General features: G+C 38.8%; 1 long non-coding RNA gene across 2 annotated transcripts; it reads right to left on the bottom strand.

Moving 5' to 3' along the window:
- Nucleotides 1-50005: 50005 nt before the first annotated feature.
- Nucleotides 50006-64808, bottom strand: LOC149257383 (uncharacterized). 2 transcript variants are annotated; one of them, XR_016256739.1, is made up of 3 exons: nucleotides 63784-64808; nucleotides 50556-50609; nucleotides 50006-50448 (listed from the first exon to the last, which is right to left on the bottom strand). It is a non-coding gene; the product is annotated as an uncharacterized LOC149257383 (long non-coding RNA). The 2 variants fall into 2 exon arrangements; XR_016256738.1 differs by having other exon boundaries at nucleotides 63811-64808.
- Between the last annotated feature and the right edge of the window lie 7281 nt (nucleotides 64809-72089).

Below are 72089 nucleotides of genomic sequence, written 5' to 3'. Positions count from 1 at the left end.
GAAGCCCTACTTTAGTTTTGATGGATTGTTCCATGAGATCCCACATTAATTCTTTCAAAATGGCATGGAGGTGACTGGATGAACAGAGATTTGGCTCAGTCATGTCTATGGTCAGGTGGTTCATGGATGTCCCAAACCTAGTTGGCCTTTGCATCATTAATATGAGGTTATTTCTCCTTCTTAATTCATCAGTATTATGTTGGTTTATATGTGGATTATATGGATGTTGTTTCCTTAGTATTTATGTTGTTATTATGATGGTTATGAATATGCATTATGACAATGGATATGTATGGCTCTCATCATGTTTTTACTTGTAAATAAATGAAAAATATATCTATGGCCTAATAGATGATAATGCAGCTAATGTGATAAGGAAACAATGTCTCATAGCGAATCTCGGATAAGTGTGAGACCTCTATGTTGGAAATAACACTGAGAGGGGGGGGGGGGGGGGGTGAATCAGTATTTACAAATCAATAACTTTTTCATTTCATAATCATGTTTGTATACACTACTTTAGTGAATGGAACTCGCGTGTGCACGCAACTGTTATTAAGGCAACCAACGTATATCCAGTGAACTTATGATTTAGTTAATTCATCATATTTTGATCTTTAATCAGTGCATTAGTACTTTATTAAACAATAACCATGTGCATTAATAACAGAATAAATCATAACATATAAGCAACATACATGAACACCAATATTTAAGGTGGAAACCCAATGCGGGAGAAAAACCACATGTTGTTGTCGTCTATGTCTTCTTTTAATATAAGGAAAACATGTTTACAATCTTGTACTGGTGTAGAATCATACTAGTACGCAGGCACCCACCTACAGAAGGCTAAAACCTTCTCTTGTTCTCTAGCTACTACTGGAAGGGAGCTACAACCCCCTACCTCTTGCACTAGCTGATATATTTACTAGTATGTAGGTGATGACCTGCATAAGGCTCCAGCCTTCACTTGTTCTCCAGCTACTACTTGAAGGGAGCTCCAATTCCCTGGCTCATGTACTTTCCTATATGTTTACCAATACGTAGGCGTCGGCCTACAAAAGGCTACGACCTTCTCTCTTCCTCCAGGGACCACGTTTCATAATTTTTCAAACTGGATACTCTTGGTACACAACAACACAATATTAAGACCACATTTCATCCAATTTTCATACTGGCCCCAACAGTAACATTGAAGCTCAAAATCAATCACCACTGCAATACAACCAATCATTGAAACCCATTAACACTGAAGCAAATCACAATCAATCAATCTGAACAATCAGATCACTGTCACCAGAACAAAGAGCTGAACCCAGAACTCTGCATCAACAACCAAAACTAACTGCAACTTGAAACATCATATTTCATATTATATACGCTAATTCAAAGTGTCGAACCAATGTGTATATGCTCCTTCACCAAGGCGAACCAACGTATAGATAAACAAATTCATAACTTCTATTCCAGAATTCAGACATACTCAGATCATAACATTAAAAGAATAAAACATGTGTTAGCAATCAGATCTATACTATCCATTATCAGACCACATAATGATAATTCATTTTAGGTCTTATGATCTTGATCCATCATTAGATCTCATCCATCACCAACCACTTAGGTGCATCCTTAGTTCAGATCAAGCAAAGTACCAAAAACCCATAGCATGCATATTTTATTTTGATCTAACTCTTCATAAGATATTCATTACTTGCACACTTATCCCTTTGATCTTCTCCTTCTTATATACTTAGATTCTTTTCCAATACCTTGGACCAAAACCATAGTTATGCTGCTGGTATTCTTTGATGGTATTGATATTCTTTGTCATGCTCATTACCATGGGTCAATACCATGGTAGGAACCCCTGGTATTCATTATCCTTAATGTTTCATCCCATATGTGCTTTTCCTTTTGTGAAAGTGCGTGCATACATATATGCTCCTTTTGTTCTGTGAACCCACGTGTATATGCTACTTGGACAAGGTGAACCAACATATACTTCTTAAACCATTCCCTTTCTTCATTCTCTAGAATTTGATCTGTAATCTTTTGTTGTTGACCTATTGTATTGTGAACTGTCATCATTCATCATATATGTGAGTTTCCTTCAAGGACAACACTTGTATCATAATGCCAACAATATGCCCCTTTGGAATTGATGGCAACCATATTGGTGTTTATTACATTAAGTTGTAGAACCTGTTAGATATATCAAACAATACCAAGATACTCTCCCCCTTGACATCAAGGGAAAAGGGCGGACCAAGATATTATCCCCTTTATTCATGCACTATGTTGTCCATGCTCCCCTTGAGCACATGCAGAGTCTGTAGAAATATTTTTTCAAAAGAATAACATGACCCTATAACTCAACTATGTGAGTATGACCTTCCTTTCACCAATGACTCATGCATATATCAATCACCCAACCAAGTGGGGATATACAAAATTTGACATGATCTCAAAAGTCCTTACATGATTGAATATAACAATTATTACATCACGGGTATTTACATGACCTTTACATCAATTGATATACATGATATTTATAACAAGGACCAACGATCGAAACAAGACCATATTAGAAACTATCATACACCATATATGATCTGCACAATAAGCATCTGTCAGCAGCATCAAGATCAACAACTTATATATGTCCATCATCAAAAGAGTCATCTGAATCGGACCAACTATCTGGATCAAGTAGTATAAGTATCATCATGTACCAAGGTCTTCTATTATAATGCCAACAATGCATGATTAGATGCATATTCTCCCCCTGAACCTGTGCCAATTGTTCATTTTCATATCTGATCATTGCATTTGTCAGTACGAATTATCAAGGCATCATCATCAACTAGTTATTCATCAAGTCATTAACAATTTATGAGGGCCAAAAGCACTTCTACATATCATCAGCAAACTGTAATCCTCATCAATCAGAACATGAAAGATAATTGATAATTGATTAACTATATCAGACCCCTTTTCTTGAGTTTGTCCCACTGCTTCTTCATCAAACCAACATATACATGACTTTGCAGCTTCTAACTTGTGTATATACGTGATTTGTCTTCATGATAACTGCGTATGAGTATTGGAATTCTAAAGTTTCACACTTTCATCCCTCCCTGAGTCTATTATGTCTGTATACTGAGCTATGCCACGTCTTTATGAATGTACTTCCTTCTTCTTCCATACCTTAGAGTGTGATGATGTTTGCTCCTTTTGGTACATTGGCCGAAATTTGCTCCTGCATTCTTTTGCTATATGCCCAAACTTGTTACAAGCATAACATCTTATGTGTTTCATATTCCCTCTATAGCAGTCAATGGCTTTGTGACCAAACATATTGCAAGAAAAACAATATCCCTTAAAGTACTTGGAAGCTGATGATCTTTTGGTGTGACAACTATTTTCTTGAACCATTCTACTTTTGCATCTGGCTGCAACATGTCCAAAATTATGACATCTAAAACATTCAACATTATTCATCAGAGGAAAGAACCGATTATCGCTTCCATAGTTAGGAGTAAATGATTTTCTTTGAATACTTTCTTCCCTTGGTTGTTGATGGGGTTGACCTGTTATCTCCTAGTTGTTCAGTTTAGAATTTTCATTAGAGTTTCTTGCCTCAACTCGTGAGTTAGATTCACCTCCAACAATTTCATGAAAACAAAGACCAGTTTTGATGGTAGGAGACCTTTGACTACTAAGAATATTATCCAAAATCTTCGTACTATCTTGAAATCGTAACATTTTATCCTTTTCTTCTAATTTACCTTTTAAGATATTTACTTCAACCTGATGTTGCTCTTCCTTTTCTAGATATTGCTTCTTCATTATTTCTTCATCCTTTTTCCTTCTTCCACTTGTTGCCTTAATTTGAGAATCTCATTTTCTTGTTCTGAATTTGCTTGAGGTAGTTCTTCATTCTGCTTATTTGAATTTTCAAGATCTTCTTTTAGAGATACGATCTCAGCTTCAACACTTTCATAGTATCTGGATCTATCTTTAATCTCTTGATCATTGTACTCTTTTCATTTACTTCATTTCTTAATGATGTCACTTCATCCTGCAGCTTTTGACATTGATCTTCCTTTTCCTTGTATTTCTTCCTTACTTTGGTTCCTTCCTCCAACTTAGCTTTTAATCTGGTAACTTCTTCTTTGAAGGCACACTCCCTTTTGTTAAATAGATCTCGTTGATATCTAATTTTATCTGAGTATTTTAACTTTCGCCTCTATATTTCTTTCACTATCACTTTCAATATCTTAAACATTGCATGAACAGAGAAAAGTATCACCAGAAGACAAAAATCTTGTACCTGATACTTCTTTTGCTTGTTCATCTTCAATCTGAGCTGATTTTGAATCTAAATACTTGCTTCCACCTAACGACCAATTGTCTTTCCTGATGTCATTATTCCTTTGAGATGCCTTCTTCTTCTGAGGCGCTTTCTTCTTTAGCTTCTTTCCCATTTTTTATATGGATCTCCTTCAAGTGATCAAGCTTCTGCCAAAGGACCTCCTCTGATACCAATTTTTGGAAATAACACTGAGAGGGGGGGCGGGGTGGGGGTGAATCAATATTTACAAATCAATAACTTTTTCATTTCATAATCAGATTTGTATATGCTACTTTAGTGAATGGAACTCGTGTGTGCATGCAACTGTTATTAAGGTAACCAATGTATATCCAGTGAACTTATGATTTAGTTAATTCATCATATGTTGATCTTTAATCAATGCATTAGTACTTTATTAAGCAGTAACCATGTGTAGTAATAACAAAATAAACCATCACACATAAGCAACACACATGAACACCAAGATTTAAGGTGGAAACCCAATGCGGGAGAAAAACCACATGTTGTTGTCATCTATGTCTTCTTTTAATATAAGAAAAGCCTGTTTACCGTCTTGTATTGGTGCATACTCATACCAGTACACAGGCACCCACCTGTAGAAGTCTACAACCTTCTCTCGTTCTCCAGCTATTACTGGAAGGGAGCTACAACCCCCTAGCTTTTGTACTAGGCGATATGTTTACTAGTACGTAGGTGTCGGCCTATAGAAGGCTCCAACCTTCACTCGTTCTCCAGCTGCTACTGGAAGGGAGCCCCAAACCCTTGGCTCTTGTACTTGCCTATATTTTTACCATTACATAGGCGTCAACCTACAGAAGGCTACGACCTTCTCTCTTCCTCCAGGGACCACATTCCATAAATTTTCAGACTAGATACTCCTGGTACACAACAACACAATATGAAGGCCACGTTTCATCCAATTTTCATACTAGACCTATCAGTAACATTGAAGCTCAAAATCAATCACCACTGGGATACAACTAATTAATGAAACCCATCAACAGTGAAGAAAATCACAATCAATCAATATGAACAATCAAATCATTGTCACCAGAACACGGAGCTAAACCCAGAATTCAGCATCAACAACTAGAACCAATTGCAATTTCAAACATCATATTTCATAATGTATACGCTACTTCGAAGTGCTGAACTAACATGTATATGCGCCTTCACCAAGGTGAACCATCGTATAGATCTGCAAATTCATAACTTCTACTCCAGACTTCAAACATACTCAAATCATAACATTAAAAGAATAAAACATGCGTTAACAATTAGATCTAGACTATCCATTATTAGACCACGTAATGATAATTCATTTCAGGTCTTATGATCTTGGTCCATCATTAGATCTCATCCATCATCAACCACTTAGGTGCATCCTTAGTTCAAATCAAGCAAAGCACTAGAAACCCATAACATGCATATTTTCTTTTGATCTAACTCTTCATAAGATATTCATTACTTGCACACTTAGCCCTTTGATCTTCTCCTTCTTATATACTTAGATCCTTTTCCAATACCTTGGACCAAAAACATAGTTATGTTGCTGGTATACTTTGATGGTATCAATAATCTTTGTCGCACTCATTACCATGGGTCAATACCATGGTAGGAACCCTTGGTATTCATTATCATTAATTTTCCATCCCATAGATGCTTTTCCTTCTATGAAAGTGCATGCATATGTATACTATCCCTTTGTTATGTGAACCCATGTGTATATGCTACTTGGATAAGGTGAACCAACGTATACTTCTTAAACCATTCTCTTTCTTCAATCTTTGGAGTTTGATCTATAATCCTTTTCTGTTAACATGTTGCACCGTGAACTGCCATCATTCATCATATATGTGAGTTGCCATCAAGGACAACACATGTATCATAATGCCAACACTGTATGCTCAACTCTGTTGTTAAGACCTGTAGATTTCATATTTGTGATATGTTTGATGAAATGCTTGTCATGGCTACTAGGGGTCAAATCTGGTCCTTGTTGATGTTTTTACAAATGTATCTCTGATCCACTAGGAAATTTCATTTTTGAAGTTGTCATTGAGTTATGGGTAGTGACCTAGGCTCTAGGCCTGAAAAAGTGGCACAAATCCTAGAGTCATAGGCACAAAACTAGGGAAAACGGTCCCCGAAAGCTCCCTTTCCCTTGTTATGGGAGCTTTTGGAGCCTCCCAGATGCACCCTTGTCCATATACAGGGAGCATCGAGGGGTTTAATGCACTAAAACTTCAATTAGTCTTAGGGGTTGGTTAGCTGAGTGGTTGGGATGGCTCCTGGGAGTTTTGTTATTGATGTGGAAGGTCTGTGTGGTGTGTTTCTGCTGATTCCACTTCCTTAAGGTGACTTAGGAAGTTGAATCCCACCATAGTGGCCTCTCGTCGCATATTTACCCTGATTGGTCGATTAATTGGGTAGATGGGGGATGAAGGTGTTACAGAGTAGTATCAGAGAGGGTTGCACTCTCTTTGGGTCATATATAATACCACATAGTGGTATCAGAGCATGATTATGTTCTGCTTGGGTGATGTTTGGTTTCTGTTCTCTTTGGGTCATATATGATACCACATAGTGGTATCAGAGTGGGTTGCGCTCTCTTTGGGTCATATATGATACCACAGAGTGGTATCAGAGCATGGTTCACCCCTCAGACTGGGTGGGTGGTGTCTTGGTCATGCATGTTAGGATATTCCGACACATAGGAAATAGTTAAGTACAACTTGGTCTAGTATAGAGTTAGGTAAAGTGTGTTTCTTTACCATTGTACATTTTGTAACTTACAATCTGACGGTCACGATATGTAGTGATCTGATGGTTCATTCTCTCCTCGGTATTACCGACACTTGATCCGTGGCTTGACACCAGATTGGTCCATGAATTCTATTTAAAGCGCATGGAGGGTCATTTGTAGGGTAATCCGTGCATGAGAGAAACATATGTAAATTTTCATTCTTTTATTAATAAATTGCCTGAAGTGGCCGCGTTGGCTTAGGCCGTGGACTATTTCCCTCTTTGAGGGTTTTAACCACGTCAAAATACTGGTGTATTGATCTGCGATCTGGTTGTGAGCGGTGTCCTTTTGGTGTTCTGTCTGAGGAACTTACCCTATAAATTCCTACAATGCATTCATGTCGGTTGCATATGTGTTCCTTATGCTTGTAGTCCATGTGCTTGTCACATTTGCATGGTGTTGATCATGGTTGTAGTGATGTCGCCATGTGAAGGTTGATGGTGTTGTTTTGGGATGTGTCGTCATGAGTGTATGGTTGTATGTGCATTTGTTATGCATGTCAATGTCTATATGGTTTTATGCATGCATTGTCATGGTTATGGTTATGCATGTATGGTAGGTCAAACATGCATTGTGAGGTCATTGTATGCAATTAGATCATCATAATAATATTGGTATGTTATGATACTAATGTGTTGGTTGAGATAGAGTAGGAGATGTAGATCATTAAAGTAAAGTTGCAACAATGGACTTCGGGGTAAGATCATATCATCATACAAGTTTGTATGGTGAGCATGCAGGTATGTTGGTTAATGTTTGTTATAAGCATTAGGGTTACTGATATGATGGTCATTCTATTTTTATTATGGTTACATGTATGATACATGCTATTTGATTAGTGTAGTCATATGCACATTTCGGATAGTCATGAATGATAGTAACTTGTGGTTGTATGCATTTCTATTGTTCTTTTATGATAGTTAACATGCTTATTATGTTATATGTTGATGATGAGCATGTTATATGTTAACTTCTTGTTGTTACATGTTAGTTAATTATTAGGGTTATACATTAAGATCTTGATGTTATATGTATCATGCTAAATTGGATTGGCATATGCAGATGGTTAGGGTTATGACATTAAGGTATGAGTTTGACTATGTCATCTATTTGATGTTTGAGTGTTTGATTATGTCACCTAGTTGATTTATTTAACATGGTATGTTTCCAAGTTGGTTGAATTGATGAATTTCATAATATGACTATATGTATGTAAGATTTCTTGAAGGCATGATCTTGTTTTAATTTGGTTTTACTCACACATATGTGCTGAGATCACTGATATGTACTTGAGTGTAAGTAGGTGACAATTGTGGCATTATGTCTAATGACTACAAGTTGACTATGAATTACGACATGATTGTTAGTCTTGGTAAAGGTTGATTTCAAATTAGTAGATATGTTTTCTTGATCTTTGGAAAATGTGGTTGACATGTGTGTTCAGTTAAAAGGAAGCGTGATTGGCACAACAAGGTAAGATAATTGGTATATTGTTACACTTATTTATGCACTGACAATTATGTGTTATGGAAGTATGATACAGAGAATTGCATGGAAAAGAAATTTCTATGGAATCTTGAAGAAGGCTCAGGTTGAGCTTTCCCTTGGAAGCACAGGGAACCGATGGGGGTTGAGTCATGGTGTCTGTTAAGAGTCTTGTGATTTTGATACCTTGTCATTTTCTTGCACATGATTTGCAGTTTTGTTATGTCTAGTGCATAATCATGCCACTTTTCTTGCAGTGTCGTATTGTTATTTGTTTTCATGATTTTCTTCTCGTTTGTTTCTTGTTCTTACCTTTTATGTTTTGAGGGCCTTGGGAATTGGTTGGGAAAGAAGAAAGTTGATGGAACTCTGGGAGATATGTTTGGAACCCAACAAGTAATGAAAGACTTAGATGAAGTTGGCACATGTATAAGGGAAGTTGAAGGTAAGAGTATCACAGTCAGCTAACTTGGTTGGGTCTATTAATGTAAATGGATGGTGGTAGGACAATCATGAGAAAGCTAACAGGAAAGGTAAAGTCAAAGGATGTGAGGCATCCGATTCCTTGGCTATCTTGGGAATGGTTTTTCTCAATGTCGTGCATGTTGTGCATGGATAAAGGGAATTCTCTTAACCTTGACTTTATGATATTTGGTAATTATGTTGTGATCATGTTTATGTTAATGTTTATATAATGCATGTATATATGTATGTATGTATGTCGTTGTCTGACATGATAATGATTGTTTTATGTTGATGTTTATATGTATATACATATATATGTATGTATGCATACCGTTGTCTGACAAAGTCATCAGGAATCATTCTTGTGGAGGAATGATTGCTTATGCAAGTGAATGGCATGAAGAGATTCTCAGTTCATAAGGAATCAAGTGGGAAGAATAGCCTGAATCATGTGGATATGAATTGATATTATGTGATCATACTATGTTTATGTTTATGTTATGGATAGACTAATGTTGAGAGATACATCAGCGGAATGAAAACATCGTGATCCGCGACATGTTAGGATAAGCATGGATGGCAAAGAGACATTGCAAGAAAGGTTGCTTGGTAGAGGTAGTGCAGTCTTGGATGTGCAGTTCTATTGTTGTGTATATGTTGTGCATATTTTATATTCAGTGATTATACCTATGGTTTTGTTTGCATATTGCATATGTAGTGCTGGGTATAGATGGTTCTATGTACATGTTGGATATGCGGTGATGTGTACATATCGTATTGTGCACATGATGGATATGAAACGTTGTGTGCATATGGTGTTGTGCGCATGTTGGATATGTAGTGTTGTATACATATGATGTTATGTACATGTTGTATATGTAGTGCTATGCACATATGATGTTGTGTGCATGTTGTACAATTGGTACTATGTACATATGGTGTTGTGTGCATGATTGTACATATGGTGTTGTGTGCATGTCGTGTTGTGTACATGTTGTACATGTGGTGTTGTGTGCATGTGGTGTCATGTACATGTCGTGCATGTGTACTATGTACATGTGGTATTGTGTACACGTTGTACAGGTGGTGTGGTGTACATATGGGATTGTGTACACGTTGTCCAGGTGGCTGTCGTGTACATGTGATGTTGTGTACATGTTGTGCAGCTGGTACTATGTATATGTTATAAATATGGTATTATTGTACATGTGGTATTGTGCACATTTCGTACATGTTGTGTTGTGGGCATGCGGTACTATGTATGTGCATTGTGTAGTCGTGGTATCGTGACATATGTATTCATTGTGTTGTACTTTGTGTACGTATTTTTGTTGTGTTCTACATCGGGTGTAGGTGTATGTATTTTGTTGTGGTGTACAATAGATGTAGGAGTACGTATTATGTTGTGTTGTACATTGGGTGTAGGTGTATGTGTGGTATGTCAGTGGTAGGTGCATGTATTGCATGGCATTGTATGTATGTGATGAACACTATGTGTACGTGCACATGGTTAAGGAGAAGGCACTGGGTGTTGTTTGGGTGTGGCAACCAATCTAGTGTATGTATGGAATAAGGACAAAGGTAGAAGCCAAGGATTGATTAAAGGATAAGTATCAGTATTTTATTTCATTTTACTATGCATGTGATTTATGATTCTGGACTATGATGATTACATGTGATCTATGATTATGGTTTATGATGGTTACATGTGATTTATGATTTTGATCTATGATGGTTGTGTTTTAAGCTAGCCTTAAGTGATATGTTTATACATGATTATTTGGTCAAAGATGCTAGTTTTGCTTATTGTGATAGGAAGTAAACGAGATTGCAAGTGTACATTATTGATGAGCTACTAATGAGGTATGATGTGAATTTCTTTCAATTTATTTTAAATATAATGGAAGTTATGTGCTTGGTATAGGAAAGCATGGGAAATGCTCACGTTGGGTGGTTGAAACTGACTGCAAGAATTAGCGGCATCAATGGAAAAAATTGGAATAAGCAACAATATGCTAGTAAAGATCTTCAGGAGTAGGGCCATTGTGGGAGACTTGTACCCAATAGTGTCCATTGATTTCCATGAGCATGATATATGTTGGGGAAATTGTATGTGTTATAATTCTAACATTAAATTATCAATTCGAGACTCGTAAGCTTCGAGGCACAAGCGTAGGTAACACATGAAAAGAGCATTTAACCTAAATTAGAGTGCGAAATCAATTTATTGTTTTACTGCTATAAAATAATACCAATTACTACTATAAAATAAATTCTTAAAAGAACACACCATACACTTGTTAAAAAAGAACACCTCTAATGGCAATTCTAACTTGAAAGATCTATTAAAAGAAACTCATTGCAACTTAATTTGTGAAAAACCTTCAATTTAAGACTCCTAATCTAAATGAAATAAATCATTCGAAAGAAAGCTCACTCTTCATAATCATGAAGCTCATAATTGAAATTCAAAAGTAAATGAAAGCCAAATCACTCTGCATTAAACTGATATCTCTACTTGCGCAATCGAATTCAAACTCTGTTAATTTTAGGTATGTTCTATGCTTAGAGCAATTTACTTCAATTTTCATACTAGCCCAATCTCAATATTCAGATTAGCAATCACATCAGCATGATAGTAAAGTGCAGATAGAACATAAACATAAACAACAGAAGACAAGCCAAGACAAGATGACACAAGATGTGGCACCAGCCAGGGACTAATCCCAGTGTGGGGAAACCCTTGATCAATTCTTCTTATATTCTTCAATAGTTCAGTAGAGAGAGAGAGATAGTACAAATACATTTGTAGTCAATACTTGACTTGCCAAAATAGGAGATTAGACATCAGAGATCTTCACCATGAATATGACACAATAGATCTGATGAAAAGGACTGAAGATATGCAGCAGATGGTAGGTCTAGAACAACTCAACCAATTACCCCAAAATACTGAAGCTTTCCTTCCATAAGACTCTCCTTCCTTTGTTGCTTCACTGATCATGACAAGGCTGCCCATCTAGAAACTTGTATACGCTGAAATGACTGAAGCATATCTTGGAAAACCTGATTGTTGGTTAGGGTACAAACCCAGTGTGCTACAGAACCCCATAGTCCACCTATAAACAATGACTAGCCTTCATACAATCCTCCAATGAAATGCTGCATTATAGGACTGCTTACCTTATGAATGCAACTCCTAAAAGGGTCTCCAACTACTGGCTAGGGCCTAGCCCAGCAACGGACTGAAACTTGATCCCATCAAATAGTGACCCAATCAGCTCTTAAACTACATTCCATTGCTCCTCCTTTTAGCGGCTTCTTCTACTCTTCAAATCGTGCTCAAGAACAACATTAACATGCCCAAACATCCACGTTGTCACCTACAACTACGTGGCAGTAATGCAGATCCTTCACGTTGTAGTATAACTACTTTGTTGCGGCTTGGTCCAACCTTCTAGCTGTTACTTAAGGTCCCTTTCAAGTTGATATTAGGGCTCTTCTAACTGCGGTTTTAGACCTCCTTTTAGGGCCTCACAAATTGCGGCTACGTGAGATGTGTAAGGCCTTTTTATGACAGAAAATAGAAGTCTTTCTAAACTGTGTATGTGACACTCTTGACAACAGATTATATCTCCTCCTGAAGCTACATATTAGGGTCTAATAGACTACAGATTTAGTCCTCTTAGAACAACAGATAGAAGTCTCTTCTTTACCTGTGTTTAGGGCTTCTCCTTACATTGGATTAGGGTCTCTTCTAGACATGCGGCTAGGGAAATTTAGGACTACGGCTAGGGCATAATCCTGCAGCTAGATTTCCCTCATTTGACTGCGGCTATGGCAACATTACTTGGACAACGTATAAGTCTCCTTCATAGCTGTGATTAGGACCCATTAGGGCAGTGTATAAGACTGCAGCTAGGGCATGATCCCTGTGGCTATTTTTCCTTCATTTGACTGCGTCTAGGGCAACATTACTTAGACAACATGTTTGTCTCCTTCATAGCTATGATTAGGACTCATTAGGGAAGTGTATAAGACTCATCCATGGCAGCGTTTAAGACTCCTCCATGCTTGCGTCTAGATCTCATTAGGGCAGTGTATAAGGCACTCCCTCTAAATCTTTCTTTCACCAAAACCCAAACCAATGAAGAAAGAGATCACAAGAGGTGTGTGTGTAAAATGACTTGAAGTCCTATTCTATTTATAATAAAACGTTGAGGACAAGTAGGGGTAATTTGGTTGCTAGCCGACCTTGATGAATTGTCACATAACACAAATAAATTCATATCTCCATGACTACATGTCGGAATCAGGTGATCTTTAGATCAATCCTACACCTCTCAATGAGAGGAATCCAAGAAAAATATCAGTGCTCATAAATAAGAGACCTACATGGAGTTTTGCCCTAGTTGCCAATTTTATCACTCCCTCTCAACTAGGGAGAACTCCATCTGCTAATCCATCTGTCAATCACTACTATCTTTGCCATCAGTGCACTACTCTACTCTTCTCTACTTTACTGAACTAAGAAGAAGAAGAAGTGATTGAAAATGTGTCATACCATTCTCTACTGATCCGAAGTCAGTCCCATATAAAGAGAGTGTCTCATACCTTTCTTATTGATCTGAAATCAGTTCTAAATAAAGAGAGTGTCTCATACCACTCTTACTAATCCGAAATTAGTTCCAAATAAAGAGAGTGTCTCATACCACTATTACTAATCCAAAATCAGTTCAAAATAAAGAGAATGTCTCATACCACTCTTACTGATCCGAAATAAATTCCAAATAAAGAGAGTGTCTCATACCACTCTTACTAATCCGAAATCAGTTCCAAATAAAGAGAGTGTCTCATACCACTCTTACTGACCCGAAGTCAGTTCCAATTGATCCCATATCAATATCATCCTAGCACAGGGAGTACGGTAGTACACGATGCGGCCATCGGTAGTACTATGGTATGTATCCTAATTTCCCTTCTCATTGGCCATATGAGAGGTACTTCCCATGAGTCCCAAACTGCATGGGTAGGATGTCTCAGCAGGAGAAGAATGAACCACTCATCCTGCCTACATGTCGCCATGGGGTATCCCAAGGGAAGGCTGAACCACTTACCTTGTACATAAAAAATCACTAGGGGAAGGCTGAACTACTCACCCTATGATTGTGTCTCAGCAAGAGAAGGATGAACCAATCATCCTGCCTACATAGCAAACCACTAGGGGAAGGCTAAACCACTCACCCTATGGTTTCTCATCGCTCCAAGAAGTACCCCCAAGCCCCTCGGAGCTCCCAAAGCTCAATGTCCATGACATACAGGACCCTCAGGAGAGGGTTTCTCCATGACACCTAGTCGTTCTCGAAAAGTCAAGAATTTGACCTTTCCTAGGGGCTTCATCAGAATATCAACAACCTACAAATCAATCCCAAATGTGATGGAGCCATATTGCTCCTCGTTGTACCATATCCCAGATAAAGTGGTACCTGATGTCTATATGCTTGGAGTGATCATAGAACACGAGATTCCTTAACATTCAAATCCTACTCTGGTTGTCACAAAAGATCACAGTGGTATCTAGAACGTGTCTAAATAGATCACTGAAGAGCTTCAAAAACCATCAAAATTTACAGGAGGTCACACTCTCAGCTATGTATTAAGCCTCAACGGTGCTCAAAGCAACCAACTTTTGCTTCCTGCTCATCCAGGATATTGAGGCAGATCCCAAAAAGAAACAACACCTAGAAGTGCTTTTGTGATCAATCACATTGCTTGCCTAATCAGTATCAAAATAACCATGTAGCCTCACATTTCTAGCAGTGTATCTTAGACTATGAGTGATTGTGCCCCAAAGATATCTCAGAAGATTCTTGGCACCAATCCAATGTAAGTGATTAGGCTTAGCCATATGTTGGCTCAACATGCTAACTACAAAACATATATCCGGACTAGAGTTCACCAAGAACATCAATGCTACCATGAGTTAAATAAACTCAGAGGCATTTCCCCAATTAGGTCCAACAACACTATTGCATAACTTATTAAAGTTGAGCTCTATCGAGGTAGTCACGGGCTTGCAGTCCACCATTCAAATTCGGAATCCAACTCCCTCTTACTTTTGCAAATGAGAGGGCCTGCACCTGTCAGAAAGAGGTTGTCCACATAAGGTACCAGTATGAGAGGTCTATCATCCACAAACTTAAAGCAATGGTTTGGATCAGCTTCACTCCTAGTGAATCTTAGCTTCATCAGATATCCTCTCACACCAAGCCTGGGGTGCTTGCTTTAAATCATAGAGAGCTTTCTTCAACTTGCATACATGAGATTCCCAATCATGAATCTCAAACCCCTCAGGTTGTTCCACATTTGTGGTCTTGCTATTACATGAGGGGAATGGTCCCCTTGTAAGATTTCCTTTGGTACATCTCGGACATGTACCTTCATTCTATTTTTTGAATTCAAACATCCTTGTCACTATCTGACTCACATCATGTAGGGCCTTACAATAAAGATGGGCAGACCTTCGGTGCCATTGAAGAGATGTGTCACACAACATGGTCCCAATGGACTTCCTACAACTTGATACAAATTTCCAACCCTGAACCCAAGAGTAAAAGCATCTTTTAAAATTCATTTTCCAAACACATACCTTTCCATCGATGAATGCCACCTTGTAACCTTTGTCTTCCATTGCCGAAATGGACACAGGTTCTTCTTACGATCAGGTACATAAAGAAATTCTTGCGAGTTACCATGATTCAATTGAAGAGTAGCATTCCCTACACCCTTTACGGGATAGGTGGCATCGTCTCCAAGTATAATCTCCAAGTTTGTTTCCTTCTCTGTCAGATTAGAGAGCGCTTCCTTATATCCGGTGAAGTGCCTTGAGGCACCACTATCAATAAGCCAATATCCCAACGAGTCCAGAGGAGAGGTAGAGGAGAGGGCCGATATAAGATAATACTCATTTTTCTTATCAAAAACAACATTTGATTCTTCATACTTGGAATTCCTTTCTTTCTTGGAGAGTTGGCCATTTCCTTGATGTCTTCCATTCCTTTTTCATTTTCCATTATACCTGTCATTCATTCGATCATTGAAGATGCCCTCGGAATGATTTTGATCATCATCATGTGATGTGCCCCTTCTATTTGGACACTGTTATGAAACCAGCTCAAGAAAAGATAGAAAAGAAAGATCAACGCCTTAGAATTCAGCCTCTTCGAGGGGGCAACCTCCTTTACATTACATAAATGAACAATTCTTGGATGATACAAATGAAAATACCTCCTTTCTATATATAGGAGTCTAAGTGGTCCCAATACAATCCAAGCCTACATAACAATAATATTGTAGGGCACAACAATAACAATAGTGGGCTTCTATGTGGCACAATAGTAACAATATGGGGGTAATAGGGGCACAACAGTATAAATAAGGGGTATAACTACAATAGTAATGGGGTAATCACTAGTATTATAGGGACCCAACATGCCCCTCTCCTTCAAAAAAGTGTTGTCCTCAACGCTTGAGTAGTTCTGGATACTTCTGCATAAAATTCTCATCCTCCCATGTGGAATCTTCAGTGGATAAGTTCTTCCACTTGATAAGATACTCTGAAATTGATCGATTTCGTAGCTGTCGAGTTCTTGTTTCTGTGACTGCTTCCGGTTCCAATATAATTTTTCCTTCCTCATCAAGTTCTGGCAATATTGTTTGAATTGGGAGCTTGTCACCTATAACCTTCTTTAAACATGAAACATGGAAGACTGGGTGCAATCGAAAAGCTGCAGGAAGCTCCAATTTGTATGCCATAGTACCAATCTTTTGCAACACCTTGTACGGACCATAATACTTTGGTGATAATTTATTATGCTTCTTAGCTTGCTTTAGGGACATTTGCTTATATGGTTGTAGCCGTAGGAATACCCAATCACCTACATCAAAACTTCTTTCACTGCGATGTTGATCTGCCTGTTGTTTCATTCTATTTTGTGCCAACACGAGGTTATCCTTTAAGAGTTGGAGGACTTGTTGTTGATGTTCGATGTGATGTTCCACTGCCTGAACCTTAGAATTTTCTCTTAAATATGATGTGATGGATGGTGGTTGATACCCATAAAGTGCCATAAATGGGGTCATTTTTGTTGCTGTATGGAAGGAAGTGTTATACCACCATTCAGCCAGAGGCAACCATTTGACCCATTGTGTCTGTTTATCAGATACAAAGCAACGAAGATATCCTTCCAAACATTTGTTTACTATCTCAGTTTGCCCATCAGATTGAGGATGATAAGATGAGCTATGAGCTAACTGAGTACCAAGAGAAGAAAATAATTCTGTCCAAAAATTTCCAGTGAAAATGGGATCTCTGTCACTTACAATAATCTTTGGGTTTCCATGTAGCTTTTGAACTGTTTCCATAAATGCAGTAGAAACTGTACTGGCTTTAAATGGATGTGATAATGCACAAAAGTGTGCATACTTGGTAAGTCTGTCAACTACCACCATGATGACACTCTTTCCCTCAGACTTGGGTAAACCTGTGATAAAATCCATTGAAACCTCCTCCCAACGTTGGCTTGGAATGGATAAAGGTTGTAATAGACCCGATGTCTTAATTGTTTCAACTTTATTTTGCTGGCAAACCAAACATTACGCCACAAACTTTTGAATATCTGATTTAAGGCCCTCCCAAAAAAATTCCTTCTTAACCCTGTGGTAAGTTTTTAAAAATCCTGAGTGCCCTCCTAAGGGAGAAGTGTGCAATTCCATAAGAATCTTTTGTTTTAGCTGGGAATTCTTACAGAGGTATAAGCGATCTTTGTACCATAACGAATCATTTTTCTAGCTAAATGTATCAGAAGTACTGGAATCTTGTTGTAGCTTTCAAATAAGTGCCCACACTTCTTCGTCATTCTTCCATTCCTCCCTTGCTTCATTTATCCAATCTGGTTGGATAATAGAAATGGCACACAACCATGCTTCCACATCCTCATCCTTTCTTGAGAGTGCATCTGCCACCACATTTTGCTTCCCTTTTTTGTAGATGATTTCAAAGTCATAACCCAACATCTTTGTGACCCACTTTTGTTGCTCTTCAGAGGATAATCTTTGTTCTAAAAAGTATTTAAGACTATCATGATCCGTTTTTACCTTGAAGTGTCTTCCCATTAGGTAGGGTCGCCATTTCTTAAGTGCATGGAGTATTGCCAACATTTCCTTCTCATAAATAGCTTTGCTTAAAAACTTTCCCTTGATTGGACGACTTTCAAAAGCAATGGGTCTTTCATCTTGCATTAGAACAGCACCAATTCCATTTCCCGAAGCATCACATTCCACAATAAAGGTTTTTGTGAAGTCCGGTGTAGCTAAGACTGGTGCTTGGCACATTGCCTCTTTAAGATGTTCAAAGGCCTTTGTTGCTTCCGGAGTCCATGAAAATGAATCTTTCTTCAATAATGTTGTTAGAGGTGCTGCTATTCTCCCATAATTCTTAACAAACTTGCGATAATACCCTGTCAACCCAAGAAATCCTCGCAGATGCTTTATGGATGTGGGGATTTTCCATTCCTTAATGGCTTTAATTTTGCTAGGGTCTACCTTAACTCCTTCATGAGATACAATATGACCCAAATATTCCACCTCCTGGACTCCAAAGAAACATTTGGATCTTTTTGCATATAATTGTTTCTCCTCCAATAGTTGTAGCACCCTGTCAACATGTTCAACATGATCCTTCCAAGACTTGCTGTAGATTAGTATATCATCAAAAAATACTAACACAAATTTTCTAAGGAATGGTTTGAAAATTGAATTCATCAAACCTTGAAATGTTGAAGGTGCATTGGTAAGGCCAAAAGGCATGACAAAAAATTCATAATGACCCTCATGAGTTCTAAATGTCATTTTTGGAATGTCTTCAATCTTCATTCTGATTTGATGATATCCCGAACGAAGATCCAACTGGTGAAGTAATTGATCCGATGCAATTCATCCTCAATTCATCATATACATCAATAACAGGAATGGAACTTATCTTTAATTGAGCTTGTTGAGAGCTCCCTATAATCTGGACACATGCGCCATGATCCATCCTTCTTGTGCACCAATACTGTTGGAGCTGAGAAAGAACTTTGACTCGGTTGAATTATACCAGCCTCTAGCATTTCTGCAACCATATGTTCAATTTCACTTTTTTGGACATAGGGATATCTGTACGGCCTGATGTTTGGAGGAACACTTCCTGGATCAGATGAATAGCATGATCATGATCACGCATAGGTGGGAGGCCCTTGGGAGTCTCAAATACCTTGGAATGATTGTCCAAGACTTTTTGGAGATCTGGAGAAATAGATGATTCCAATGTGGAAACATCTAGCGAGCATAATTGTGCAATTACACCTCTTTGCTCCTTTTTTAGAAGCTTTGTCATACCATGAGAGATGATTATCTTTCCTGGTTTCCCTGCAATACCCCTTAATTCAACTTCCTTTCCTTCCGCAGAAAATTTGATGAAAAGTTCTTGAAAATTAAAAGCTATTGTACCCAAGGATTGTAGCCATTAGACTCCTAGTACAACATCCGCACCTCCCATTGGAATGGAAAGCATTGGGCTAGTCAATACATATTCTCCCATGGATAGCTTGATATTATGGCACTTTCCAGAGCAATTTATTGTTCCTCCATTTGCAATCATCACTTGACACTCTGGTGCTGGATATAGGAAGCAATTCAATTCTTTTGCTACCCTATAATTAATAAAATTGTGGGTGCTTCCTGAATCAATCAACACTATTACCTTTTTCTTCTTGATTTGTCCTTCTATCTTGATGGTTTGAGGAGTGGTAATTCCCGCCAATGCATTACAAGATATGGTCGGATTTATTTGTTCTTCATCTAGGCTTCGTTCCTGGAATATATCCTCTTCTTTTGACCTTTCTTGCTCCTTTTCTTCTTCCTCTTCACAATCTATGTAGAATAATTTCTTCTCAGCACACTTATGACCTTTTGTGTATTTGCTATCACAATTGTAACAAAGCCCTTTTGCTCTTTTTTCTTCCAATTGTTGTGGTTTCAACCTTGTAGGTTGTGGAAGACTATGGGCAACACTTCCATCTTTATAGTTGTGAATGGTATGCTTCCTACTTGCCATAATTTTGCTTTCCATTTTTCTTGCTAACCTGAATGCCTTCTCTAATGAATCAGGTTCCCAAAGGCGCACATCATGTTGGATATTATCCTTTAAAGACCCTATGAACACATCAATCCTATGCTCCTCTGGAATATCTTTACCCTTATGTTCAATTTTTGGAACTCCTCAATGTGCTCCATTATTGAACCCTTTTGTTTGAGACTTATCAATTGGCTAAAAAAAGTGTTGCTTTTTGTATCCTCATAATGTGCTATCAATTCTTCCGTAAAAATTGCCCAAGTGATAAATTGTTTACGAGAACAAAGCCATTGATACCATATAAACTGATTTGGTTCCAAATATAAAGTTGCCATACGTACCTTTTGTGTGTTTTGCACATTATTGAGATCGAAGAATTGCTCCATCTGTAATATCCATGTGGCGGGATCCTTGCCATCAAACTTCCTCATATCGATTTTTGGAACATGGTGAGTCTTCGATCCAACATTAGAGTCTATGGAATCATGATTAACATTTCTTTTGTTCTCATCATGAGTTTCCTTTACTACCTTTTCACCATTAGTAAGTATTTCTTGTAGAAAATTTGTCAAATCTGTCTTCAAATCTGTCTTCAAATCTGCCATGTTTGTCTTCAAATCTGTCTTCAAATCATCCATCTTAGCTTCCATGCCCTTCATCTTAGATTCCATGCCATTTATCTTAGATTCCACACCATTTATCTTAGCTTCTGTTAGCTTTTGTGAGCGTGACATATGTTGCACTTGTTCTTGTAATTTTGATATATCATGTAGCATTTCTTCCTCTTCTTCATGAGTCATGCTAGAGCTTTCAGGTTCCTTACTAGATGTTTGCATTTTCTTTCCTCGGGGCATCAGTTACCGATAATAATGCTTTACTATGCCCTTTGAATTCCGTTAAACCAAGCTTACACAAAAATTAAAAAAAAAAACTACACACCTTTTTTCACTTTATAGAAGCCTGATATTGAATCTGATGTATCTCTGTAATTTCAGATCATCCAATTCTGAAGTTGCAACCTGTAGTAGCCTTCTGCGTCCTCTTTCCAATGCCACAAGTCTGAGCCCAATTGGATTCTCCAAGGAAGAGTTATGTGAAATCTCCCACAGTGACTTGCTTTTAGACTGGTTCAGTAGAGCGAACTTGTACGACGTGCCACGAGTCACTGTTTCAACCTTTGAATTTGAAAAACACAGAAACGAAACTAAAGTCCGTCCTCTTTCTGTAACTTTTTACGAAATTTCAATCTGATCCTCAGAGAGAGAGTTATGAAGATTTTCCTCAGGTCACCTGTTTTGAATGTAATTCAGGAGTCTACAAAAAGGCCAACTTCCTCAGATCATATCGCCGAAAATATCGCGCGAAAAGCTCTGAAATTTGGACCCAAGGTTTAGCGCCAATTCTTCTCAAATGGGTTTTTTTTGCGACTTTGAAAACGTCACAGAAAAAAAGTTATAGAGAAAATGCCACGATGACCTGTTTGGAGCAGCGAAACCCTAGAATCCAAAGCTCTGATACCAAATGTTATGAAACCAGCTCAAGAAAAGATAGAAAAGAAAGATCAACGCCTTAGAATTCAGCCTCTTCGAGGGGGCAACCTCCTTTACATTACATAAATGAACAATTCTTGGATGATACAAATGAAAATACCTCCTTTCTATATATAGGAGTCTAAGTGGTCCCAATACAATCCAAGCCTACATAACAATAATATTGTAGGGCACAACAATAACAATAGTGGGCTTCTATGTGGCACAATAGTAACAATATGGGGGTAATAGGGGCACAACAGTATAAATAAGGGGTATAACTACAATAGTAATGGGGTAATCACTAGTATTATAGGGACCCAACAGACACTCCCTCGGATAATGGCCAAATTTGTTGCAAGTAAGGCATAGATACAAACTTTCCATTGTAGTGACCTTTAGGTAGGCCACGAGACGCTTGTCAATGGAATCTCTGATAATCTTCTTCACTTTGACTTCACCCTTGGTGTATTTTTTATTTGGAGCAATTGGTGCATTTGTTGGAGGCTCAGGGATTTTACCCTTCACATAATCGAGCACTTCTTTCTCTTCCAATTCAGCTGGGAAATGGGATGAGCAACCCATTTAGCCTTTTACCTTGTCCAACTGTATTCGGTGATTTCTCTTTCACTCTTTCTTGGGCTTTGTCTTCACCTCAGCTCTGATACTAGGTTAATTTTAGATATTTTCTATGCTTAGAGAAATTTACTTCAATTTTCATATTAGCCCAATGTCAATATTCAGATTAGCAATCACATCAACATGATAGTAAAGTGCAGATAGAGCATAAACATAACTAGTAAAAGACAAGCCTAGACAAGAGGACACAAGATGTGGCACCAGCCACGGAAAAACCCCAATGTGGGGAAACCCTTGATCAATTCTTCTTATATTCTTCAATAGTTCAACAAAGAAAGAGATAGTACAAATACATTTGAATTCAATACTTGACTTGCCAAAATAGGAGATCAGACATCAGAGATCTTCACCATGAAGATGACACAATAGGTCTGGTGATAAGGAATGAAGATATGCAATAGATGATAGGTCTAGAACAACTCAACCAATTACCCCAAAATACTGAAGCTTTCCTTCCATTAGACTCTCCTTCCTTTGTTGCTTCACTGATCATGACAAGGTTTCCAATCTGGCAACTTGTATACGTTGAAAGGACTTAAGCATATCTTGGCAAACCTGATGATTGGTTAGGGCACAAACTCAGTGTGTTGCAACACCCCAAAGTCCACCTATAGACAGTGACTAGCCTTCATACAATCCTCTAATGAAACATTGCATTATAGGACTACTTACTTTATGAATGCAACTCCTATAAAGGTCTCCAACTACTCGCTATGTCCTGCGGCCTAGCCCAACAATGGACCGAAACTTGATCCCTTCAAACAGTGACCCAATCAACTCTTAAACTATAGTCCATTGCTCCTCCTTTCAGCGGCTTCTTCTTCTCTTCAAATCGTGCTCAAGAACAACATTAACATGCCCAAACATCCACGCTGTCACCTACAACTACGTGGCATTAACACAGATCCTTCACATTGTAGTATAACTACTTTGCTGCGGCTAGGTTCAACCTTCTAGCTGTTACTTAGGGTCCCTTTCAAGCTGAGATTAGGGCTCTTATGGCTGCAATTTTATGCCTCCTTTTAGGGCCTCACAAATTGTAGTTAGGTGAGATGTGTAAGGCGTTTTTATGACAGCAAATAAAATTATTTCTAAACTATGTATGTGACTTTCTTGACAGTAGATTATGTCTCCTCTTGAAGTTGCGTATTAGGGTCTAATAGACTGCAGATTTAGTCCTCCCAGAACAGTGGATAGAAGTCTCTTCTTTAGTTGCATTTAGGGCTTCTCCTTACAGTGGATTAGGGTCTCTTTTAGACATGCAGCTAGGGAACTTTAGGACTGCGGCTAGGGTATGATCTCTACAGCTATATTTCCTTCATTTGAATGCAACTAGGGCAAAATTACTTGGAAAATGTATAAGTCTCTGTCATGGCTATGATTAGGGATCATTAGGGCAGCGTATAAGACTCCTCCATGGCAGCATATAAGACTCCTCCATGAATGTGCCTAGATCTCATTAGGGAAACATATAAGGCACTCCCTCTAAATATCTCTTTCACCGAAAACCAAACCAATGAAGAGAGACATCACAAGAGGTGTGTGTGTAAAATGACTTGAAGTCCTCTTCTATTTATAATAAAACGTTGACGACAAGTGGGGGAAATTTGGTTGTTGGCCGACCCTAACGAATTGTCACATAACACAAATAAATTCATATCTCCATGAATACATGTCATAATCGGATGATCTTGAGATCAATCCTACACCTCTTTATGAGAGGAATCCAAGAAAAATACAAGCTCTCATAAATAAGAAGACCCACATGGAGTTTGGCCCTAGTTGCCAATTTTAACACACTCGGAATTGCTCTTACTAAGAAATGATTATGCTATGAAAAACAAGAAAACTTCTAATTGAATGAATTCTAGAATTTTTAATTTCAAATCTACAAGACAGATTTTTAAGTACAAATGATGCTAGATTTAACAGAACAAATTTCTTGATGAAATTCACACTTTGAATGTAAATCCTATGATATAGATAAGCTAAAGGGCCTGTTTCTAGTAGTGGTGGGCTCTTGACACTCTTGGAGGAAGCTTAAACTAACTCAATAAAAATGAAATTCAAAAGACAATAATAATATTTACAAAGAATTTAGAGATGAAGCAAAATTCAATTAAGATGCAATTATTATTACAACAGAGCTTCAATCCATCCTTTATTCCTTCCCTACTTCTCTTCCTTTTACCAACTTCGAAATATTACAATACAAACCATCTTTGAGCCATTTATAAGATCTACAAGGCGAATTAGTCATTTTCCTCAATATGGAAAATTGAACAATACTAACAAACTGACCCCAAAGATATTGACATATCTTCCTAACCATGGCGAATTTTGGAAAATTGTTTGGAGGGAACCTAACTAGTTATATTTTAAACAAAAACCTCTCTCTTATTTGTCTCATTCAAATCCATATCCTCAGAAATCGTGCCCAAATTTGGTTGTTTGACTCTTTTTGCAAGATTCTAGAACTCTGGAAAAACAATCATTTGTTATAAAACTATCTCCAAGACCCGCTTATATCTTTTAGTAAAATTTGAATTTGGTGAAACAATTTTGGATATAGATAACTGGTTATATGGTTAACAAACCCATTTTCTCAAATTTTCCAGATTCGCCTCTTGATGCACGAAAATCAAGGTCAAACTTGGCAGTTTGGAAACTGTGCACATTTTGAGCAGATTTGTTAATTAGCTCCTAGGGACCCACATGTGCGACCTGGTTGCAATCCAACCCATGGGAAGGTATTAAAAAATTATTTTTGACAATAACCTGCCTCTGTTTTCTCTGGAAGTGTGTCGAAATGTCGAAACCCCAAATTGGATATTCTCGTATACTTGTACCAACTAGTTCAACTGACTTGTGAAGAATTTCGGTGATGGGACCCTATGAAAAATGAATTTAGAAAAATTGTCATTACTAAATCATGGAAAAATCATCTTTAGTAATAGAAGAGTCAAGAAAACTAATGATAACCAACCATAGAGTGTAAGATATGTATTTGGTGGCAAGTTATGGAATTATGGTACGAAATGGGTTAAAAGTACATGAATATAGGTTATGAATAGTGGTATTTAATGATGAAAACATGGGCATATTTAAGTCCCAACATCCCCCCATGCTTGAGGATTTGCATGTCCTGATGAAAACAAGGACTTTGCTCATATACAGATTTTATGGCATTGTGGCTTTGGGCAAGGTTGGTTTTTGTGGAGCAACACTACGTGAAGGTTTGAGGTTGTTGGTTCTTGTGGAGTAACACCATTCTTATTTGACTACCATATATTTGATTTTTAGAACAATACAAATTGAGAATAAACAATAGATGTAGTAGGAGGAAGTGATAAATGAGATGATAGGTGGCAATGGAAATGGTGGATGAGATGAGGTGGTGATAGAGATGATAAAATAGGTGCTATAATGGAAATGTTGATACAAAGAACCAAACTACTGCAAATCTGTGTTGAGATCACAAAACCGTATAGTCTTCAACTGCTACACATCTGTGTGCAATCTTGCATATGTGAATATATGGTGTCGATGTTGAACATAAGAAAGAATCTTTGGATTACCGACCATTGAGGAGATCGTTAACCAATGCGAGATATCCCACCTTTGATGTCAATGGCAATCAAGGCACTAGGTACATTCTACTAGCCATAAATAGATTTGTCGAAGTTGATTGGATTGGAGAATTCATCCACTAAGAAACATTGATGTATTTCCTTAGAGGATGACAAGGAGACCTGCCATTAAGGCATGCAGGTTCCCAGGTACCTTATCTAACCCTAACCCTAATCCCAGATAATGTGTTGATGTCGATGGGATAAGGCTTGTTGGTAGATGGGCCTTAAGGATACACATCAACCAACTCGAGTACACACATAATGAAATACATGATTTGAAGAGCGCATACAAATTTACAAAATTTATTGGGAACCTTGCTCACCAGTTACCTGGTTTTCAAGCAAAGTCCCTGTCTAGTTGCGCTAGACAAACTGGTTTTCACAAAAGGACTTATTTTTCTCTTTACTATTTTCATTTATTTATTTACAATGCTAAATTTCCTACTACACTGAAGAAAAGGTGTCCTCCCTCAAGTGAAAGAGAACTTCCAGTGAAGCCATGCGTAGATCAGGTACAAGGATATATTCATGCTCAGATTTAACATATAAGATTTATAATGTACAAGAGCATGAGAAATCAACAACTTTGAAAGACGTGATACAAAGAGTATTTGAATATGAGAGTGGTGCTTTGACTGGATTGTGATCTGGAACCAATGCTCGATGTAATCTTGGTGGTATTGGCCCTTTTCTTCATTCGGACCACTTTGAAAGTCATCCTCGGTCATGCCAGTCAAACTTGGATAATTGGTCTCTGGAATGCATACAAGGCTTGTTGCTGGGCATGGTGAAAGTTCTTCGATCTCAGGTTCAGCTAGATGCTCCCATCAGATTTGGTACATGATTTCTCAATCTCCTTGGTAGATAGGCAAGAGGAATCAAGGGAGATTTCAAAATCCTCTTTTGGCTATGGAGAGACAGATAATTTCTTGAATGTGGTGAAGATGAACTCTTCCTGAGAGGTAGATATCCCAGCTACTGTTAAGATTTGAGAAAGTACTTCGAGGGACATTCTTCAAGCTCTCGATCGTTCTTTGAATTTCTTCTTATGTTTTATGATCCCTGTCTCGCAAGATGGATTAGTACAAAGGGGTTCGTACAACACCCCAAATTTTTTATTTTTTATTTTTAAAGAGCTTTGAAATTTTAACCTAAATGAATCAAAGACTGCTAATTGCAATAAAATTCACCAAACTTGCTTATTTGGACAACCAAACTTTGGAGCAACCCCACAATAGTGGACGCATGGCTCTTCACTCATGTCTTATAGTACTCCATACCCTTTGATTTCCCTACAACTAAGATCACACAAAAACTTGTGAAAGAAACTAAGCACTAATCCCTTTAGCACCTCCCTAGCAATGACACCAAAAATGTTGCGGAAATTGTGTTATAATTCCAACATTAAATTATAAATCTGGGACTCGTAAGCTTCGAGGCACAAGCATAGGTAATGCAAGATCAGAGCATCTAACCTAAATTAGAGTGTGAAATCAATTTATTGTTTTACTGCTATAAAATAACACCAATTACTACTATAAAATAAATTCTTAAAAGAACACACTATACACTTGCTAAAAAAGAATGCCTATGATAACAATTCTAACTTCAAAGATCTATTAAAAGAAACTCATTGCAACTTAATCTATGAAAAACTTTCAATTCAAGACTCCTAATCTAAATGAAATAAATCATTCGAAAGAAAGCTCACTCTTCACAATCAGGAAACTCATAATTGAAATTCAAAAGTAAATGAAATCCAATCAATCTGCATTAAATTGATATCTCTACTTGCGCAATCGAATTCACACTTGGACTTGCTCTTACAAAGAAATGATTATGCTATGAAAAACAAGAAAGCTTCTAATTGAATGAATTCTAGAATTTTTAATTTAAAATCTACAAGATAGAGTTTTAAGTATAGAATGATGCTAGATTTCACACAACAAATTTCTCGATGAAATTCACACTTTGAATGTAAATCCTATGATCTAGATAAGCTAAAGGACTTGTTTCCAGTTGTGGTGGGCCCTTGCCACTCCTAGAGCAAGCCTAAACTAACTCAATAAAAATGAAATTCAAAACACAGTCATAATACTTACAAAGAATTTAGAGATGAAGCAAAATTCAATTAAGATTCAATTATTACATCAGAGCTTCAATCAATCCTTTATTTCTTACATGTTTCTCTTCCTTTTAGAAACTTCAAAATCTTACAATACAAACTATGTCTGAGCCATTTATAATATTTACAAGGCGAATCAGTCATTTTCCTCACTATGAAAAATTGAACAATTTTAACAAACTAACCCCAAAGATATTGGCATATCTTCCTAACCATGGCGAATTTTGGAAAACTGTTTGGAGGGAACCTAACTTGTTACATTTTCAACAAAAACCTCTATTTTATTTGCCTCATTCAAATCCATCTCCTCGAAAATTGTGTCCAAAGTTGGTTGTCTGGCTCTTTTTGCGAGATTCTAGAACTTTGGAAAAAACAATCATTTTTTTTAAACTGCCTCAAAGACCCGCTTATAACTTTTAGAAAAATTTGAATCTGAAAAGTGGTTTTGGATATAGATAATTGGTTATATGGTTAACAAAATTAATTGCTCATATTTTCCATATTCACCTCGAGATGCACGAAAATTGAGGTCAAACTTGGAAGTTTGGAAATTGTGCACATTTTGAGCAAATTCGTTAATTAGCTTCTAGGGACCCACATGTGCGACCTCATTGCAATCCAACACATGGGAAGGTATTAAAATATTATTTTGGACAATAAAACCCCTCGGTTTTCCCGAAAGCATTGTGAAATGTCGAAACCCCAAATTGGATATTCTCGTACTCTACTTGTACCAACTAGTTCAACTGAATTGTGAAGAATTTCAGCGATGGAACCCTGTGACAAATGAACTTAGGAAAAAAGTCATTAGTAAATCATGGAAAAATCATCTTTAATCATAGAAGAGTTAAGAAAACTAATGATAACCAACCATAGAGTGTAAGATATGTATTTGGCGGCAAGTTATGGAATTATGGTATGAAATGGGTTAAAAGTACATGAATATATGTTATGAATGGTGGTATTGAATGATGAAAACATGGGCATATTTAAGGCCCAACAATATGAATAGTACATTGGTTTTAAGGTAGGGATATGCCTTGGTTTTTGGACCTTCTGATGTGAGGAAACCTTGTCGAGGGATGGAATGCCCGAAATGGGGTGCTAGAGAAACTTGGAAGGTGTGTGACTGCACGGAAAGGGGTGACCAGATTGCCCAAGGGACTGTGTAGCAAAGAAGGGAAGGTCATGGATATATTTATTTTTTTCATTAGCTTTGTGTTGTAGCGGCTACAACCACCCTCCAAAATTTTGCATTTGCTTCGTTTTGGAGCCTCCCTCCTCGAAATTATCATAGTTATCTTGCATTGATCATGTACTTGTGTTTATTTGAGTTCATTTGTTGTTTCATATCTTGTGTCCAACTCACTTGTCCCGTCAGTCAACCACAAGAACACCCAGCACTTGGCTCACATTCGGTCGATCAGTTGTCGAGCAAAACTGCGCAAACCTGGAGGACAACTTGTCTTCCCCTCTATAATTGCACAAAGCATCCTAGCAGCTGCCCTGCAATGAGAAATTTCACAGAGTAGGCCAGGCAACCTTTCTCCGGAAATTGCACAAAGCAGGCCATCTTGCATTGCTCTCCAAAAATGCGCAGCTTCAGCCAGTTGTACTACCATCCAAAATTGCACAAAATCCAACCCAACTGCATTGCTCTCTAGAAATGCGCAGAGTATCCCAAGCCAGCTACACTATTCTCCAGAATTGTTCAGAACTGACCAGCTTCACTACTCTCTGTAAATACATAGAGTAGCCTAGTATCATTGCTCTGGAAAATTGCGCAAATCTGGCAAACCATCCAGGGCCTCTCAATCTAGAAACAACGCAAAGGTTTTCGCTCAGTGATTTCCCATCGCATTGGCCAGCAGGTTGTCAGGTTCCCTCTAGAACTGCGCAATATTTCCTTGCATGCCGAACATCTTTTCCCGAAAAATAAAAAAATAACCCTAGATTTTAGGGATCTATTTGTAGCAGCATGAGTTACATGCAAAACCATTTTTATAAACTTCCTGCTAAGTGTTTCTTTTCCTAGATTTGTGGCATATGCGTCATAAACCCTAATTTTGCCAAATATATTTAAAAGATGCCTTAGAGATCATTATTCACATTCAATCTTGGAGATCTGGCATTCCTGAGGCATCTAGGAACCTTCAACTCAATCGACGCAATTTTTCCAAGTAAGTTTTGCTTTTCATGCCTTTTGTCTCTTTTTCTATCGCTTTTTAGTTTCCGTCTTGTATGAGTGTTGTTTCCTTGGCTTTATTGAACGACAATTGGCATTTTAATGTATTTTACAATGTATAAGTGTTGTTTTAAGTTTTTTATTACCTTTCCTTAGTGTCACATACATAACATTGTTTATGCACTCACAGTCGTCGTTCCAGCGACTCGCTTCATGGGATTCTTGTTTTTGTCATTTACCTGATTTATGCACTCGCTTGAATCGCATGCATGTTCATTTCATGCAAATTTTCACCAGCTTTGCACACACATTCACTCCTTTGTGTTTTCAGTTTACCATTGGGTAGATCCGAGCTGACTTGGTCCAGATCTTGGCTTTCCTAGCAAGCTCTGCGGATTCCTGGTAGTCAAGGCTCTGCCTTGCCTCCAAGATTTGCACAGAGGCTACCCACATTATCTCCCAGCTATGCTCTGCACAATCCTGGGAGGAAGTGCCTAGTCCTGCCCACTAGAACTGTGCAATGCTCAGTTCCAGGCAACAACCAAGCCTAACTGTTCTGTATATTGCGAAGTTTCAGTCAGTAATCAGCCTCTTTGGATTTTGCATTGCATAGATCCAGCCAGTAGTCAGCCTCATTAGTATTTGGGGTTGCGTAATGCGCAGTTCCAACTGACAGTCTCCCAGCTTCCTGAAGTCAGTGCTACGCAACCTTGCCTAGCAGTCACCAATTTGTTGCCTGAATGTTTCTCGAAGTTGTTTGATGTTTTAGCTGACATTGTCTCGCCATGATTGTCTTCTCTATCTCTAGGTACCACAAGTTTTTGAGTAGCTTCTTAGTAGGACAGGTGTTATTTCCTCCAAGAGAGTTAGATCAAAAGACAGTTGAAATCAGTACCGAGGAAATGGTTGAACAGGGGTCAGTGTGCTTGCTCGTGTACACAGACACAAAAATTTTAACCTAGAAGAACATCAAGATCCCATGGAAATACATAAACACCATCTTCTTAGACAAATTTGAGGAGAATCTGGAGGATCGGAAGGTATATGTGAACATCCATAAGTTAGGATTATACAAGGTTGCATGCAGGTTTCCCATGTTCCCTTTCGCAAATGTGATCCACTGGATTGTTTCATACACGGACCCAGAGACAATGATACTGAGCAGTACCAGTGGAGCAAGGCTTACTTCCTTTAGGAAGGAGGATTAGCAGGAGATATATCATTTTCCATTCCCAGTGAACATGATGGATGCACTATTTTACACTCCTAACGACAGCACTAACACAAGAGATACCTTGAAGTGTTGGGTAAAGGAGCCAACAAATTTCAAGATGGCACCCAACCAGATATACAAGACGAAGACACTCAGGAAGGCATACCAATTCTTTGTCATCTTCACACGCCGCTTGTATGGAGCGGGGAGTACATAAACCTTCCCGCAGAGTTGGGTATCTATGTTGGATTAGCCGGGAAGTGAAGGAAAATCGTTCCACTGGTCCAACATGTTAGCTCTCTAGTTGAAAGTGCATCTATCCAATGCTTGGAGTCCGCCCAAGGATTAGCAAGAAAAATTCTTTATGTTTGCCTACTTTCTCAATGCAATCTGTGCCCATCAACAGTTTCCTAGCATGAGTTGGGCATGGACACCTTCAAAGAGTGACGTGAACATATATTGCAAGTTTCTCTCAGATTGTAGCTACCAAGGAGTCATGGCTAGAATATGTGACCATTTCATCGCCCCTTTGTGCACGATAATCTTCGAACAAGATCCGCCCTATGTGTCACAGGTGGAAATGGAGGCCTTGTTGAACATTATAAATTGGTACGCCTCACCTGAGGGAACCTTCATCATGATGTAGAGCGTGGAGAAAGCTCTACATGTGTTTATGAGGTTTTCCACGCACAAGTTGGTCATGCAGGAGGTTGCATACCACATCTCGACGGGCTTATCAGTGGGATTGCATAGGAAGAATAAGGCACTATGGCCCATGCTTCCGGTGCGAATTGGGTTGTTCATGATCGGGAGTTTGAAAGAAGCAGATGTCGAGGTGGTAGATTTCAAGAAGTTTAAGTTCAACACCATGAGTTTCAACCCATATGACCCACATGGTTTATGCAGGGACCACTGTGCGAGAGTGTACTATCCTTGGATCCACGGGGCATGTCATTGGTCAGAGGAAGACCCATGGAGATATTGTTATAACTCCTCTAGGCTCAATGAACCAGTCAACATTACAATGGAGTGGCTAGCAACACTCAAGCCAGCAGCACCACAGGGAGCAGCAACAATAACAACAAGCAGCAACAAACCTGTGCAAGACAAAGGCAACGGGAATATTGTCAAAAGCACAAAGCCAGAGCAAAGCTACAAGTATAAGGAAGACCCACTTGTGGAAAAGGTGGATTTGGAGATAGATGCGAAGAGACGACAACGCGACAGGAGGATAGCGCAAAGAAAGAGAGAAAAGTAAAGGCTGGAAGATACAGAGAGGATGTTGCAGGATATCCAATAGAAGCTCAAGGAAGAACAAGAGTTGTGTAGAATAGAGAAGGAAGCGCAACATGAGAATGAACAGGAACAGGAGGAAATGCAAGGTGCACAGAAAACGAAAATTGCACCAATAAAGTTCAAAGACTCTGAACTAGCAGTAGATGAAGAACAGGGTGAGTAGCCAAAGGAATAGGAACTTTATCTATATGATGAATAGATAGTAGAATAGATGGACATGGAGATGGAGCAGCCATAATAGGATCAGGATACCGACCTCATGCCAAAAGTAACCGAGGTCACTCCATAGGTTTCACAAGCTCCAATAATAGAGAAAGTCTTTAGTGAACAAGGGGATACTATTCTCCTTGAGTACCATATGAGAACAGATGTGTACAACATAACGTTTGATTAGTCATAACACATGGTTGTATAAGCGCATAAAGCGTGCACCCTGGATGAGAATGCATCACCTGCACACTTAGAAGAACGAGTGATTGTATCAGATGTACTAAGACATCTAGGTGCCTTGAACGATGCTACAAATGCTTATCTTGAAGCCACGAGCTCAAGTGTTAAGTTCTTGATAGCATAAAATGAGCGCATGGCTAAGGAGGTGCAAGCTATTGGGCAGAAAGAGGAACAATCAATAGGATCCACTAGAGAAGAGATGAAGATGGCCATACTTGCTGAAGTATTCGCTCTTGAGATAGTCACGCGGAGATTGTATGACAGGTTCGTCACCATGCATAAAGGTAGTTGTCTACCTTCATGTTTATCAGGAGCGTTGCACCCCAATCGAAACAACTGACTTGACTTGGCTTGGAATGTGTACTGACCAATCAAGAGAATGGTAAGGGACTGTATCTTTTACTCAAGCTTAGTGTTAAAGCCATGACGATCAAAGAATCGAACAATACTTCTGGTGGAGTTAGACTCGCTTTTCACGAACAAGGTCCATACAAAGAGCTGGAGTTCTACCAGTGTGTTGCCAATGTTGTAGCAGCTACAACCACCCCCCCAAATTTTTCCTTCGCTTCATTTTAGAGCCTCCCTCCTCGAAATCGTCGCAACTATCTTGCACTGATTAGGTACTTGTGTTTATTTGAGTTCATTTGTCATTTCACAGCTTGTGTTCAACTCACTTGTCTCGTTGGTCAACCACAAGCACACCTAGGACTTGGTTCACATTCGGTCGATCAGTTGTCGGGAAAAATTGTGCAAACCTAGAGGAAAAATTGTCTTCCCCTCCAAAAATGTGCAGAGCAGAACAATGGTTGCCTTTCACTTAGAAATTGCACATAGCAGGCCAATCGACACTTCTCTCCAAAAATGCGTAGTTTCAACCAGTTGTATTGCCATCTAGAATTACGCAAAAACTAGCCCAGAAATGCGTAGATCAACCCAGTTCAGCTGCACAGTTCTCCGAAATTACGCAAAATTGGCCAACTGCACTACTCTCCGGAATAGTGCAAAGCAGCGCAACATCAAAGCTCTAGAAAAATGCGCAAAGCTGGCCAACTAGACAGGGCCTCTTAGTCTAGAAACAACATAGAGGTTTTCCCTCACTGACTGTCCATTGCATGTGCTGGTAGGTTGTCCAGTTCCCTCCAGAACTGCACAATCCTTCCTTGCATGAAGGGCAAATTTTCTCGAAAAAGAAAAAAAAAATGGAAAAAACATGCCTAGATTTTAGGGATCTATTTCTAGAAATAGGAGCTATATGAAAAACCATTTTTAGAAACTTCCTGCAAAGTGTCGCTTTTTCCTAGATTTGTGGCATGCATGTCATTGACCCTAATTTCACCAAATCTATTTAAACAATGCATTAGAGCTCATTCTTCACATTCGATCATGGAGCTCTAGCATTCCTGAGGCATCTAGGAACCTTTAGCACAGTCAACGTAGCATTTCCGGCCAAGTTTTGCTTTTCATGCCTTTTGTTGCTTTTTCTATCGCTTTTTAGTTTTCAACGTGTATGAGTGTTGTTTCCTTGGTTTTATTGAACAACCATTGGCGTTTTAATGTATTTTATAATGTATAAGTGTTGTTTCAAGTTTTTCATTACCTTTCCTTAGTGCCGCACACATAACATTGTTTTAGCACTCACATTCGTCGTTTCGGCGACTCGCTTCATGAGCTTCGTGGTTTTGTCGTTTAACTGATTTTCACACTCACTTGAATCGCATACATGTTAATTTGACTTAGATCTGCATGAGATTCACACATAGATTCACTCCTTCATGTTTCAGGTTGCCATTGGGCAGATCCGGGCTGACTTGGTCCAGATCGGGTCTTTCCCAGCAAGCTCTGCACATTCCTGGCAGCCAAGGCTCTGCCTTGCCTCTAGGAATTGCGCAGAGGCTGCCCACAATGTCTCCCAGCTATGCTTTGCGTAATCCTCAGAGGCAGTTCCTAGTCATACCCATTGGAACCACGCAATGCGTAGTTCCAACCAGCAACTCGGCCTAACTGTTTTACACATTGTGCAGTTTCAGTGAAGAATCAACCTCTCTAGAATGCGCATTGTGTAGATCCATCCTGCAGTCAGCCTCACTGGCAGCTAGAGTTGTGCAATGTGCAGTTCCAATTGACATTTTGTCTCCACGAACCACAGGTTTTTTAGTAGCTTCTCAGCAGTACAGGTATTATGGCCTCCAAGAGAGTTGGATCAAAAGACACAGTTGAAAGCAGTGTTGAGGACATGGTTGAACAAGGGTCAATGATCCTACCCGTGTACACAGACACAAACCTTTTAATCGAGGGAAATCAAGATTACATGGCAAGAAATCAACACCATATTCTTAGACAAATTTGAGGAGAATCTGGAGGATTGACTGGTCTATGTGAACATCCATAAGTTAGGACTATACAAGGTTGCATGCAAGTTTCACATGTTCCCTTTCGCATATGTGATCCACTGGATTGTCTCACACACTGACCCAGAGATAATGATACTGAGCAGTGCCAGTGGAGAAAGGCTTGCTTCCTTTAGGATAGAGGATTATCACGAGATATATCATTTTCCATTCCCAATGAGTAGGATGGATGCACCATTTTATACTCCTAATGACAACACGAACACAAGAGATATCTTGAAGCGTTGGGTAAAGGAGCCAACAAGTTCGAGACAACACCAAACCCGATATACATGACAGAGACATCCAGGAAGGCATACCAATTCTTGGTCATCCTCGCATGCCGCTTGTATGGCCAAGGGAGTACAAAAACCTTCCTATAGAGTTGGGTTGCTATGTTGGATCAACTGGAAAGTGAAGGAAAATCATTAGCATGGTCGGACATGTTCACTCTCCAGTTGAAAGTGCATCTATCCAATGCTCAGAGTCTGCCCAAGGATCAACAAGCAAAGTTCTTCATGTCTTCCTACTTGCTCGATGCAATCTGTGCCCGTCAATAGTTTCCTGGCATGGGTTGGGCATGGACACCTTCAGAGAGTGTTGTGAACATATATTGCAAGTTTCTCTCAGATTGCAACTACTGAGGAGTCATGGCTAGAATATGTGACCATTTCATCGCCCCTCTATACACGATGATCTTTGAACAAGATTCGCCCTGCATGTCTGAGGCAACAATGGAGGCATTGCTGAACATTGTAGATTGGTATGCCTCACTTGAGGGAACCTTCATCAGGATGTACAACGCAGATAAATATCTACATCTGTTGCTGAGGTTTTCCATGGACAAGTTGGTCATGCATGAGGTTGCATACCACATCTCGACAAGGTTATCAATGGGATTGCACAGGAAGAAGAAGGCACCATGGCCCACGCTTCCTGTGGAAATCGGGTTATACGCAATAAGGAGTTTGAAAGAAGCGGATGCCGAGGTGGTAGATTTCAAGAAGTTTAAATTCGACACCAGGAGTTTCAACCCGTACGGCCCACATGTTTTTATGCAGGGACCACTGTGCGAGAGTGTACTATCCTTGGATCCATGGGGCGTGTCATTGGCTAGAGGAAGACCCATGGAGATATTGTTATAACTCCTCTAGGCTCAATGAACTGGCTAGCATTTCCATGCAGTGGCTAAAAGCACTCAAGGCAGCAGCACCATAGGGAGTAGCAATAACAGCAGCAACAAGCAACAAACCTATGCAAGGCAAAGGCAAGAGGAAGATTGCCAAAAGCACAGAGATGAAGCAAAGCTACAAGTTTAAGGAAGAGCCACTTGTGGAAAAGGTAGCTTTGGAGATAGATACGAAAAGGCGACAATGCAATAGGAGGATATTGCAAAGAAAGAGAGAGAAGCAAAGGCTAGAAGATACAAAGAGGATGTTGCAAGAAGTCTAGTAGAATCACAAGGAAGAACAAGAGTTGTACAGAAGAGAGAAGGAATTGCGACATGAGCATGAATAGGAACAGGAACAGGTATAGGAGGAACTACAAGGCACAAAAATAGTACAAATTGCACAAATACAGGTTGAAGACTCTGAAACAACAGTAGATGAGGAATAGGGTGAGCATCCCCAAGAACAACAACTTGCTCTGTAGGATGAACATATAGTATAACAGATGGACATGGAGATGGAGTAGCCAGAACAGGATCAAGATATTGACCTCATGCCAAAAGAAACCAAGGTCACTCCACAAGCTTTGCTAGCTCCAATAGCATAGCAAGTCCCAAGTGACCAAGGGGATATTATTCTCCTTGAGGACCATCCTAGAACAGAGGTGTACAACATAGCCTTTGATGAGTCATAACACAGGGTTGTACAAGCACATAGAGCGCGCACCCCAGATGAGCATGCATCATCTACTCACTTAGAAGAACGAGTGATTGTGTCAGATGTCTGGAGACATCCATTTTCCTTGGCCAATGTTACAAAGGCTTATGTCGAAACCACAAGCTTGAGTGTTAAGTTCTTGATAGCAGAAAATGAACGCATGGCTAAGGAGTTGCAAGTAGCCAGGCAGAGACAGGAACAATCAACACGATCTGCTAGAGCATAGATGAAGATGGCCAGACTTGCTAAAGTATTGGCTCTTGAGACAGTAACATGGAGACTGTATGACAAGTTCGTCACCATGCACAAGGCAGCTGTCCACCTACATGGTCATCAGCAACGATGCACCAAGATAGCACGAACACTCGCAGACATACATGCCGTAGTTGATCATGTACTAATCATGTCCAACATCGACCAGAGACTAGACCAAAATGTAATGAGGGAAATGCTATCCCAATCTGAGATGATACACTGTGGGATCCCAAAGTGTACCCACACTTGTTCAAAGAAGATTTTAGTAGTGCCTTCTGTTGTGATATTCTTCTTGTAGGCCACCATAATGGCCATCTTCGAGAATTTATCGATGACCACAAAAACAAAGTCATTTCCACGCTTAGTAGAAGGAAGGCCCGATATGTAATCCATGGAGATGGATTCCCAACGTCGACTAGGGGTAGGAAGCGAAGTATAGAGGCCTTGCTTCTTAATGGTCAGTTTGGAAATGGCGCAGGCAATGCAAGATTAGATGTACTTCCCGACATTCTATCAAATGTTTGGCCAATAGAAATATTTCTGCAGTACTACCACTATTTTCTCGACCCCGAAATTCCCAGGGACCTGACTGTAGTCCGCTTCCCAAATCATCTTGGCATGCTCACTTGACCTAGGTGGCATAACAATGCATCGTTAAGGTGAAAATATGGAACTTGCCGACCCTCCAAGAGCAGCTGGTCTATGTGGCTGAATTCTGGGTCAATTTTATAGAGAAGCGGCCAATCAAAAGTCTCGTTCCCACAAGAGTTGAGCGCAGTGGTTAACGCCATGATCGGGGGTCAGCTGAGGCAGTCTGCAACATTATTGGTGCTGCCCTTATTGTACTTGATATTCAAATGGAATTGTTGCAGGTATGTAGACCACTTCTGATGGGGATCATTCTGCAACTTCCCTTACGTCTGTATGAACTGCAGGTGTTGGTGGTCTATCTGGATGGCTGTTTCCTTCCCAAAAATGTAATGCTTCCATTGTCAGCAGGCCTGCACAATGGAATACATCTCTTTGTCATAAGTGGGATACTTTTGGACTGTGTCTGAAAGTGTCTCACTGTGATCTGCCACTGGATGCCCCTGTTGTGTAAGGACTACCCCAATAGCATAGTCAGAGGCATCTGTCTCAATCTCAAATGTTTGTTGCAAGTCTGGTAATGTGAGCACTGGTGCAAAGTAGAGGCGATGTTTCAAATCTGCAAACACCTTCTATTGAGATTCAGACCAAAATAATTTTACTTTCGCTCCTCCCTTGGTGACTTGACTCAAGGGCCAAGTGATATGAGAGAACCCCAACAGGAACCTGTGGTAGAAATTGGCAATACCCACAGAGTTGTGAAGCTCTGTCAGAGTGGTTGGGGCTGGCCAATCTCAAATGAATTGTATCTTGGCTAGATCCACAAGCACCCCCCGTTCATCAATAATGTATCTGAGACACTAAACCTGGGTCATGTCAAAAGTGCATTTCTCCAAATTGGCACAAAGCTTGTGTTGCCACAGTGTTTGGAGAACCTGTCGGATGTGGTGGAGGTTCTCTTCCCAACTTTGGTTAAAGATCAAGATGTCATCCATCAGCCTCATGAAGGTTGCAGGAACATTCGTCAACCCGAAAGACATAACTAGCCATTCAAAAAGGCCCTCCTTGGCTTTGAAAGTAATCTTCCACATATCAAAGGGTTCGATTGGTACCTGGTGATATCCAGAATTCAAGTCAATCTTGCTGAAATATTTCCCCCCATTGAGTTGGTCTAGAGGTCATCAATATGTGGGATCGGGTACCTACTCCAAACAGTGATCTTGTTCAGCGCCTGATAGTCAATACATAGTCTCGAAGTCCCATCCTTCTTCTGTTGTCTAGACTTCAAGTCAATCTTGCTAAAATATTCCCCCCCTTGAGTTGGTCCAGAAGGTCATCAATATGTGGGATCGGGTACCTATTCCGAACAGTGATCTTGTTCAGCGCCTGATAGTCAATACATAGTCTCCAAGTCCCATCCTTCTTCTATACCAACATGATCGGGCTCCCACAGGGCAATGAACTCGGCCGCATGTGACCTTTCTGCAACAGATTCTGAATCTGCCTCTTGATTTTTTCATTCTCCAGAATAGAGCGTCAATAGATTGTTCCATTAGGTAATGACGCACCTGGGGTCAGATCAATGGAATGCTTGACTTGACAGTGTAGAGGCACCCCTGCAGGGGAGGTGAAGATGTCCTCGTACTCTCCAGGACCTTGTCCATTTGTTGTTTTTGTGCAGAGGGGTCTTGTCTAGAGATCATGGCCACCATCTTCTTCTTTCCCTAAGGGTGTATTATCAGGAAAAAAATTTCCTAGTTTTGGAAATGAGCTTACTGCATTGTTTTGCAGTAACCAAAGAGATGACAGTAGGTGGTGCTACCTTCGGTATCCTATACAGCTTATTTCCCAAGGTAACAATAACAACGTGAGGCCTTGAATTATACACAACGTGTCACTTCCACAAGTATGGCTGGCATAATAATACATCACAAACATTAAGAGGAGCAATATCACATAAAACATCATCCATAAAGGGCTTGATGTTGTATGGAAGGTGACACTGCTGGCTGACGCGGAGATCCTGTCCTTGGTGAAGCCACCCGATGGTGTATGTTTGTGGGTGTGCTGTGGTCGGTAAGCCCAGCTGCTTCATGATCTCTACTGAAATGAGGTTATTTTGGTTGCCTTTGTCGACAATGAAATGTAGTGGGGAACCCTTTACCCACATTTTGTAGTGGAAGAGTCCTCCTCCTCTAGATCTCTGAGTTCCTCCTTCTGGATCTTCGTGGTGGCAACGATGGTGTTGGGCTCTGCATCGATAATCTGCTTCCCTTTGTCATTCCCCTTGTTGGGTTCTGACTTAGAGTCGTAACATGCATCTAATTCAGAAGCCTTCAGCTCGGCCACCAGTGACTATTTGGCGCGACACTCACTTGTGTTGTGAGTGGAGCTCTTATGTAACTCACACCACTTTCCCGTGTCCTTATTCATCTTCACGGTGTTGTTCTTTTCTTACGGCTTTGGTGGGTTTTCCTGGGCCACCCCACCTTGGCTTTGTCCTTTATTCTGGGGTTTGGGGGCACCTTTCCCTTGCTTCAGATTCACAGATCCAAAATCTCACTTTTTTTGTTTAAGCTTCTACTCGATCTTGACAACATCGGTACACTATGCCAAGCAAGAACATGTCCAGGAACTCCATCTCATCCTGTATGTATTTGTGTAGGAAGCCATGTACTTGAGTACCAAATGTTTCTCAGAATCCTTGATACCCAACTTCGTGCGAAGGGTATGAAAAGAACATCGTTAAACTTCGGCATGTCTTGGTCCCTTCCTTGCTGCAATGTGGTCCACTTTATGTATTTATCCTCACAGCTCCCGACAGAGTAGTACTACTCCTTGATGGAATCCTAGAACAAATTCCAACTAGATGCTGCTGAAAATAGTAAGGGCATACTTTCATCCTTCTTCTCACAGTAGGTTTCCCACCAGTCTTTGACATGGGGGTAGCTTTGACAAGAGCAAAAGTAATCTTTTCTCGGATGGAAAAATCACAAACAGGAAAATATCCTTCTAGCAGATTTAACCATTTATATACGGTGTCTACATCTATGTGGCCCTAAAATAGGGGAATGTCAAATTTTACGTGTATCTTAAGAGGAGTGGCGCCTTCAGAGTGCCTTTTGGATGTGCATGCGCTGCCAGTGGGCAATCGTTGAAGGATCTAAGAAAAGTTATCCATCATCGCATTCCTTTGTTTCTTAAGGGCCTCCTCAAGCAATATTTTGATAGGATCTCCTACTCCCTCGTCTTTATTTTCTTTCCCCATGGGCAGTTGTCGAGGTTTGTGAGGCTGATCTTGCAAAGGTTCAACCAGATTGAGCCTTAGCTCCTTATACCCCGACCTTGTTGGGGACATGCAAAGAAGGATTGAGAAAGAGAAAACCACTCTAATACCACTGATCTGAATTTAAACAGGAACTCAACAAATTACAAATATAACCATACACATAGAGATGCAACGAAAATAAAACTTCAATTCATTAATATCAAAGAACTAGGATATGTTTACATACATAATGGAAAAAAAAGTAGCTCAAGCAATGGTAGCTTATTTGTGAGAAGAGATTTGGTGGCTACGTGCCTCTGAACTGTGTTACAATAAGGCTTGAAGGCTTATTTATTATTCAGAAACAATGGAAAACCCTAAACATCCAAAAACCTAACCCTAGGAGATGAAACACAAAACTATGGGCCACGTTAGGGTAAGTTAGTACATCAACTTCCCGGGCCGTAACTTTGGCATACAATCTCCATTTGACGCACATGATACCTTGCTAGAAGGATCTATTTGAGGACTACAATTGTTGACAGTGAATATCAAGTTAAAAACCTACATTAGCCACCGGTGGTTTTCCAAAAAGACGTCATTTAGGGCATCAAAACGGCTTCGAAAGTTTAGGACCCAAAAAACTGTCAAAAATAGTAAATTGTGCTACAATTACGGAAACTGAAAAAATGAAAGAAACAATGGTGGAGGTCCAAGTGGAATAGGCGGGAGCCACAAATATCCACCTGGATCATGTACAAACATGGGCAATGAGGTACATGGGAGCTCTGCTTCACTTGCACAATATTATGAAGCTGCAGGTGGAGTTGAACAAAGCATGCATCCGGAGTCAGATCCAAAACTATGAGGAACTCCTACCACTCATCACTAGTATTGAGGCTTCGTATGCACAGTTGTAGAGGAGTTTGGATGTCGTGGTGAGAAAGTATGGCACCTCATCAATTGATAGGCTCACCGAGGCCAAAGAGAAGAAACAAGTCAGACTGGAGTTTGATGCGTACTTTGATTAGTTGGTGCTCATGCCACTAGCGCAAATTTGCAAGTCAACACAGATAACATGAGGATGTACATCGTCGGTCCGGACTTTCTCAGGACTAAGCTACGCATGTTACAAGATGAGTTGGACTGAGGTTCCAAATTAGTATACCTGGAAGCAATGGAGGCAAGAGCTCGTTTCCAGAAGAACATCATCAAAGAGTATGTGGACACCATTGTGCACTATCAAGCATGGCATCAGTTTGTCGTCGAGGATCACTAAGAGAAGGTTGATGAGTTGGTCTTTCCAAAGTCCTCTGAGTCTTAGTGTTGTCTTGTCTGACTGACTCAAGCCGATTTTGTCCCACATGGGGTATATGTGGAAAAATGTATCATTTTTGTAAACATCATGTAAAGTGAAATTCCAAGTGTCATTAGTGGAATACAAGCAGTCATATGTAATGTAAAGAGTCATGATGGTATTCCAAGAGTCATAAAGGGGAATGTCAAGGGTCACCCCACCCTTTGTTATAAATATAACCTCATAGATCATAGAACATGCTTTTGGGAGCTAATCTTTCGCTAGCCATTTCTTAGAGAGGGCTCCGAGAGTATTGTGACAAGCCTTGGCTTTCCCATAGTGCAAAGTGAGAATATCTCTTTGGAGGAGTAGGCGGTGTTGACTGTAACATTCCACTATGGATGGAACTTTCACTTTATATAATATAGCAGAGCTAGCACGTTTCATGCATATGTTGTTATTGTAGTTCGACTATTCTGGTTACTTTAGCAATGTATGTAGTTTTACTTATGCATTGATGTATGGACTATTCCGTATGTGATTGTATGAATCTTATTGAAGTGTGTTGTTGGTTTAACTCATCACTTTGGATTGTCGACTATTCTGCTTTCTAGTTTGTGATGTCATTCAGCTCGTGTGTTCCTTTCAAGTTGTGTACTATTACAAGCTTCTAAGGGATACACTTATTTTCCCCTTCTGTGTGTTAGAACCTCCCCATGCATTTCTCCTGACTTGCTACAAGGCCACACACTTGCTTTCGACAAAGATATCTTGCTTACCTCTGCGCACTAACGTAGTCAAGGCATAACTTTACTACCCTGCTAGGACTCCTCCTCCAAACGGTCTGAGGTCTAGTTGGGACTTTACTGGGGAGATCCCTTGACATGTTGGCGGGTCCAACAATGTCAACACATTGCCAAATGGAATCAAATGCACATTGGGAGTGTGCCCTGGAATAATGAGTCGATAATTGTTCACTGAGAAGATAAGTGGCGCAGGATTATAGTGTTGGATGGATGCAGATTCAACCTTGCAGTGGATTCTAGACTTCCTAGGAAGGAGGTGAATCCTGGTATTACTTTGATGGTGGAGGTGTGAGCCTTTGGATTCCTTATTGCAGATGCAGGCATCGTGCCCTTTTATTCGTTGGTTGAGAAAATGTGCATATGTGTGTATTATTGAAAATATTGTATCGAGCTACTCCATAGACATTATGAGTATTTTTTGGGTGAAGCAAATGTGTATGTGTGTATATGTGGTTATTATTGTAAATATTTTAATGAGTTGTGTTATAAATCTCCCGTGAATGGTATATTTGTCATGTTTTAGCATATGGTCATTGTAAATACTACAACAAGTTATTATAAAGCTCCATGGGTAGTATGTTTTGTTTTTAGCGATCTTGCTGGTTATAGGTGTCATTGAACACCGAGGATGATGTTCCCCCAATGGGAAGGATTATGTAACAACCCTGGTTAAAAAAATCCATGTAAATATAAAAATATAAGACCAAGGTCATGGGACACGTATTCCAAGATGAATATTGAGCAAAAATCCTAGTGGGGTGTCACTTCGATTTATTAGGGCTAAGGAAATTGGCAAAGGCTTTCGAAAGACATGAGGCATTTGTTGGCATTTTATTTATGAAAATAAAGGAAATTAGAAGAAAATGAAGGTGAAAGGTCACATATTGCATGTGATGAGGAAATTGGAGAAAAATAATGGAAAATGAAGAAAATAGAGACCTCATTGATAAAAAGGTTTCTAAGGATCAGTTGGTAAGCTTTTGCTCAAGCTTTTACTCAAGCTTGGTCAGTGTGAGGCTCTTGTGAGTTCAGTTTTTGAGCTCTCATTCTATTCTCTATCTCTCATACTCTTGGACACTTAGAGTTTTCTTGGAGCACTCCTGGAGAGTGTGGCATACTTGTATTCTTGGATCAAGAAGGTAAAGGAAGAGCAGAAAAGTGCAAGAGGACATCGAAATCAGCAGCTACAACAGGTTTTTCTTGCAAGTACTGAGTTGCATGTATGTTTTCCTCACTAGTTTGACATGCATGTGGTTTATTGGTCATGATCTGTCATTGGCATGGAGGATTGCCAGGATTGACAGTGGATTTTCCTAGCCTTGCCATTTCTTGGATAGCCATGGTGTTATGGGTTCATTTCTTTGTTTTTATGGTTGGTTCTCATGTTTCCTTTAGCTTGGGTTGAGTTTCTAGTTCCTAGAAGCCTTGATTGGATAAATGCTCTGGAAGCCTTGTAACATATTGGGTTGAGTTACTAGATCTAGAAGCCTTGGTTGGACAATTGCTCCGGAAGCCCTTGGTGGGTTGAGTTACTAGTCCTAGAAGTTATGGTTGGACAAATGGTTTGGAAGCCTGACTACAGCTCTGGGTTGAGTTATTGGTCCTGGAAGCCTTGGTTGGAGCAAACACTTTGGAGCCCTAGAAGGCTTGGGTAGAGACCAATTTGGTGATGGTTTGTGATGTCCGGCCGTGAGGTGGAACCATTGTTTGATGGGTTGAGGTGGTTTGGCCTCTGGAAGCCCCAGTTCCGTTTTGATGGATTGTTCCATGAGATCCCACATTCATCCTTGGAATATGGCACGGGGGTGACTCGCTAAAGAGAGATTTGGCTCAGCCATGTCTACAGTCGGGTGGTTCATGGAAGTAACAAACCTGGTTAACATTTGCATCATTAATATGAGGTTATTTCTCCTTGTTAATTCATGAGTATTATATTGGTTTATATGTGGATTATATGGTTGTTGTTTCGTTGGTATTTCTTTTGTTATTATACTGGTTATGAATATGAATTATGACAATGGCTATATATGGCTCTCATCATGTTTTTACTTGTAAATGAATGAACAATGTATCCATGTGCTAATAGATGATAATGTAGTTAATTTGATAAGGAAACAATGCCTCATAGAAAATATCATATAAGTATGAGACCCCTATGCACAACTTTGTTGTTAAGACCTGTAGATTTCATATTTGTGATATGTTTGATGAAATGCATGTCATGGCTAGTAAGGGTCCAGTCTAGTCCTTGTTGATGTTTTTGCAATTGTATCTCTGTTCCGCTGTGAGATTTCATTTATAAAGGTGTCATTGAGTTCTGGGCAGTGACCTAAGCTCTGGGCCTGAAAAAGTCGCACAAATTTTAGATTCGCGAGCACAACATTGGGGAAAAAAGTCTGTAGAAGCTCCCTTGCCCTTGTTGTGGGAGCTTTTGGAACCTCCCAAATGCACCCTTGTCCGTATCAAGGGAGCGTCCAGAGGTTTGATGCACTAAAACTTCAGTTAGTCTCAGGGGCAAGTTACCTAAGTGATTGGGATGGCTCCTGGTAATTTTGTTGCTGATGTGGAAGGTCTATGTGGCATGTTTCCGTCGATTCCACTTCCTTAAGGTGACTTAGGAGGTTGAATCCCATCATAGTGGCCTCTCATTGCATATTTACCCTGGTTGGGCAGTTACTTGGTAGATGTGGGATAAGGTTGTTACATTAACTAGATGTTAAATCCATGTAGATCGCTAAACTTCTATGTGGGTTGTAGTTTTTTTAAAGACAAATCAAAAGTGTAATGTTTCAACTTCACTTATTTTGTCTTTACGAAGGCAACTCTTGCACATTTATCAAGGTGTAGGAGGACAAGAAAACTTAGGTTTTGCAACAACAAGATTGTGTATAACACATTTTAAGACCTCTACCAAGACAAACAATATATGGAGAAAGAAATAAAAAGCAACCGGTATCTGAAGAATGAAATAAAATCACACCTTCCAGTTACATATATATTGGCTCCACTAATTAAGAGGACCATTTGTATTCTTAGTGTTGCCTTTGTTTCTAGAGGAATAATCCATGGAAAATTTCAGATTCTATGACTATACTATTTGACGGAACTTTGATTTATATATGAGTTGAAGGGAAAGTACACTTTGGACAAATTATTGATACATAGACAAACTATGTACTAGGATTAACCTGTTAACATTAGGAATGTGCCAGCCACCTTACAACATCATCAAACAAACCAATTTTCTTCAAGTTGACTAAGTGCAAAGGAATTTTGTGCACAATTTTGTCCCAAAAAGCATCTGCATTGAATGATTTATTTGGCTTAACATAGTTTATGTTATTGAGCTTATAGTTGGGATGTTGTTTTTCTTCTCACTAATCCTCAACTAGTTCTGCTTCTTTGGTCTATTTCAAGGCTCTCAATGGGTGGATTCCCTGATGGTATAACTAATATCAACCTCAAGAATAATTATGATATGTTTGGATGTTGTGTCTATTGACATATTGAGCTTGTTGATGAAATAAGTGTTCTATATAACTTGGTTGTAAGACCCATTTCCTATAGGGCAACTAGAGTATTACACTAGATTTGTTTGATATTGGAATTGGTTTTGATTATTTACCAGCCTAGATCCATTTTAAATCTAGCTCTATCAAGTGCCAAGAGGGATGAAATCTCTTGAGGTGCAAACATTTCCTCAAGTTTACACTCAAAAAGAGGTTTTCACTTCGAGAAATTTGATCCTCTCAACACTTGATAAATCCATATTTAAGATGGATCTAGGTTGGTTTCAATAATCTAAAATAACGTAACTTTGTTTTAAATTTAAATTATTCTTCATTGATTTTCCTCTTTTCTTATAATGGATTATAATTTACAAATTTGAATAGTTTGAGTTTAATTAAATTATGCACCCGTATTATACACTCATATTTCTAACAATGATCTTAATTTTTTATATCTCTTAAATATTCATTATTTTTTACTTTGATAAGAAAATAATCTCACACAGATACATTTAACAATAATATCTATATACGCAATTTATTGAAGCATTGTTTTCCCTTTAAAATATTATTATCATTAAACATTTGCTTTTAACTTAGACAAAAACATTTATAATTTACATAATTTATATATATATGAGATACCAATTAATTTTTACTTGGATACATTTTATTTAATCTCACACGAGAGCATTTTAACTATCATATCAAATTACATGATTTATATTTCAAAAATACTTATTGGTTTTACTTTAAGAAAATTTAATTCAAATAAAAATATTTTTAACTATCATATTAATTTGATTAATTTATATATATATAATACTAATTACTTTTCACTTTGATAAGATTTACCTCACACAAACAAATTTAACCATGATGTCAATTTACTTAATTTTTGTAGGCAATATTTTAGTTTTGTAACTATTCCAATTTCATGCAACATTTCACATGTAGTAAGAGTTGATTGTGTTTTCACGTTTTGGCAAATAACCTTATATGATTTTTTACATTATAGATAAAATCTAATCTAATATTTTTGAGGAATGCCTTGTATGATTTTTTACATTATAGATAAAATTTAATCTAATATTTTGAGGAACAAGGTGTTACAAGTTTTATAGCTGGGTGACTTTGTTATCATAATTGAAGATTTTGGAATGAGGTGTTGACAAGTTTTATAGCTGAGTGAGTTTGTTATCATAATGTTATTGTGTTAAGAGCATGCATTTTCTCCAAAGAGGTCACAGGTTCAAAACTAGAAGGCGCTAGAGTATGTATGCCTTAGTAGACTTAGCAGTGAAATCGCTACACTGAAGTGGGTCCCTTGTCCTACAAACAAGAGGGTCTCATACACCAATTTGATATCTTAAAATTGGATAATAATAATAATAATCTGTTTTTTTGTTTAAAAACTTGATTGAACAAACATATTCAATATTATTCTTTATTTTTTATTAAGTGGTTTACATATATTTTTGAAATTTGTTTAATGTAACTTTACATGATAACATCTCCCCCGGAGGGGATAAGTTTTTCCAGATTTATCCATCATGCATGAATAATAAGAGAACAAAACACAATTAAGGCCCCCTTCATATTTGTTGAGAGTTGGTTTCGTGTTCATATTTGTTGAGAGTTTGGTTTTGTCATGATAAAAATATGCTTCCATTAGGAAGTTAAGCAAAGCATAATAGGAATTTTCTGATGCCTCTCCACAATGCTCGTAGAGACATCTAAACATCGTCTTTGCCAAAACTCACCAAGAAAAAACATCATCTCTGCATCATTGTAGCAGCGAGTCAGTCATACATCTTTAGGCATCAAAAGGCTTACATCCATTACTACAAGAGTTCTTAAGCACCTGTTACTGCATTAAAACTGGGTTATCCGTTCCACACAAACACCATAGGAAAGGGTAATTTTTCTCCGTAAATCATAAAATAAAATCCTGGTCTCATAATCCTCGATGGGCATGCAAGACCAGCGACAGAGTTGATGCTGAATGCTGCGACCTAATTAGAATCTGAATTGAGGCCTAATTGATCTGACAAATTAATGACGTAAGTGGAGCGTTGATGCTATGCTGGAGTAAAATCACTTCAGAAAAGGATCCAATAAGTGCGGATGAATGAAGGTTTAGGTAATACCAATGCAATCAAACTGTGATTCCTCCTGCAAACCTTCATAGGAATTCAACGGTACTCTGCACATTGACACAAAGTATCCGAAATACCAAAAACTGAAACAATAGATTAACCAATAACATCATTTGCATTCTCTTCCTCTGAATCACTTAGAACTATTAGTTCAGAATCCTTTTGGAGTTCAGAACAGACATGCTTGGAAATTCTCAGTAAAGTCTGATTACGTCCCAAGAATGAAGAGTCAAAACCTGGCATCATTATTTGTTGAAAAATCAAGGTTCTCACTTCCACTTCCTTCCTGATTGATACCTGGATCTTCATCATCTCCATTTGTATCAGTTGCGCTGTAGTTGATGGCTGGCACAGTTTTTATATTCCCTGACAAGGTCCTCACTTCCTTCTTGATTGATACTTGGATCTTCATCATCTCCAATTGTATCAGTCGCACTGTAGCTGATGGCTGGCACAGTTTTTATATTCCATAGTATTTGCAGTAGATGATAAGATAGCACCACCTAATCCCAAATAACTATCTCAGTTCCTCTTTATTCCAATTTTTAAAGGCAACTGACTTTCAAATATACCCTAACATTTAACCTGGTTCAAGTTTCCCTGTTGATGTGTAATTTTTCCAATTGAAATAATGATTCATCTATCTGGCCGATGCCAATGCTCATGGAGCCTGGCATAACCTTCAAGCTTTGGATACCATCTCAATTCCTCTTTATTCCAATTTTTAAAGGCAATACTCTCACATTTAACTTGGTTCAAGTTTCCCTGTTGATGTGTAATTTTTCCAATTGAAATAATGATTGATCTATCTGGCTGATGCCAATGCTCACGGAGACTGCATAACCTTCAACCTTTGGATACCAAGAAGCATCTGGTTTCACCTCAACATCAGTTACGTCCTTAGAGTAGTTTTTCATCTGCCATATTAGATAATCATAAAGTTTTGACATGTTAGGAATTAGCCTAAATTTGAGGTTCCCTTTATCATCCTGTTCCCATCAAAAAATTGCAACAATTTACTTACAAAATTAACGATGCTATCCACTGAATAATCCTCCTTGCACATAGGACACTGCCACTGCATGTGCAAATAAAGAAACTTCCATTTCTTATTTAAAAGCAAATGAAAATTTAAATAGCAAATAGTTGGAGAAATGGTTAAAGCAAGTGTGAATATTTCATGCCAGTGAATTTTCTAGCAAGTTGGTCATACAAAAGATCCTAATTCAAAACAACCCAAATGAATACAAGGTTTGAATTTACCAGCAGATTTTCTACAGGTTAGACCTGTCTGGAAAAACCCCAATACATCAAAATCATGTTCAGATTCCAGAATACTCGAGAGAATCTTCTATAAATTGCCAAACAGAAGAAAATAATAACACAACAGCAATTTGGTCTATAAATAAATGATTTTGACTAAATCATGATTCACAGACATCAGGAGTGTTTCCTTAAATTTCAGAATTCCACAGAATAAGCTTTTAAGGAAAGTTTAAAATAAGACATACACAACAGTCAAGCAGTCAAAGATATGTCTGACCAAATAATACGAATAAGCTTTAAAGCATCAAAATGTTCAAGAAAATAGAGATCAAAATCATGTTTCGACAAATCACTAAAGTTAGAAAAGAAAAGTGCAAACTAGTTTATACTTTAATGATCTTTGAACAGTTTGTTCTATAATATATCAGTGTTAGATAGGGATGCACTTCTCAAGACTTATTTTGACATGCTCTTCAACAGCAATGCATTTTAATCCTTCAGATAATTCTCAAAATACATTGTAATGCTAAATAAAAAAGATAAATTATAAAAGTCAAAAGAGAGGCATAAAAAACACGTGTAATAAGGATAAGAAACACAAGTTTACAGACCGTAATAAGAACAAAAGTGATGGTATATTGCCAAAGGACATATCCAATTGCAAATTTGTACGGAGTGATGATCCTGGAGGCAAAGGGATTGGTCAATTCTCCAAAAGTTATCAAACGTCATTTGAGGGGAAATAAATGCCCTCAAATATTCACCTTCAATGCCACCTCAGGGGGATAGTGGACACAGCTTACCCTATCCATAAAAGGAATATCAGGAGACTCACCATTTCTTCGATGATAAGTTAAGGGGGTTTAAGTAGCTACTTCCATGGTCAAGTTCTGTTGGGGTCACTAGAAGAGAATCCAGATTTTCATTATGAATTTTTCTCTTCAATGAAAGGTGAAGTTTAATCTTTAAACCCACCAAGAGGTTGACTAATATACTTCCCGCAACGACACCAAAGGCGTTGCCTCAAAATCTAGCAGGTCTTGTGAGGAGGGCTCACAAGGCAAAAGCTAGACCAACGGACAACAATGAGGTGTGGCCCACTATCACCATAGCCACTACCTCATGCTCGATTATGTACTTTCACCACTAGGCAGGCTTCCTCTTATCAGGTCATCCATGAGAGATGTTAAATCCAAGGGATAAGGTGACAAGATAGGCTTGTAGAGGACAACTCTTCCTAAGAACAAGGCTCATCAAGCATGATGGGACAATTCGCTTCTTCTAATGAGGCCTATTCAGGGTACAAATGATATAGGGCTTGAGAAATAGCAAGCCAAAAGGATCAACCTAGAGTCACAAGGCCAAGAAAAGGCTTCCAAACAATCAACACCTTCAAAATTGAAATTAAGGAACGAGAAGGGCAAACTAGGGTTTTTCTAGAGCAAGATTTACCTAGGACATACAGAATTTAGCTTTGAAATGGATAGATTAGCTACTACAAGGGGCTAATTTTGATGCAACTAACACTCCTTCCAATTTCGAATCCTTCCACAAGCCAAAGACTTCAACCCTAGTAAAATTTCATGCCCTAGCGCTAGCTAGCGACTTATCCTTAAGGGGTCAAAAATCAGATTTAGAGAGACATAATGTGATTTAAGTGAAGTTTTGTAGGTGATCAACAAAGTTACCAAGGCTAGGGCCTAGCCCTTGGGATGATGGAGTCTATGGGAGTGTAAAATATGCTAAATTTTGGTAAGGAGTAAGGGAATAATAAAACCCTAGGTTTCAAAACCCTAGCTATCACTTCTGTGAGGGAGCAAAGTCAATTGGGAGAGCTAGTTTAAAGATTCACCAATGGAATTGCCATTCACATTCTATGAGTGAGTAATGCATACAATGCTATCATCTAGATTCAATACAATGATTTTCAACAATAACTAGCAAATTAGAAACCCTAGATAACCAACCATTCCATATATTAGACACAAAAAAAAATATTTATCAAATCCAAGGTACACTTACAAGATAGAATGCATGAACAAGCCTTTGTTGCTCCAAAATGACATCTTCGAGACCAAAGAAATAGCCCCAAATAGAAAAATACACTATAAAGTCACATCTCCACAAGAAAACAAGAAGGCTGAAATCTCTAAGAGGGCCAGAATAAGTCACAAGTGATGATGATCCAATACAATGAGCCTATCCTCTATTTATATGAGGATTAGAACTAATAATAAGCCTAACAAAGACCCTAAAACAAATTTGACGCTAAAATGTCCTTGGATTACAAGCCAACTGACTAGCTATATCAAAATGTGCCCTAATTTGTCCACACGTGTGAGTTGTAGGCACTCTCATGCTAACATCATCAATAGTAAATGCTCCAAATGCCATGTCCAAGGATGATGAGGTGTCCAAGAAGGTGTAGATTCCTATGAAGTCCATGATTTGAGGGTTGGCCCTCAAATTCAATTCATTACCTCCTGTGGGGTCCTAAGATCTAGTTGGGGTGCCACAAAGTGGTTTCCATGGGTCTCCAATTGTTGGAAGTGGCCTCCTCTAGTGTTAGGGCTTCCTTTGGTGCAACAAGCCCTCCCTAGTCTCTTAGTGTGAGACCATCCTCATCTGGGCTCTTAATCAATTGTTTTCCTTTAAGTTGTGTCAAGGCCAGCCTGGGGGCATGTTAGGTCCAGTTTGTGTCATCCTTAAGAATCCTCAAACCTGGGTCAAACTCAACTAATGTCCTGGGCACTGGGGGTGCTCTGGGACATGTGTCATTGATGATGTTGCTAGGAGGCTCCTGACTCTCAATGCTTCACTTGTTTGTGCCAATGTACTCCTCTAAAGCGTTGGGGTACATGTGGAGTGGGTGCCCAACACCTAAGCTACAAAACCACCTAACAAGAACAACATGGATTCTAGTGAAAGAAACTATTCATTAGGGACAAAGATCAATAATGCATCTTAGTGAACCAAACTTGAATGTTAAGGGAAATTTAATACTTCAAATAAGGATCCCTTATTAAAATCAGGGCCCTGAACTTGCAAAGGTGTTTTTTCCCTAGGTAGGGGTGGCTAAAGGTCAACCCTATTAGGTGCCTCCAGACCCTAAGGGGAAGTAGCATTTCCCCAGTCCACCCCTCAATTGATAGGTGTTAGTGAATAGTAATGTGGCAACACAGGGGATAACACTTCATTGCCAAGTGTCATGGTCAAGGGTGCCAGATGATGGGGGTGTCCATGTATTGAGTGTATAGATGTAAGGAGGAAGCATTCGTAAATGCATGAGTTACCATTTCAGCCTTGGTTTTTCCACCCCTCTTGTGTGCCTTTTACTTCTTGATTTTCCCTTGTATTACCACTTATAGCTCAAGGGTTAGAGCTTGCTTTGTATGAAGTAGCAATTTTATTAGCCCTTTAAGATGAGTCAATTTATCGTTCATCACGGTTGGGACATTCAAGGGCTCCTTTATGATAAAATGGAGCAACATGTGCTCAAGAATTGGGTGATAGACATATTTGGTAGGTAGATTTCATGCTAGGATTTTTCCCACGCGCTAATTCTTCCATCCCTGGCCATCTTTTGCATTTTAACATTTCTTTTTGTTTCTTTTAGTTGCATCAACCTCCCAGGGAAAAAAACTAGGCCCTACTCAAGGTATGTAAACATATGCGTGCCAAGTCCCCAAGAACCAATGACAAGTTGTACCCAAAGAATGGAGGCGAGATATGGACTTGTAGTGTAGGATGGACGGCGTTAAGTGTGACATAGGGAAGATGGAACATGTTATCTCAATCATGGCCTTCCAAGTAGTGCCCCTCCTATAACCCAGTGGTCATTAAGGGGAGTCCCAACGGACTAGGATCAAAGATTAACCACCCAAGTAAGGTGAGAGATCAAGAATGCAGTCAAGGTCTGCCAATCATCCAGATCACCCCATAATCCATACTAAATGCGCAAAGACAAACAAGTATAAGCACTCGAATGCAAAATGATCAAAATACCTTTTGAGTGGTTGCCCACCTTTGCCCAAATGCTAATCTAGATGGGTAAGAAACAAAGCTCTAATGCAAGTGGGGGAGATATATGGCATATCATCAGCTAATGGTGGCTCTCAGGGGTTGTTGGTTGTCTGGCTGACTGGTTGGCTATCAAATGGAGGACAAAAGTTTTCTCCTATGGGGTTACCCATTTTGGTGGGTCACATGTAATTTTCTTCATAGGGCCATTATCCCAAGAACAGAGCCCTTGTATTCTATAGGCTTTAATTAATGAAACAATAGATTTTGAAGGGAAGAAATTATTTTTACATGTGTATGAGATTGGTGTAATCATTTCTCTTCAGTTGTTATATTCTATTTAAATGTTAAAATCTTACACATTTTTTTGGGTCAATAGATTTGATCTATGGGGAAGTAATTAACCAAATCATTGGGGTTAGAAATTAGCATGGTATCAAAGCACAACCTCTGAAGACTAATCTATAAGAGTTGCACAATCAGATTGAGCCACAAAGGACATAAAGAATCAACCAGAAGTTAACGCACAGGAGACATTCATGCAAGAGTCAGAGATTGTACGAATCAAGCCATAGGCAGACGCAGCCAAGCAAAAAATTGCATTCAAGGTTGGCCATATGTCATACAATGCCTAAGAGAGATAATAAAGTGGTAGTTGTCCAACTTTGTAGTAAAGGCCAACCATATAGTGATTGAGAAAAACAAAAAGGGGGTGCGTGGTTGGTGGGGGCTTCTAACTTCCACCAAGGTTGTAATGGCAAAAAACAAATGAGTTTGAAACATAAAAAGTGGATTGTAGCCACAGGCATCAAGTGCAACTGACAAGAAAAGGTCGTAATGGGCTAGAGCACGAGCTAAAAGTAAAATAAAGACAACTTCTAGCTACCAATCCACGTGCAGAAAACAAGAAAGGATTGTCACCAAGTCTGAGACATGTAAAAAGATCCCAACAACAGCCAAGTTAAGGGACGCAAACACTAGAAGCCATTAGATCATGTGCATGAAGTGGTTAGTGTGTAGGGGGAACCATACACTATTATACATAGCCACAGAGTTCCATATAGTAGCCACAAAAGCCGAAGGATGTGTGGAAGTTGATAGAAGAGAAGTTTGCGCTGTAAATTCATACTAGTTTGTACATGTAGTGCAGTAGCATGGTGACAACAACTACAATGTATAGCGGGTACATGGGCACAATATCTATAAGTGCCAACAAAGTTATCAATGGAGCCAATACTGATTGGTGGAGGTCATCCTTTAGAGGGATAGAGGGAGACCTTACCAGTTGAAGGTTTGACATAAAATATTTTTTTGTGGGGGTTTTCAAAGGACCGAAACACATAACCATAAGAAATCTTAGCATATCTATAAACCAGTAGCATTATTTTTTCTTGTGGGTGCTATGACTTAGCACAAGAAAGTTATTATTGAATCTAGAAATGGCAACATCTAGTCTTAGATTTGGGATAGGTTGGATGGAGCATCTAATTTCTTGCCTTGGGAGGCAAGGGTTACCTTGCTACTAAAGGGGAGGTTGCCTTCCTCACTAAGAGGGAGTGGTTATAAGAATAGCTTGGGAAGGTACTTCCATAGAAGCCTAGGTGTTTAGGCATGTGAAAGTCACCTAATTGACCCTTAATCTTAACAGTTAATTAATTAAAGTAATTGACTTTTAAAAGATGAAGTGAGTTAATATAATGAAATACGATGGTTATTTACATTAATGAATTAGATGAATCTCAATCGTTGATCTAAAGTGTTGTTGAGATCTAATCTCAACCATCAATCACTTTGGAGATTATGGTTGTGGATTCAATCAATAACTCAAACTTATAAAAAGAAGGCTAGGCTAAGGGAGAATACACATCTTTGAACACAAGATGGTGAGTGTTAGAACTTAGTGACTGGGTGAAGGACATTCATTCAAGTGTGCAGGGTGTGAGGAAGAGTGCAAGGGGCAGTAAGCGATGGGTCCAAATCAGCTAGCAAATCAAAGTACAAATGGTTTGATCAATTGAATTAATTCCAAGTTCTTGTTGTATTAGTATTTTTCCTCAAAGGGCCATTACCCCAAGAAGGGAGCCCTTGTGTGTTGTAGAAATTAAATTAGTGAAACAACAGATTTTGAAGGGAAAAGTTATGTGTGCATGCATATTGAAATTGGTGCGATCATTTTTGCTTCCGTCGTTATATTTTATTAAGTGTTAAATTCTCATCCATGTTTTTTATTTAGTAGATCTAATCTTCTAGGGAGTAATTATCAAGGTTGTTGAGGTTAATGAACCAAAGCTCATACTTGATGAGAAGAAAGAGAGTTGAAGAGGGAATATGTTATAAGTTTGATGAAGCCTTAAATAGAGATGAAGACAAATAAAAATTCAAAAAGGACTTGAAGATGGATAAACAAAGTTGATGGATGGTACAATAATTCAATTTCAAAAGGGGAAGGAATAGAAGATATAACAAGGTTGCCACAAATTTCTTAAACTTGAAGTAGAGATCATGGTTAAAGACAAAAATGGGATAGTATTATCTCAGAAGTGACCACAATCAAAGATCAAGAACACAAGCTAGGGCACGGTACTATACTAGAAAGGAATATTAATGATAATGTTGTGGATGATGAAGAAAAACCTTTAAAGGTGGAACGATATTGATATCCTCATTACTAGGAACGCCTATAATGAATACAAGAAAGTGCATATCAGTAACCTCGTTCAAAGAAAATAAATGGAAGAACCAATGGAATTCATGGACTCAAAAGCCAAGGAACAAGTATATGATAAAACTAAAAACTACAGCAAATTGGAAAAATGATGATAATACATGGAATAAAAAGAAAACAACCTAGTAGCGTTAGATTATCAAGGATTGGCACCAATAATAGTTACAAATGAATGGATAGATAATTAAGCATGGAAAGCACTAAGAAAAAATAAGAGTAATTCTTACTATTTGATATCATCTTAATGCTTAAAGGATAAATCTCTTAAGGAGGGAGGGCATGCTGTTCCCTTAAGACAACATAATGGGCCCTATGGGTCCATCAAGGCCAGTTGAATCTTAAAAGTCGATGTAATGGATCATTGTGGTGTCATTTATCATGTTAATTGATGCCCCTAATATTATTTTATCATATTTTAATGTACCATCCATGATTTCTAGCTTTATGACTAATGTCTATTGTATATACTTATAGTGTTTTTCCAAAAAATATAACATAATCTCTTCCATTATATAAAATAGAAGGAATACATATGATTGTTTGACAAAACAATTAAGGTGCATAAGCTCAGTTATAGAGTTCACAAACAAAACCTCCATAAAACTCCAAAATAGATCATCAAAAATGAAAACTACCCATTACATAAATTTTTCAAACCTCTCACAAAGCAATCCCCATCTTAAAAAATCTTACAAGGAGAGAGCTTGGATCTTTGCGACAAGCTTGTTTGGATCATGGTTGTGCTCTCAATAGATGTGACGAATGTGGATATTAGTGAAGCTTAATTTGATTTCTTTCACGTGTTGAAAACTATCAAATACATCTATATTTCTTTGCATTCTAATTCCCCTTAGCCATTCCACTACAAGTAAATAGTATCCATAAATATCAATGACCCCGAGTCCTCCTTCCAAGAGGATAATTTCAACAAAATAGATAAGACCTTGATTTCTTCATAGGTGATTGTGCCACTGCACAAAACACACTCAAATCTGATTTTGTGGAAGTCAGAAAGGTGAACCTCGATATTCTGAGGCACCTTCAAATACACATGAATACTTGATGTCTCTATTCTTGGATCTACAACAAATTAATACTTTTTCACCTTTTTTGGTTTCTCAAACAGTAGATAGGCTCGTTTAAGTTTGGAAAAGATTTTGTATGGTTATTTACATGCTCCTTGGAATAGGAATTCATTCCTAGTTAGCCATACCACCCATAAAATAAAACATGGAAGAGGTCGATGTGCTTCAGATCTTACCTCCTGATATTCCAACCAGATTTCTGATGTTTCTTCTGTGCCTTCATCCCATACCCCTTTGCCACTAGTGATAGATTTTGTAGCACTACATACCACTTCAGTAAAATAACATTGAACAGAAATCTGATTGATGCTTGCATAATTTTCCATAGATAATGGACATCTCCCAGGACTCCGCCAGCTTTTTTTGCAGTATATCCCAGATCAAAGATTTTATTGTTTTTTTGAGGAAAGGTCGTAAGAAATCATGAGATTTTAAGGGCGGTTAAAGCTTTGAAATATGCTGCCAGTTTGAAATATCCTTTTCCTCCTTTTCTTAAGAGCTGCAAGGTATCTTAGATTAACCTTGTAGTCATTTCCTATTTCATTTTCAACCCATACAAGACTGTTTGGTTAATCTCTTAATCTTATATAATCCAACTAGGGGGCAGAGACACATCGGTTCCACTCTAGTGCCAAATCCTTGTTGAGTCCTACCTGGCTTGCATGCTTGCATCCTCATTGTTCCTGTCATAAAATGCTTCCAAATAAAACCAATTTTAAGAAATGTAAGAGGGAAATCAAACGTTGTGAGAGGCTTGACATTTGGAGGCCTCCTATCCATGAATCAGTTCCAATATGGACCTTCTGTCCATTTCCAATTAGCTGGAAAAGACGATCACCAATGATTGAGAAGTCTTTTGCTACCTCTGTGCATACTATAGATCCTCCAGAAAACGATTTTCCAGGGTATCTTATCCAGTCCTCCAGGATTGATGGTTCAATATATTTCCACTTCATCACACTCTGCCACAAAACTTCAATAAAGAGGACTCTCCGCATTACCTTTGTAGCCAACGATTCTAAAAATGGAGAGAAAACTTTGAATCCCTAGCTTCACTACTTCTTAGGCCTTAATGGTATTTTCCATTTAACTAAAAGTATGCCACCATATTCTCTCATTCCTGCCCAAACATACCTGGAGCACATTTTCATTATCTTGTTTAGTATGTCTGTGGGTATTGAAGGAAAAGACGTCTGATAAATAGGTGTGACCTCAAACATGTTTTTAACAAGGGTCAGGCTCCCTCTTATGAATATCCACCTGTTATATAAAAAAGGACCCTTTTTCGGTCTTTAAAAATAGCCATAGCCAGTCTTTGTAGTAGTTATTTTCCTTCAAGTGAAAACCCAAATACTTTGTAGTCTCTTAAAATTCTGTAACTTTAAATAGAAACAAAATCTTAATTCAAAATAGAAGTTGGACCATCAATCTGGTGCAAGGTTATGGTTGAATTTTAAAGGTAGGTCTTTATTCATGTAGCTATACAGCTTTGAAGAAGAACATTTCCTATCATTTTTGCCTCCCAAGAAGAACCATTCCTAAGCAGGACAATATCCTATACAAACAGTATATGGGTGATAGTGAGTTCTTTGGTCACTTGAATTACCTTTATTTTTCATCCTTCGTTTAGACTCTTCAAAATTCTACTGAGAACCTTTGGCACTAATAAGAAGAGTAAAAGTGACAGGGCGCATCTTGACTAAATCCTCTCTGTGGCTGGAAAAAATAAGGTGACCCATTTATAAGGAAACGTATGATATTGTAGATATGCACTTACCTATCCAATTGACAAAGTGGATATCAAACCCTATGTGAAGCATCAATTAAAATCTTAAGAAAATTAAATCCACACTATCATATGTATTTGAGGGATTCAACTTGAAGACGGAGGAGGTAGTATTTAAGAAAGTTAAATCCACACTATCATATGTATTTGAGGGATTCAACTTGAAGACGGAGGAGGTAGTATTCTTCGATTTAATAGTGTGGAGCACCTTGGGAAATTCCCACCATATCAAAAATCTGCCTTCCTGGAAGAAAACCAAACTGCTCATCAGAGATGATAGCCTTCAGGCTATTACTTTGCACAATTTTGTAAACACATCTGCATAATCGTTAATGAGATGGGCCAATTTGCGTGAAAGGGAAGGGGCTTATTCATATTGAGGTTGTTCGCAATGAAGGTAGAGTTGGAAGGATGAAAATCATTCCCCATGGATCTTGGTTCTTCAACAACTAGTGACACTATGACAAGTATTCCATTATCTCTTTAAAGAAACCTTCCAAAAGCTCAATGGTCCAGCCATCTATGACTAAATATTTATCACCTTGAAAAGAGTTTTTATACCTTTTAAAGATACTCTTCACTCACATGGGCATTGAGTGAATCATTTTGCTCATCCAAGAGCAATCTGTTCAAAAGAGAGATGTATAGGAAAATTTCAGAAATATTCAACTTATCTGGCTTCTTGTAGATTTTCTTGTAGTGATCCACACGCACTTTAACAACATCTTTAAAGAAAGACAGAATTAACAAGGCCATTGATGTCATACACGTGAAAAAAAGTATAGTTTTAATCTCCTCCTTTCAACCACTCTAACTTAACTTTTTCTCTCCATAATGCCTCTTCCCAAGCTAGAAATTGCTTCTATCTTCTTCTAGACTTGCATCAGGACATAACATTTGTTAGGTCATCATGTATGACCTCTAGTTTATCTTCCGCTTCTGTAAGGGCCTGATGGTTCTGAGAGTTTTGTCCTTTGAAGTTTAATCCACTCCAATGGCTTTAATCCTCAACACGTTTATAGGAAGGGCCTCAATGGCTTACTCTCTAGAACCTATATCATAGGGGATCCATTCAGCTTTAAAGAAGATGATTCAGGTGCCCAGAATGGTGAAGAAGATCAACCATGCACACATGGTGCTCCAGTTGTGGTTCTATGTGATAATCCAGACTCGTGCAATGAAAGTATTTTGAAACACTTTTCATCAAGCTTATATGGATACAAGAAGACAAGATACACACAAATTTAGCATTGTCCAGTATGATGTAATATCTCTTCAAGCGAATGAAATCTTAGTTTTCAAATCCATTCATTGCATATCCTAAGAGACTACTTTTCAAATCCATTCATTGCATATCCTAAGAGACTACTTTTCAAATCCATTCATTGCATATCCTAAGATCATTGCATTCATGACAGCCCATCTCATCTAGGCCTTCTATTATAGATCTGGTGTGCATCATTTATGGTCTTGCGTTTCAGACACGTTATAAGGAAAGCAACCACAAAACCATCAGATTGAAATCCATATCTAATTATACATTTGTGGCAAGCTTTCCATGTCTCGAAGCAACCAAATTGACACATGCAAGAAGCACACAAGAAAATTTGTCCATATATGGCTCCATGCCTGTCAATTACATTTCTGAGAAAGTGCCAGAGCTTCCAACTCTACACATATCCCACAATCATTGCTTTACATGAGACAACATCCTTTTCTGCCATTTCCTGAAAGACTTTTACAAATATCTGGGATACCCATTCAGCAAATATCTAGCAACCAATGCATTCTAGGAAACAGCATTATATTCAGGCAAATTTCCAAACACTGTCCAAGCTTCATGTCTAGTTACATTTGGCATAGATGTCTAAAAGGCATCTCCAGCTACAACATCAGAAAGTAACCAAAATTTCCATGACATCGACAAGAATTACAAATTTGCACACAACAACAAACCGAGTCTTTCCTGGGAGAAGAAGAAGGCTGAATTTGTTGAGCGACAGGTTGTCTTGTCTAGTAGGCAGTTTGACCAGGTGACCAGGGCTATCAGTTTGACTTTTGTTTAGATGTATCTCGGTTGACTTGAACAATTTCTCTATAGAAAAAGGTTGCTGGTTTTTTCTCAAAGTTTTCCCAGGGTAAAAATCTTGTGTTCTGGTTGGGCTGTCTCTTTATGATTCTACTATTCTACGGTTGAAGATCTTCTGTATAATTGTGCAAAACAAGAAGTCAAATCTGAGGCAAAGAAGAAGTCGCATCTGAGGTTGAGAAAAAGTGAGATATGAGGCAAGAAAAGAGGATAAGTCTGAGGCAAATAAAAGAACGAATTTGTGGCATAGTTTATGAGCTTCCCTGGGCAACAAAACCGAGTCTTTCCTGAGAGAAGAAGAAGTCGAATTTGTTGAGCAGCAGATCATCTTGTCTAGTAGGCAGTTTGACCGTGTGACCAGCGCTGTAAGTTTGACTTTTGTTTGACTTAGATGTATCTGTTGACTTAATAATTTCTCTACAGAAAAAGGTTGTTGGGTTTTTGGTTATCTTTTTATGATTCTACTGTTCTACTATTGAGAAGATCTTTTGTGTAATTGTTTAATGAAAATGTAAATACAACTGAATAAATTATCAGTTAAAAAGACTATGAAAAATCAATAGATTCTATCTCCACGGACTTTGTGGCCCCACCAACAGTTCTACTGCTCGTTATTAATTGTCCCCGGGTCTTCCAAAGCTAAGGCTGTGCATGATCAAAAGAAAGCCATGGGAACACAACCAGATCCTTTTCATCTCATCTCATCCGTTTCAGGTCCTTGTGCTTCAGTCAATTCTCGACGACTCCTCATCGTGAATTGGAGATTATTGATCCCTGCCATGTGAGAGCTTTCTGCGTCTAAATTAAGAGTTGCCCGACTGCATTATTATTTTGAAAGTCTCTTTACAAGTATTAGGCAATTCCTTGTTATAGGCGATTCCTTGCTAAAGTCAAGAAGTATTAATTATAATTTTGCGGCTCAAACCAAAGTGTGAAGAGTCGTCCCAGAACCTTAATGTCAATATAGAAGAACAAAATTCACCCAAAAGCTCGTATACTTCATATTTCTCAGTCTTGAATTGAATTGCACTGCTTTTGTTAATAACCAAAATCCAGTCGGTGGACTAAATTCAAAATCTCTCCACGCAAAGTTCTCAATTTTCAGCCTAGTTTCAGAACTCTTAAACAAGCATTTTTTTTAAACATGAACATCTTGTCAAGATAATCCTGAATACTAATATATATTGACACGCAGCATCTACACATGTAAGAAGTAGCAAGCCATAAGCTGAAGCCAAAAAAGAGTTCTTTAAGATTGCAGAAAACAGAAGAATATCTCACATTGATAAGGACAGATCCAACGTTCACCTGAAGCAGGACGTTGTTGTTTTGATTTGGTAAGAGAATTCACATATTTCAATTCCGACACTCTTTGGGGACTAGAATTTAAATCAGGAGTCTTGCAAATCAATGAATTTGTTGACAGTGGAGCAGCAGATGCTTCATATTTCTGGCTTCCCAGCCACCTAAACTTCTGCTTTGGTTTCTCACCAGAATATAGGTACACTGTAACTTCCCGCAGAGACGGGAATCGATCGCCAGTAGATTTTTGGACATAATACTACGGTAAACAACCATTTTATTGGTGTAAATAAAAAGGAGACATAATTTATCCATAATGACCTTAGTTTCTTTACAGAGCAGCTCAAGCGTACGCCGTATTGAACACCTAAAAATACACATTATCCTTTGACCCTGCTGTCGCTCCAGATTCTCGATTCTCGGTACCTTATCTCCGTTATCCATCCTTTACGAAACCACTCGGGAAAAAGAAAAGAAAAGAATTCAAATAGCCATGGCATCCGGCCTGATCGCTTACCGATGCGCCATACTCTGTTTGGTAACCTGCCATTCGCTGGGTCCGAAACCTGTTTATGAAGGCTTGGGAGCAGTATTTTCTGTGCTTTCATCTGAAATTTGAACAACCATCTCTGGAATCAACACTGTTTCACCAGTTGACACTAATCCGTCATGTTTTGAAAGAAGATTGTCATTTTTGCCCTGGCTAGTTGGTGTAAATGAAGTGGCCAAACCGTCATCTAGGGCGGCCTTTCCAGTTACAGGGTGGAACAATTTTTGTTTCTTTTCTGTATTTCCTGAACACATTTTACTTGTATCTTATCTCCGTTATCCATCCGGTGCTTCCTGCCTCTTCGTTTTCCATTTCAAGGGCCTGAAACGGTGATGCCTCTTCGTTTTCCATTTCAAAGGCCTGAAACGGGGATCGACAGTCAAAACTGAGATACCAGTAAACAAATGACTGATCTATTTAAATGAACGTCCTAGAAAAAGATAAACGCCTATGGAAATTGAGATACCAGTAAACAAATGACTGATCTATTTAAATAAACGCGTATGGAAATTGCTTTGTTTTTGGCAACCCAACTGATTGTATTGGTTTATTGTTCAAAACCGGACTCAGTGATTCGGTTTCGTTTTTACTGGGTTTTATGGGGAAGAGTAGATACTGGGTGTGTCCAAAATCCACTCTATATATGTTGACGTAATGAATTTTTACATGTGATATATATAAATTTAAATACAGTTTATCTATTAATGCATAGATCTGAGCTAGAGTTTATCTACTAATGCATAGATCTGAGCTAGAGTTTATCTAATAATGCATAGATCTGAGGTAAGAATGTGTAGATCTAAAGTTCATTACAATGATTTCTATTTAGATTTTTATTTTTTCAATTGTCAAGCTCAAATCTAAATCCAAATCACAATCACAATATACATATGTTACTCTACAGATCCATTTTTTCTCAATAACTTACCTTCAACCTGCAGAGGAGGAGTTGTTATAGCAGTCCCTCATATATTCTTTGCATTCATTCTTTTCTCGGCCTTGAATGTTAGGAGAAATAATGCATCTATACAACTACTCTTTTTGCGAGTTGGGCATTGTTCTAAGAACATCATCAAGCTCTGCGTCTTTCTCCAGAGAATCATAAAGAGTTGCTTCTCCTTCCTCTTCCCCTACTATTTCTATTTATATCATTAGGGTTTTCTTCTTATACTTAAATATCTTTACTCTTTTTATTCCCGATTAGGGTTTTCTTCTTATACTTAATTATCTTTATTCTTTTTTATTCTCGATTAGGGTTTTCTTTATATACTTAATTATCTTTACTCTTTTTATTCTTTATATATATATGATTGTCCACTAAATCCTATACTAGCATGTTCTAAAACATCACGTTATTCCTATTCTAGAGTGTTCTAAAAACATCATGTTATATTTTAATTGGTGTAATTGTAAAATGCTAAATTTATAAAATTTTAAATTTATGTTGCTTAAAATATTTCTTATTAGTTTTGCACCTTTTATTTCTAATTCGTAATGGGACTTGGACTTATTGGCATCATGCTCACTTCCATGTACCTTTTGGCTATGCATCTACTCCCACTATAGTTGTGGACATCAGAGTTTTATTAGAATGCTAGAGTTTTTGTCAGCTTGTCCTTCACCCCAATATTAAAGAAATTAAATTTGTCTATTAACATGTTCTTTTTCTTATAATTGTTAGTTTATGCCTCTAATTAGATCAAGACCTATGGTTTCCATCAACAAGGTTTTATCATCATGCAACCACAATTTTAGAGTCCAATGGTTGGCCCTTCCACTGTCACTACCTACATGATTAATATTTGAATATTATTATGCACAATTAACTAAGTGGTTTCCCATCTACTTTGCCAAAAATAAATTTTGAATAATTCCATATCCAATTATTGATATTTAAATATTATTGTGCATTGCCAACAATAGATTTTGAATCAATTATATATCCAATGACACTGTCTTTCATTATTTTGTTTTGTTTATTATGTGTTAGGTAAGAATCAAGGTTGTTAAACCTAGTCATGGAGCAATCAATTAAATTCTTGATTGTGACTTGTCTAAGCTAGCTCACTCTTTCTTAAGAAGACATACTAGTTTTTCAAAGGGTTGTTAAGCCTAGTCATGGAACAAGCAATTAAACTCTTGATTATGACTTGTTTAGGTTAGCTTATTCTCTCTTTTGCTAAAGAATAAGAAGACATATTGGTTTTTCATATATCTTAATCTTTAAATTTGACGCTCTTGATTATGACTTGTTTGGGTTAGCTCATTCCCTTTGTCACCAAGGAATAAGAAGACATGGTAGTTTTTTTTTCACATATCTTAATCTTTAAATTTAGTGTTTGCTTAGTCATTCCAATATTTCATGAAGACTTACCTTAAATTTATCCATAGAAAAAAAAAATGGTATATTTACACTCCCTAGCTTATGGGAATGTAATTATGAGCATACAAAAATGGTTGCAATATATTTATCTTATTAAATATTACATTTCCTCTTACTTTTTTACCTTAGTATATGGCCATTTACAAATGGAAACTTAGTAGTGGGTATTTTCTTGTCCCTCCATCTCCTTTTCATAGTGGGATTAAGATTAACAATTAGCTTTATAAAGTCCCCATATGGAGTGGTAGGGATGCAAAAGGTGGGGAGGTGTGTTTTCTCCTTCCCACCAGCCTACACACCTAAGGGAGGTACCAACATACCCCATTAAGTCATCATTCCTATCAATCCAAAGCATAAGAAACCACACTCAGTTTCTATACTATGCGTGATCGACAATTAATTTGTGTGAGCAAGGGATGTTGATGAACATGGCAGAGGATACGAACGGACCAAAGAAATTGAATGGGAGGTGTACCAGGTTGCAAAGTAAGCATGTCACCTCGAGATTTCACACCAGGGAAAATCGTAATTGGTAGTAGGGGGCAAGCATTCAAGTTAATACTACACTCATGGAGTTGGAAATTAACTCTTTTGTTTAGCGTTCAGATTAATTATGAGACACCTCCTTGGGGATGAACACATTGTGTTATGTAGGCGCATGGAATCTCCTCTTCCTAGGCTACTAAAGGAAGAGATTTGTTGGCATTCTCTCCTCATCATGCATTCTGTGAAGGTGCTTGGGCATTTTGAAGTCCACTTCTGGGGGATTCTAGGGCACATTAGTTTCACTCCAACTTTTTTCCTCAACCTCCCCAATGATTTTTCAAAGTTAGATCTATTTGGATGGGAATCTCTATAATGGTTTCATGAGAATGGGGTCATGTTGAAGCAAAAAAATTCCTACAAGATCTCTTCCCTCCTTGGCAAGCCACCTCCAAAAGAAAGAAACTGTAATTGTGTTTGGTTTGTTCGTTAGCAATTCTGAGAGATTATTAGTGGGGAACTCTATCTAATTCAGTGGGTCACGAAGTCTAGTCCTACTAAATAATTTTTGCTCCCATGCTCCCCCTATTGGCATCACTATTTTTTAGCAAGGATCCCAAAACTAGGTGCTCTGGGACCTCAAGGAGGTAGAACTTAGTATGTCAAGCACAGTCTTCTTAGGCTCATCAATATTCAATTTCATTTCCAATGCTAGACTTGTCTGCTTCTCGGTGAAAATGACACCTATCACTTATGGCTCTAGGTGGCTCTTGGTCAACATCTCTAATGCCATCTCCCTAACTAACAAGTGACATGCCCCATTTGATCCAGGCAGATATTGGTGGACACTCGCCTATTCCACTTGGACCCCCACCATTGTTTCTTTCAGTTTTTCAGTTTCCTTATTTATAGCACAATTTACTAGATCCAGAAGGAGGAACCCGAAGATCCAGAGGAGGAGGAGCGCCTTTTCAACTCCCAGATGTGGGTAAAGGGTTCCCCGCTACAGTTCATTGTCGACAGCGGGAACCAAAAGAACCTCATTTCGGTAGAGGTTGTGAAACGGCTGGGCTTACCAATCATAACACACTCACAATCTTACACCATTGGGTGGCTTCACCAAGGATGAGATCTTTGTGTAAGCTAGCAGTGTCGCCTTCCATATAGCATCAAGCTCTTCACAGATGAGGTATTATGTGATGTTGCTCCCTTTGATGCTTGTGATGTATTATTAGGCCAACCATACTTGTGGAAGTGACATGATGTGTATGAGTTAAGGCCCCGTGTTGTTATTGTTACTTTGGGAAATAAGTTGTATAGGATACCGAAGGTAGCACTGCCTACTGCCATCTCTTTGGTTACTGCAAAACAATGCAGTAAGCTCATTTCCAAAACCGAGAAATTTGTTTTCCTGATGATACGTCCTCAGGTAAAGAAGAAGACGGTGGCCATGACCTCCAGACAGGGCCCCTCCGCACCACAACAACAAATGGACAAGGTCGTGGAGGAGTACGAGGACATCTTCACCTCCCCCGCAAGGGTGCCTCTGCACTGTCAGGTCAAGCACTCCATCGATCTGACCCCAGGTGCGCCATTGCCCAATGGACCAATCTATCGGCGCTCTATTCTAGAGAACGATGAAATCAAGAGGCAAATTCAGGAGCTGTTGCAGAAAGGTCACATCCAGCCGAGTTCATCGCCCTGTGGGAGCCCGATCGTGTTAGTACAGAAGAAGGATGGGACTTGGAGACTCTGTATTGGCTATTGGGCATTGAACAAGATCATTGTCTGAAATAGGTACCCAATCCCATGGATTGATGACCTTCTGGACCAACTCAAGTGGGAAAAATATTTCAACAAGATCGACTTGAAGTCTGAATATCACCAGGTATCAATCGAACCCTCCAATGTGTGGAAGATTGCCTTCAAAGCCAAGGAGGGCCTTTTCGAATGGTTGGTTATGTCTTTCAGGTTGACGAATACTCCTGCAACCTTCATGAGGCTGATGGATGACATCTTGCGGCCATTCACCAACTCATTTGTAGTGGTATACTTGGATGACACCCTGATCTTTAGCTAGAATTGGTAAGAGCACCTCCACCACATCCGATAGGTTCTCCAAACACTACGACAACACAAGCTGTGTGCCAATTTGGAGAAATGCACTTTTGGCATGACCCAGGTTTAGTATCTGGGATACATTATTGATGAACGGGGGGTGCATGTGGATCTAGCCAAGATCCAAGTCATTCGGAATTGGCCAGCCCTATTAGCTCTGTTATAAGATTAAGCTTTTGATGGGTAAAAAGCAGGTTTGGCAGTGCAGGTTGTGCTTTCAGGAGGTTCACAGAAGTTGGTTTCATCTCCCCCTTCATTCTCCTTCATTTTCCTTTAAACCCCTTGTTAACACCCAGGTTTTTCCCTTTGAATCCAAGGGAATACGGCCGGGGTAACCACTAACCAATCTTTGGGTTACAGCTTCTAGCCAAACTGCAACCAGAGAGGGCTCTCTCTTTATAATTTATCTCTGTTCTGGTAGTATTTCAGGCTAGCTATGAGTTCAGGTTTGTTTAAGGTTTTGGTTGGATGATAATTTCTGACAAGGTGCTTGTGCATTCTCTAAAGTGTTCTAGTCCATTGGGCTATGGAGTCAGTGGTCCTTTAACTGTATTGAGGTGCTGCGTGATGCTGTAGTGATGCTGCAGAGCAAGGTTAGTGCCTGAGAAATAATCCTTCATAAAGTGTTGGGGTGAGGTTGTGTCCAGTTTATGCAAGGCAATTAAGAATCTTACAGTAAACTGTTAGAGAAAAACAGTGAGAGTATTGACCTAGGAGCATTTAAGAATTTCTAGGTAATATTCATACATATAGAATTACCAGTTACATGAGCAATTAAGAATTCATGTCCATGGTTGGTTCTTAAGAAAACATTTACAGCAGTAAAAATTGAGTACAAGGTGTCATATAACAAATCCTGCACTATTCTTTTTCTTTACTGCTAGCTTAGTGTAACATGAGTATGATTTGATAAACATAAGAAAAACAAGAACAGAGATTAAGGAAAAAACTTGTTATTTCATCAGACATCACAGGAATTCTGCATCAACACATGGAGCATCCTCCAGACATCAAATAATTTCAGGAAATCACTGAGCTCATCCAGCCCTTTGTATTAGATAACTCTGAAAGTTTACAGTATACATGCCTCAGAGTGAAAATTACCAACCCCTTATGAGTTACTCAGGGGAGTATATATACAAAATTTACATCAAAAATATCAGCGAATGAGTTAATATCTCATTTATGATATGCTAATCTCTGGAATGCAGTAGCTGAAGGAGTGAATGCTTCATTAATAGTATGCCAACCGCTGGAGTGTAGCAGCTGAGAAAGTTAATGATGTAATAACTTTTGTTCCCTTAGCTGTCAAAAATGGTCAGAACTTGTTGACTTGCTGGCAGTTAGAGTCGGCTGAGGGTACGCTGTCAAAATTTGCGTATTTCTTTACCCTTTGGGCCAGCCGTTGGTGTCTATGTGCTGAGTCACATTTCAGTTGTTTTTAAATGCTGACTTTATCATGCTGTTGTCTTGTAGTGACCTGGAGCTGGCAGTGGCCGAATGACTGAAGCTACCGTGGCAAAATCTGGAGCATAAACTGCCACCAATCCTCCTTAGGCATTTGATGTCTGCGCATTTTTATCAATGTTTCCTCGGCCTCTGTATGTCTATAAAGATTGGGCGGGGTCTCAAACAAGTGATTCACTTCATTCTCAATGAAGAACAGGCCCTCAAGTTTGTCATATAAGCTCTGCCCTGTGGGAGGCCCTGCTTGTTCAGATGAACTGCCAGATGCAATAATCTGATTTTCAATAGTGGTTGCCATTCTGTTGGCCATTTGATCAGAAGAGATCAGTTTTCCTGCACCACTTAGTAAGCTGGGCAGGCCTTTTGCTTGAAGCACTCCCATTTTAACTTTGTACTCCTCCACATCTGCTTGCATCTCATAGTACTTCCTCTCCACTGTTTGTATATAGTTTCTGAGAGTTAGTGCCTTCTTGGCAGAGAGGACAACCTCTATTCTGTTGGGAATGCCTATAGCTGCCAATTCCTCCCTTTCTTGCCTGTTCAGGAAGTCTATCATCCTATTTGCCTGTTCTGCTTCGTTCCCTAGCACTGTCTTGGCCTTCTGAATTTCTGCTTGAGCTTGGCCCATTAAATCCATCTGCTCATGCATTATTTTGATTGACCTCCATTGCTGTTTGATGGATTGGCCAATTTTGGCCCATAGGATTCTCTTTATGTCGGCCATAGCAGTTTCTAGATTCAGCTCTTTCTCTAAGGCCTTTATCTTTTCTTTTTGGGCCTTTATTTCTCTGCTTTGCTCTGCCACAGCCATTTTTGACTTGTCGTATTTGGCATCCAGTTCTGCCAACTTCTCCTTAGCCTTCTTTATTTCATCTGCCTGGAGCTCCATTGCTTTGACGGCCTTGGTCAATTCCTCTACACTTGGGCTGGCATCTGGAGCTGCTGCTGTTCCTGCTGCTTCTGTTGTGGGGGCCACTGCTGCCCCTGAAGTTGCTGTTGTTGTTGAAGTAGTTGGAGGAGCCTGGGAAGTGGATTCTGCTTGTTTATCTTGTAATATTCCTTCCAGCTCTTTCTCCAATTCCCTGATCCTCTGGTCTTGCTGCATTAGGAGATCTAGTTGATCCTCAGCTCGTTTTTGCTTTTGAAGTTCTGCTGTTTGAGGGTGCTCTGTGGGCTGCAGCTTCAACCTCTTCTTCAACGCATTCAAGTCATCATCTTTCTTCTTCATGAGGGCCTTCACACCCGTTGGATCACTAGGATCATGTCCTAGATCAATGATGATCT

The sequence above is a fragment of the Pinus tabuliformis genome, chromosome 6, assembly GCF_031772625.1.
Source record: "Pinus tabuliformis cultivar Carrire ecotype Pingquan chromosome 6, CPIR1, whole genome shotgun sequence".
Classification (NCBI taxonomy): domain Eukaryota; kingdom Viridiplantae; phylum Streptophyta; class Pinopsida; order Pinales; family Pinaceae; genus Pinus; species Pinus tabuliformis.
This window is presented reverse-complemented; position numbering and strand designations above follow the sequence as displayed.